General features: G+C 36.4%; 1 protein-coding gene and 1 long non-coding RNA gene across 2 annotated transcripts; both read right to left on the bottom strand.

The window, feature by feature from the left end:
- Nucleotides 1–14,852: 14,852 nt before the first annotated feature.
- LOC121397037 lies at nucleotides 14,853–38,234 on the bottom strand. Its single transcript, XR_005963372.1, has 2 exons — nucleotides 37,922–38,234; nucleotides 14,853–17,473 (listed from the first exon to the last, which is right to left on the bottom strand). It is a non-coding gene; the product is annotated as an uncharacterized LOC121397037 (long non-coding RNA).
- Nucleotides 38,235–44,415: 6,181 nt separating this feature from the next.
- On the bottom strand, nucleotides 44,416–47,167 carry pou4f4.L (POU class 4 homeobox 4 L homeolog). Its single transcript, XM_018229969.2, has 2 exons — nucleotides 46,950–47,167; nucleotides 44,416–46,383 (listed from the first exon to the last, which is right to left on the bottom strand). The coding sequence occupies exons 1-2, from the start codon at nucleotides 47,067–47,069 to the stop codon at nucleotides 45,478–45,480; spliced, it is 1,026 nt and encodes a 341-aa protein (XP_018085458.1). The 5' UTR covers nucleotides 47,070–47,167; the 3' UTR covers nucleotides 44,416–45,477.
- Between the last annotated feature and the right edge of the window lie 24,922 nt (nucleotides 47,168–72,089).

Below are 72,089 nucleotides of genomic sequence, written 5' to 3'. Positions count from 1 at the left end.
GGCGCATGAGCCTGCAGGCATCGCGCATAAGCACCCAGTAACGGGGGAAAAAAATCCCCAGCTCTGCAGATCCAGTCCTACCACCCAGTTCAAACAGGTATTCATTGACGGCTCTTTGTTGTTGCAGCAGACGTTCCAACATGAGGAGCGTTGAATTCCAGCGAGTCTGGCTGTCGCAAATTAAACGCCTGACTGGCATGTTGTACCGCTGCTGAATGTCAGCAAGGCGTGCCATGGCTGTGTAGGAACGTCTGAAATGGGCCGACACCTTCCTGGACTGCCTGAGAATGTCCTGGAATCCTGGGTACTTCGAGACAAAACGTTGGACTATTAAATTCAGAACATGTGCCATGCAGGGCACATGTGTTAAATTGCCCAGTCTCAGTGCTGTCAACAGATTGCTTCCGTTGTCACACACCACTTTTCCGATCTTCAGTTGGTGTGGGGTCAGCCACCGATCGGCCTGTGACTGCAGAGATGGCAGGAGTACAGATCCGGTATGGTTTCTGCTTTCCAGGCACGTCATCCCCAAGACAGCATGACAACGGCGTACCTGGCACGTCGAATAGCCTAGGGGGAGCTGGGGGTGCACAGGTGTGGAGGAGGAGGACCCAGCAGCAGAGGAGGAGGAAGCAGAGGAAGAAGACGAGGTAGAGAGCGAAGGAGAAGTAGAGGTGGTGGCAGAACCGCGTGCAATCCGTGGCGGTGACACCAACTCCACTGTTGTTGTTGAGCCACTCATTCCCTGCTTCCCAGCCATAAGCAAGTTCACCCAGTGGGCAGTGTAGGTGACATACCTGCCCTGACCATGCTTGGAGGACCATGCGTCAGTAGTCATATGGACCTTTGCCCCAACACTAAGTGACAGAGATGCGGTGACTTGGCTCTGCACATGGTGGTACAGGTGTGGTATTCCCTTCTTGGAGAAAAAATTGCGGCTGGGTACCTTCCACTGCGGTGTCCCAATTGCTACAAATTTGCGGAAGGCCTCAGAGTCCACCAGTTGGTATGGTAAAAGCTGGCGGGCTAAGAGTGCAGACAAGCCAGCTGTCAGACGCCGGGCAAGGGGGTGACTCGCAGACATTAGCTTCTTACGCTCAAACATGGCCCTCACAGAAACTTGGCTGGGGGCAGATGACTGGGAACTGGTGGTCAAGGTGGAAGGCGGAGTGGAGGGTGGTTCAGACGGGTCAAGGACAGCAGAGGTAGAGCAGTAAGATGCTGGACCAGAAGGAGGGTGGCTTTTAGTTTGTCTGCTGCCTTTGAGGTGTTGCTCCCATAGTGCTTTGTGCTTGCCGTTCATGTGCCTTCGCATAGAAGTTGTACCTATGTGGGTGTTGGGCTTCCCAAGACTCAGTTTCTGACTGCACTCATTGCAAATTACAACGCTTTTGTCAGAGGCACACACATTAAAAAAATCCCACACTGCTGAGCTTTTTGAAGCTGGCAATCTGGCGGTAACAGTAGAAGTTGGCGGCAATGGCGGGTGCGTTGGCCGGCTGACCACAGGTGCCGATACATGTTGTTGCCCTACTGTTCCCTGCGAGCTGTCCTCCCTGCTTCTTCTAAGTCTTATTCTCCTCCTGCCTCTCTGACTCTCCGTCTCTCCATCTGAACTATCCTCCTCTTGCTCTCTTCTACTGGGCACCCACAAAACATCAATCTCCTCATCATCATTCTCCTCAGATGCATCAATTTCTTCTAACAGCTCACAGAAGGAAGCAGCAGCGGGGACCTCCTCATCACTCATTATGTCCATCTCTGTTGTGTTGTCTGCCAGAATTATATCTGGTGTAACGTCCTCATCTCCTTCATCTTCTTCTGCCAATAATGGTTGCGCATCACTCAGTTCAAGAAACTCATGTGTAAATAACTCCTCTGACTCCAGTGAAGAAGGGGCGCCGGTGGTGGAGGAAGTGTTACGTGGGGTGCCCATAGCAGAGGAGGATGAGGATGTTGTGGCAAAGTTAGAAACGGTAGAGGATGGGGTGTGCTGTGTAAGCCAGTCAACTACCTCTTCAGCATTTTGGGAGTTCAGGGTAATTGCCTTTGTAAAACTGGGCAATTTCCTAGGGCCACAGGATAGCATAGCAGCACGGCCCCTAGTGCCTCTGCATGGCGGCCTGCCTTTGCCTGGCATTTTTTTTAAAACAACAACAACAACTCAGGTGGTGTTTCTGGAGACGGTATTATTATTGATATTTAGACAGAATGTGAACAAGCTCACACAGCTAGGCGGCAGTTGTTTGAAGAACACACTGGGCAAACAATGTCTGCAAGGTCAACGTATACACTACAGCAGTGGATACGGAATATATTATTGCTGCTTGGAAAACGTCACTCAGGTGGTGTTTCTGGAGACGGTATTATTATTGATATATAGACAGAATGTGAACAAGCTCACACAGCTAGGCGGCAGTTGTTTGAAGAACACCTGGGCAAACAATGTCTGCAAGGTCAATGTATACACTACAGCAGTGGATACGGAATATATTATTGCTGCTTGGAAAACGTCACTCAGGTGGTGTTTCTGGAGACGGTATTATTATTGATATTTAGACAGAATGTGAAAAAGCTCACACAGCTAGGCGACAGTTGTTTGAAGAACACACTGGGCAAACAATGTCTGCAAGGTCAATTTATACACTACAGCAGTGGATACGGAATATATTATTGCTGCTTGAAAAACGTCACTCAGGTGGTGTTTCTGGAGACGGTATTATTATTGATATTTAGACAGAATGTGAAAAAGCTCACACAGCTAGGCGGCAGTTGTTTGAAGAACACACTGGGCAAACAATGTCTGCAAGGTCAACGTATACACTACAGCAGTGGATACGGAATATATTATTGCTGCTTGGAAAACGTCACTCAGGTGGTGTTTCTGGAGACGGTATTATTATTGATATTTAGACAGAATGCGAAAAAGCTCACACAGCTAGGCGGCAGTTGTTTGAAGAACACACTGGGCAAACAATGTCTGCAAGGTCAACGTATACACTACAGCAGTGGATACGGAATATATTATTGCTGCTTGGAAAACGTCACTCAGGTGGTGTTTCTGGAGACGGTATTATTATTGATATTTAGACAGAATGTGAAAAAGCTCACACAGCTAGGCGGCAGTTGTTTGAAGAACACACTGGGCAAACAATGTCTGCAAGGTCAACGTATACACTACAGCAGTGGATACGGAATATATTATTGCTGCTTGGAAAACGTCACTCAGGTGGTGTTTCTGGAGACGGTATTATTATTGATATTTAGACAGAATGCGAAAAAGCTCACACAGCTAGGCGGCAGTTGTTTGAAGAACACACTGGGCAAACAATGTCTGCAAGGTCAATGTATACACTACAGCAGTGGATACGGAATATATTATTGCTGCTTGGAAAACGTCACTCAGGTGGTGTTTCTGGAGACGGTATTATTATTGATATTTAGACAGAATGTGAAAAAGCTCACACAGCTAGGCGACAGTTGTTTGAAGAACACACTGGGCAAACAATGTCTGCAAGGTCAACTTATACACTACAGCAGTGGATACGGAATATATTATTGCTGCTTGAAAAACGTCACTCAGGTGGTGTTTCTGGAGACGGTATTATTATTGATATTTAGACAGAATGTGAAAAAGCTCACACAGCTAGGCAGCAGTTGTTTGAAGAACACACTGGGCAAACAATGTCTGCAAGGTCAACGTATACACTACAGCAGTGGATACGGAATATATTATTGCTGCTTGGAAAACGTCACTCAGGTGGTGTTTCTGGAGACGGTATTATTATTGATATTTAGACAGAATGCGAAAAAGCTCACACAGCTAGGCGGCAGTTGTTTGAAGAACACACTGGGCAAACAATGTCTGCAAGGTCAACGTATACACTACAGCAGTGGATACGGAATATATTATTGCTGCTTGGAAAACGTCACTCAGGTGGTGTTTCTGGAGACGGTATTATTATTGATATTTAGACAGAATGTGAAAAGCTCACACAGCTAGGCGGCAGTTGTTTGAAGAACACACTGGGCAAACAATGTCTGCAAGGTCAACGTATACACTACAGCAGTGGATACGGAATATATTATTGCTGCTTGGAAAACGTCACTCAGGTGGTGTTTCTGGAGACGGTATTATTATTGATATTTAGACAGAATGCGAAAAAGCTCACACAGCTAGGCGGCAGTTGTTTGAAGAACACACTGGGCAAACAATGTCTGCAAGGACAACGTATACACTACAGCAGTGGATACGGAATATATTATTGCTGCTTGGAAAACGTCACTCAGGTGGTGTTTCTGGAGACGGTATTATTATTGATATTTAGACAGAATGTGAAAAAGCTCACACAGCTAGGCGGCAGTTGTTTGAAGAACACACTGGGCAAACAATGTCTGCAAGGTCAACGTATACACTACAGCAGTGGATACGGAATATATTATTGCTGCTTGGAAAACGTCACTCAGGTGGTGTTTCTGGAGACGGTATTATTATTGATATTTAGACAGAATGTGAACAAGCTCACACAGCTAGGCGGCAGTTGTTTGAAGAACACACTGGGCAAACAATGTCTGCAAGGTCAACGTATACACTACAGCAGTGGATACGGAATATATTATTGCTGCTTGGAAAACGTCACTCAGGTGGTGTTTCTGGAGACGGTATTATTATTGATATTTAGACAGAATGTGAACAAGCTCACACAGCTAGGTGGCAGTTGTTTGAAGAACACACTGGGCAAACAATGCCTGCAAGTGCACTACTATTGGTGCACTACTATGAAGAACAGCAAACAGCACTGGATACGTTAAAGAACAGTAAGATAAGTAAAATAAAAAAATATATATATATATTAAAAAAAAAGAAATTACTCTGGTTGGTGCTGAACTACTAGGAGCAGCACACCAGTCCCACTCCCCAACACAGCTAGACTAATAGCACTGGGCTCTTATAGTAGCAAAGTAAAAAAACAAAAAAGAAAATAAAAGCAGTCCTTACAAGGACTATTGGGTTACAGGCAGCAGTCAGCAGATGAGAGATCAGCAGCAGGACAGCTGCCCACAGCAGCTACATACAGAGCACTGCAGTAGAAGGTAGATTACTAGCCAGCAAAGCTACCTAACCTAAAATGTCCCTCAAATCCCTGCAGAGTTCTGTCCCTACAATACAGAGCAGTATCAAGTAGATTACTAGCCAGCAAAGTTACTATCAACTGTCCCTCAAATCACTAAACAGCTCTCTCCCTACACTAGCTCTTCCAAGCACACACAGGCAGAATGAAAAAACGCTGCAGGGCTTCAGTTTATATATGGAAGGGGAGTGGTCCAGGGGGTGTGGGGGTGGTCCAGGAGGGAGAGCTTCCTGATTGGCTTCCATGTATCTGCTGGTCTGGGGTGAGAGGTCAAAAATAAGCGCCAGCTAAGGTGAACCCAAATTGGCGAACGTCGCGCGACGTTCGCGAACATTCGGCGGACGCGAACAGTCGATGTTCGCGCGAATTAGTTCGCGGGCGAACAGTCCGCGACATCCCTAATGTCCAGTCCAACACTGGATGCTCAGCCCACAGGAAGTATGGAAGGTATCCTATGTATTGACTTTGTTTTGTATCAGAGGGTTTGGGGGTTAGAAACTACACTGATATCTGCTGAAATTGTAGAACAGTGTATATAGTGAAGATGTCAATTGTAACAATTTGTAGGGTTCACAAGGTGATGCAAGCAGCTGTTGTTGTCACTCAAGGCATTGGTGAAGCTGGAAGCTGGAAGTCTATTGGCGTCTTTAAGTCCGGCTTTTTTTATATGTAATCAATGTCTACTAAGTATAGCTGTAAAGATATGAAGTAAGTTATCATGGAAGGTATAACAATGGAAATATTTTAATAACTTAAACTTTGGATAAAACAATAGGGTTGGAGGACCCATACTAAACAACATAGACATACTTATGTAAATCTCACAAATTTTACATATGTTAATCATTTGCATGGTATTATAATGCTCTTTTATGTCTTTTTATGATCTTTATAAATACTTTGGGGGTTATTTACTAAAATCTGAATTATCTTATAATTTATTACAAAAAACCATGACCAAACCCCCATGCCCAATTTTAACTTATTTATTAATAAAAAAAACTTGATTTAATCGAATGAAACACCAAATTACTCAAAATTTTCAGGCTTTTTCCTTGAAAGTTTTTGCCAAAAAATCCAGAAAAAGTCAAATTTTTTGGATAAACCCAGCACAGACTACGAAAACTTCAAATTAAGATAGGTGCCTCTCCCATTGACTTATACAGAACCTTGACAGGTCTGAGATGGCAGATTTTTGGATTCAGGCTTTTTGCTGTAGCGGGGTATAATACATGTCGACAAATTATAGTTTTTTCCTCTAAAAATTCAAGTTTTCTAGAGAAAAAAATGCAAATTTTTTAAATTATTCCATTGGATTTTAATAAATTACCCCTTAATGTATATTATACATAAAGCCTCAGGCATGTGGACATGAAAAGTGTAACAAAATGCATTGCATCTTCATTTTTGTATTTTGACCCCACAGTTTGGATGTTCACCAATGAGTGCCATTACCCCAAATGCCACAGTGATATAAACAATACGCCTACAGTCATATGCATAACTATTGGGATAGAATACTCTGCTCTAAGTAAAACTACAGCTATATGGGCTATTGCATCAGGATAGTGGATTGCTGCTACTTTATTTCTGCAATCAAAATCCTGTGATTAACTTTTTTGATAAATGTGCCCCTTATAAACAAAAAAGAGAAGATGCCGGCTCCAATCTCCTTTGGACTAATTATAATATATCAATAGAGCAAATCACTTATAAACTTTGCGGGTCAAATCCCTTATTTTTGTGTATATATATATATATATGCATGTAATGCTCAAGTTGCTCAAATTTCTACGTTAATGTAGACCGCTAGGCAATCCTTACCAAGCAGAAAAATCTGGCCTGGGTGTCCAGACCCCAGGCCCTTCACTCCAATCGTTAAATGATAGAAAACAGCCAAAGAGCTTTACACTCACCAAGTTAGCCGAATGGTCCGGGTGCCGTGCCCCGAACCCGTAGCTTAGGCAAACTCTGTCTTCAAAATAAATCTGCACGCACTCCTGCAACCATGGCCGTGGAGGTTAAAAATGTAACTTTATTCCATGTAGTTAAAAGATATGCGTCCTAACGCGTTTCGTATCAGCAGATACGTAATCATAGGCACTATGATTACGTATCTGCTGATACGAAACGCGTTAGGACGCATATCTTTTAACTACATGGAATAAAGTTACATTTTTAACCTCCACGGCCATGGTTGCAGGAGTGCGTGCAGATTTATTTTGAAAAATGTGCCCCTTAGTCTTATAACCCTGCACCCGACCCTAACCCACCCGCTCCCTACCCGCATCCGACCCAGGCCCTCTGCTCCCCTTTATTTATAGACCCGCGCCTGCCCGCAGTGGCGTCACAAAAGTCTATAAATTCTGGAAGTCTATAAAGTCTATAAATTCTGGCGCCGGAAGCCGGCAGTACAAGGTCACGGGCGGGGAGAGCAGGAGAAGAGCTTGACCCGCACCTGTCCAGGAGTGGACCCGAACCCGCCCGACCCGCGGGCCTCGGGTCGGCCCGCACATCACTAGTGTGAGGCTGCTGCAACCATCTGAAGGTTTGACCATCCTGTGAAAATATAATTGGAAATAAATAGTTTAGCTTGACTTGGTAAAGTATTAATAAAACAAGTTCAGTCTGCTTTGTATAGTTATGTTTGCATGAGCTATTCGAGTTAGAATTAAAGGTAACATTCTAATTGATTTTTATTTTATGTATTATACTTGAACAGAAAATCAAATATATTGTTGAAACAAGTTTGTGTAGAGAGAATGTTTATAGTATCTTAAGGATAATGATGTTTCCAGGGAAATGTAAAGTAGAAAGTCAGACTTTCTGAAAAAGCATCTTGAGCTAGGCATGAAATAAGTTTTAAAAAATCTGAATTTGGTTTGTGGGCAAATTTTAGATGTATAAATGTAACTCTTATATATAGCACTGGTATCATATTTAAACAAACTGGTCTTCATTTTCAACTGATTTACTTTTGCTGTTTTAAGACTGCAAGCTCTGCAGGACAGACATCAACTTCCTCTAGTCCCTCAATCTTGAATTTTTTTTTATCTATATTCGGTTTTAATACCTGGAGTTTTAATTTTTGTATTGTTGTAAAGTCCTAGGATCCCACAGAATATATAAAAAATGTCTCACTGAAAGTAAGAAGTTTAGGGGGCATAGAAGTGGCATAGAGGAGGGCAGGCAATATTTTATTGACAGCTGAGATTTTTAAATGAGTTTACAACAGTTATGAATGCTTAAATAAAAAAAAATATTTGGGTTTCATGTTTAATTTGAAAAGGACATTTATTATTCAGCTTTTTATGCCTGGGTGACAGATCCAAGAATTGCAGATAACAGATCCCATCCTTGTAGATTGTTTACATAATACAATTGTATCTTACCATCCATATTTACCATAATTTTTTAATTTATGTATTTAATAGTTTATAAAAATTTCTATTTTAGTTTCTAAATGACTGGGGTTATTTACAAATAGTTGATTTTTTCTGGTCAAGGTTTTAAAGGGGAAAACTGAGAATTTGAATTTGAAAAACTGAATTTTTTAAAAAATGTATGATACCCTGAAGCTGCTAAAAGTCAGAATCTGAAAATACTCCTTCTCCCTGTCAAGGCCATGTAGAAGTAAATGGCAGATGTCCCTTTTACAATTTGAAGATATGGGGATCTACGCTGAGTTTCATAGGATAATCCAAAAAAATTTTTTTTAGGAGAGAACCCAAAAAAGTTGAGCAATTCAGGCTTCAAATCTGTAAAGATTTGTACGATTCGAGTGTTCACACAATTTTATAGAGTATTTTCCTGCACAAAATTTTTCAAGTTACTTTATTGATAAATAAGTTAAAATCGTGGATGGGAGTTTGGTTAAGTTTGTCTTAATAAAATAATGAGATAAATTAGAGTTTTAGTAAATAACCCCCTAAATGTAATAACTTTTCTGGACTACAATCCAACTACAAGCCTAACCAATACAATCATATTGGTAAACATGATTATGTGGTGTATATTTATAAAGCTTTACTTCAGAATTTAGTATTTTGGATGCCACTGAAATAATTTAGAATATTATATATGAATACATATATACACAGTAGAAAAAATGTATAAATATATATGTATATGTATATATATATGTATATATATATATATATATATATATATATATATATATATATATATATATATATATATATATGTATATATATACAATTACAAGAGTCCTCAGCACTCTAAAGATAGAGATAAACACAAATATATAAAACAATAAGTAAAATGCTATATATTTTTACCTTCCAGACAATGTCAGCTGTAGTCAGAATCTATGTTTCAAGTCAGACCTTCTGCTTTTATCTATATTTTAAACCCCACACAAGGTATACAAGGCGAATAGTGCTGTTACCGTCTGAGGAACTTTAATAATGAATGAAGAACAGAAGCTGCTCATGAAAAAGGATGAAAAGGGAGAAAATAATAGAAAAAAATACCATGAGAAATACTCAAGAATTCAGCGGTACAGAATATCTCATAAAACGCACATTAGAGAGGTAGTGAATTTTTCTTTGGACCAATTATCTAAACAGGAAGGAGGACAGAGAGAGGATATGTTTACACAATATACAGTAAATATGTTTACTAATTTGTAAGGATATACTAATCTTTTGTTAAAAAAGAAAATACATAGTATCTTTTCTTTACAAAGTAGGGTATATTGATACAAGCGTCGAAGAATATCTTATTTAAGTTACTTTCATAAGTACTTTAATATTCTCCATTTTATTGGCACAAGCCCTCGCCCAATCGAAATCTGGAAAAGTTCACAAACGAGTAGCATAACAGTGAAGTATAAGAGTGCGTGGCTTGTCTTTTCATTACACCTGCTTCAAAGAAAACCAGTCAGTTTGCTGTAGATCTCCACTTGTGTGTTCTCCTTTGTATCTGTTCATTCCTGATGTTATACATTTGGGTAGCATGCTGAGTCTGGAATGATCTTAGGCCGAGATGTCAAGCTAACAGCCCTCTGGTTGTTGTGAACTCAAACTCCCGGCACCCTCAGCCAGCCATGGGCAGAATTGTACTTTACTGCAGTAAAATCACTGTTATTTTAACCTTTTGCTCTAAGCTTTTATAACAGTAGTGAGGTAGTTGGATTATGTTATTCAGTATATTTACTTACTTCAGGCTCAGCATACAGATTCAGAGACTTCAGTTATAGTATGCTAGCGATGAGAAAGCTGAAAGATAGATACATCTTGCATTTTTTGATTTTTTTGGCAAGAAAAAACTCACAAAGCAGTTTCCATTTTAATTAAAGGAAGTAGAAATTCATTCCAAAACTTTAATCTGAATATATACTTTCTCAATATTCTGAAAAATACACTGGTTAATTTAAGTGGTTTTGTAATGTTTCATCAAATTACAGTGCCTAACTATCTGACAACATTCTCTCAGAAGCGGTAACTGAAAAACTATTGCGATATATCCAAAATTGTAAGTGGAATAGTATGTCAAACTGATGTTTTGGGGCCACATGCTTCCAACTTTGTGGGCACCCAGGCCCTTTTTAAACATTTACCTTCAGGGGCCGATTCACTAACTTCGAGTGAAGGATTCAAAGTAAAAAAACTTCGAATTTCGAAGTGTTTTTTGGGCTACTTCGACCATTGAATGGGCTACTTCGACCTTCGACTACGACTTCGAATCGAAGGATTCGAACTAAAAATCGTTCGACTATTCGACCATTCGATAATCGAAGTACTGTCTCTTTAAAAAAACTTCGACCCCCTAGTTCGCCATCTAAAACCTACCGAACTCAATGTTAGCCTATGGGGAAGGTCCCCATAGGCTTTCCTAAGTTTTTTTGATCTAAGGATATTCCTTTGATCGTTGGATTAAAATCCTTCGAATCAAACGATTCGAAGGATTTAATCGTTCCATCGAAGGAATAATCCTTTGATCGTTCGATCGTACTATCTGCGCTAAATCCTTTGACTTCGATATTCGAAGTCGAATCATTTTAATTCCCAGTCGAATATCGAGGGTTAATTAACCCTCGATATTCAACCCTTGGTGAATCGGCCCCTCAGTGTTCTATGAAAACACTTTTTTTGTGTTATTATTTTTTTTTTTATATGTTTCTGGTTTAATGTAAATGTGGTTTAAACTACACCTGTGGTTCATCCCCTCATATACTACAATATTTATTGTCCATTTTGTGTGTATCCCCTTTCTCATAGACTTTTTGGCTTGCCTATAGTAGATGGTATAGAATGCAAGATCGCCATTTTTAAATATTTTGCATTATGTAGAGCTTTGCCAAGCTGGAAGATAGCCAGCCTTCCATCCTTAAAAACAACGTTTGCCTCTAGATAGAATGGCATCTGGTGTTGGCACTGAAGAAGTAACTGTAAAAATTGTAGTTGAAAACTTGCAAAGGTCGGGACTAGAAACAAATACTCATAGTTATTGTAATTAAAGAAGCATGTGACAGGTAGCAGTTATAGAGACAGGTATAAGGTTCAGGGAAAGCAGGAGAAGATCATACAAGCAATCTTTACCTAACAAAGTAGACTAGGTGAGGTGTGGATGAATGTACCTTGGCAAGAAAAGCTAATTAAGCCAATAATATAGTGATGGGAAAAATTCTGGAATAATGGTAAATTAATTTAAATGAAAGGGTATAGTTTAATGAATCTGAAAATAATTTTACATTACATTAATTCATGTATTTTTTGTACAGAGTCAACATATTACAGCACAAATGAAATTGCATCATTCCCTGCCACAGTGGAGCTTACAATCTAGCTTCCCTATTGCATTCACATGACACGCAGTTGTTTTAATCTAATTGGGATTCAGTTAAGTAAGTAAACGAAGGAAGGCATGGGGGAAAATACGATTTCCTTGCAGAAGGAAACCAGTGAAGACATGGGAAAAAGATACTTGAACTTGAGAATTCAGCACTGCAAGGCAGCAATGTTAATCAGAAAGCCACTGTTCTGGGAATGCTTAATAAGGTTTCTGCTTTCATAAATTAGTTATAGCAAATAGATACAGGTATGGGACCTGTTATCCAGAATGCTGATATCCTGGGGTTTTCCATAATTTGGATCTCAATACTTCACTAGAAAATCATTTAAACTTTAAATATACCCAATAGGTTTTGGATCCGATGAGGATTCATTATACCTTAGTTTGGATCAAGTACATGGTACTGTTTTATTATAACATAGAAAAGGAAATCATTTTTAAAAATGTGGATTATTTGCATATAGTGGAGTCTATGGGAGACAGCCTTTCTTAAATACGGAGGTTTCTGGATAACAGGTTTTTTGATAACAGATCTAAACCTGTAATTACATTTTAAGAAAGGCTTAAAAAAATGCTGCCAGTAGTATAAATAATATCAGTGCATATACTTCATAAAAAAGAAAGCATCTATTCAAGCTGTAGGCAAGTCAACATCACCATCAACAAAAAATAGTATCTTTAAGGAATATCATACAAACACATATGTTAATATATTAATTATTGAATTTATGAGATGATGACTGTTAAACAGAAACAGTAGTGGCTGATTTAAGGGATTTCTATAGTTTGAATTAGGAATTAATTTATCCCCCTATATGGATGAATAATTGGCAGATGAGGGTCATGAGGGTGTTCTTGTTTGCTTTTCTCTGGATTAGCTTGTAGTGAATTTAGGTCTGGCTTTAATGACTTCTTCTTATTTCTCAACCTTAGCTAATAGACCTATAGTATGTACTTGACATCAAAGTGGTAGGAGGACGTTGGCATGGGGTCTGGTTGATCTCCCTTGTGACAAAGGGATAAGGCAATCCTATGTTCTTTTATGTTACAGATTTCACTCAAAACATTAAGCCAAATTATGACAAAAACATTTAACTTTCGTGCATTTTCTTACATTATAACTTGAACTAAAGATCTTGTTTTTAACCCATTTGATATATAATTTGTTTAAAGAATCAATAATTTAAATAAGCCGGAAATGACAGGCAACAGAAACAATTATCTATACAGGTAGATGACATAAAAATGGTGTCAAACTTCCATTAAAGTAAATTCAGCATGAAAAGAATTGTGGCCTCAAATAGGGCCATATATACTGTATATGTTTAATATGAATATGGCTTGAATATTATGTTTATCATATTTTAGCTAATATGGAGTAAAACACTGATACATATCTACACAGATGAAATACATAACATGCGTTTGCCATAGCTGTGTTATGTTTATGTAATTTAATAAATACTAATTCAGCATTTAATTAAGAGATAATTTAAATGACATAGCTTAACTTATGGTGATGCAAGGGCAGCAAGGAATGGTTATAAAAGAAAACAGGTGGCAAGAACAATATCTGGGAGAAAGACCAAGCTGGTGCCCTGAGGGCCACCTTATCATCATATTTACCAAAGAATAAAAATAGACCAGCCCTGAGTGAATGTGTAGTGCTGTGTGCCTGCTGTGCTTGCCTCTTTATTCTTGTGATGTCGTGACCATTAATGCATGAGTTACACAAGCATGTTAAATTATGCAGATGATACTTGCACAAATGATGGAAATTCTGAAAGACTGGGTCACAATTAAAGCACCAGCCTAGAGATGTAATGGAGACAGAGGCTTAGAAAAGGATTAGTAAGGGGCCATGCATGGAAGACAATCATTTAAGTACACTAGCTCTGGATAAAAAGACTCAACAGCGCAAATTGTGTGGCAGCAATAAGAGGCCACTAGAAGTCAAATATGTTTTTATGAGATTGTAATAAAGAAATATATATATATATTAAATCATGTTAATAGAGAGAGAGATAACATACAAACTTCAAACTCTAGGTATTATGAGTTCACAGGAAAAAAATCACAACACCATTGTGGATAGACTTTATTGTATTCTTTCTTTTTTATTTGCTTGTCTTCTTTCACTGAGTGCAATTTAAAAAGCTCTCTCAGTTCCTATTATGAAACCACAAATTTAATTTACACATCATCAAATGGAAGAAAGAAGCTGTCTAAATATATTATGTAATGAATGTTGAAATCTGTAACAATTTATGAATACTGGACTTTTCTTAGGCCCAGTTTTGATGGGTAATTATCTCTAATATATTATTGGTCAGTTCTCCCTTTGCCTATATGTGTATGAGCTGAGGGATAGATAGAAAAGAGTAACATCACTATCTCAGAAACAGTACAGAAATGTTCATTGATTATATTTACAAAGTAGTAAAGGAAATTGACATCAAACTCATGTTCTGAGAATAGTGAATGTTCCAACATGATCAGTCATCCATATCCATATAGTTAATATAGTAAAAGCAATGCAAGCACTTTTTATGTAACTGCTTTAGCTTTCAATCCAAATTTTGAAAATAAATATATATTTAAAAAAAAAAGGCATATTCTGATCAAAGGATTGTATTTTTTGTATCTTAAAAAGAGGCTTAGCTGGCCCAGGTAGCTATTTAGCTAGGTAGCTCCTAGCTGTCTAACAACACTGCTAGTAGGTTTGTCTTATTATTTATAAGTTATGGTACCCCAAACAGCATAAATACTCAATGAACAAAAATAGATAGGCTATTGGTTCACTTATCTCTTGTGTATGATTCATCATCTAAATCACTTCAAGGCAGCAAAAAATAAATAAAAAGAAAGTAAACAAGGAGGCAAGAAAATAAGAATACCACAACAAAAAATTAAAAGCATTAATTTGTATTGACATAACATTTATTTGTTGCCTGTGCAGTGTTTTCTTTGAAGCTGAGGTCTTGATTTTTATTGCATTGAGCTTGATTTCCATCTCTCCTCTCCACAGCCCCTTTGATCTTTTAGATTTATTATAAACAAGAAATAAATGCCCATTTAGTCTGGGTATTTCTTTCTGAATGTTAGAAAACATATGACAGATATAACAACTGTGTGTTAAAAACTGCTTTGCAAAACTGTTTAATGGCACTCTTCCAGGCTTTTCATTATAATCATGAAGACATGAAGAAACACAAATACCTCTTTTGTAATTCCCAACTAATTAACAAGATCATTGATGATGACATAATCCAAAATATTGCGGGTTTACTCATTAAAATGTTTACACATGATTATGTTAATGAGTAAATTCTTACTTAATCTCTATTAACACTGATTATAAAGGTAATTTCTGTGGAATTCTAGCTAGCACATACACAATTGTCCTGGCCATACAAATTGTATTCCTTTATGAATTCCTTTATTAATTAAATGTTTATTTTTATTGATTTTTCTTTTTTTAACCAAACATAGTTATGAAGACAAAAAAAAGAAAGATATTAAAATAAACAGCATTTACACAATATTATAACATCAAAGAGAGAGGAAGAAAGAAATACAAAAAGGTGAGATGGCTCTAGGCCTTTATCAGAAACAATGACCCCTTCCAACCACAACCATCTCACTGGTGTTTTAGAGGTCCAGAGACTTAACTGAAAAGTAATCCAACAAAGGGACCCATAGCTCTAAATAATTATAAAGGTGATCTGGAAGCTTACTCTTCATGTTACCCAACTATAACTTCCCTACTGCTACTGAGTAGCAAGTATGGTGCTTGATATTCAGTGTGCACCCAATCCTTGTCCTCCACAAACTTACCTACAGTTGGAAATATAAGAATTGCTTACTTCTCATCAGTTATTATTTATCCTGCTTTCATCCTGATATAAAATGAATCAAAAGAAGAATGCTTTCAGCATTTTTATAGATCTACAGAGCTTGTGTGAGCTTGGATAAACCCATAAGAAAATAAATATTAATGCTTCCAAATTTCAATTTTGAATCAGGATTTTATTATTTTCAGCTTTTCTCAGAAAATGAAAGTCTTGCTTCTTTCTTTTGCAAAAAACTTTTTAACCTATGGCCAAAAGTGATATTAAATGTGTGGATTTGTTTTCAGTGGTTCAGTATTTACAGTCAGATATTCACCAAGCACTTTACCTGTGTTTTTTTCCTGCGAGGAAGCAGAAAACTGTGGGAATCTGGATAAAGAGCTTATGCTTTGCCCCTCATGTGTGAAGTATAAAGAATAAAGTAATTTTATGATTATTAGAGTGCGCCATGTGCTTAGGGAACAGAAAATTTTGTCAACCTCCCTTTCATCTCAAAAACTTTATCAAAAAGTATTTTGCAACCATCCATTACAGTTTCTACTCCTAAAACAATCTTTCTCCCCTTATTCACTATTTTTCAGTAAGTTCCCCCCACTCTCTCACTATTCCAATTTTGCAATTTAAATTCACTCCTCTTTCAATTAATTCTACCCTTCCCACCCTACTCCAGTTTCTTCTCTTCATCATTTTAACACACTTTCATAACCACTCCCCTGAATCCTCTTTTTTAAATGACCTTCCCTCCTATTAATTACCAATAGTTTATCATATAAATAAGGTGACTTTTCCATTGGAAAATGGAGTTCAAAACCCATCATCTGAACAGAGATCCCAGTCTCAGTGTGCTCTCCTGCATATAACAGACACCTTTCAGGAAGTGCTTCAGTAAGTGCCTCCTGCTAACTGGTAGACTTTTCATCCCCTAATTGAGTGCCTTGTAACTCGTAATCACACATGCTGGGTAAAACCAGATTAGCTATTGCAGCACACATTGTCTGGCAAGACTTGGTCAAGAAAGTCAAAGGTCAGGACACTTAGGCATCAGACAAGATCAAGAAACATCATGGAGTGAAACCCAAATAACAGATTTGACATGCAGAAGTTCCCTTTATATATTTATTTTTGTTTGCTAAAGTCAAGATGGATCCATTTCTCTTGTTATGAAGTTCCAAGAGTGGACCTGCTCCTGTCTATAATGCTTCAGAGTCATGTGTTTTCTAGGTCCCCTTTCCAGTGAATTTAATTCCCGCTTTTATCCAGTGTGACTCTTGCTTTTTTAGCTCTGTTTTGACTTCATCTCAGTTACTGATCAAACTTACACATTTTTAAATTATTGCATCTGTATACTCAAACTGTGTGACTGCTAATATACCACAAGTTTCAACTGAGCCTTTAGAATATTTATACCCATGTTTTTATTCCCTGCAGCCTAAACCATCTTATCCTCTATACAGATTTGCCAAGACTTTCTCAGAATTTCCAATGAAACAGAATGTGTAAACCTTCAGGGGCTTCAACAGATTTAATTTTATCCGGTAATACTAATAAAGTACTGATATGGTGTTTTCAGGGATCAGTCACCTGGGAGCACTGCAGATCGACAAGCTTCAATGAATTATATCACTTTCTCATGAATAAAAAGCAAAGCAATCAGCAACTGCATCTTCAGGAACCCTGCAAAGACCAAAATGGAAAGTGTTAGACCTAAATTAAATACATTTTTAACATTTTAAACTTAGGGGTTATTTACTAAAATTCTAATTTATCTCATAATTAGAATAAAAAACTCAATCAAACTCCCATACCTGATTTTGCCTTATTTATTGATACAATATCTCAAATAAATCTGATCGGGAAAGAACCCAATAAAATTGAGCAAAAACCAGATCACACATTTTTTTTCAGACTTTTTACCAGAATCGCTCGATTTTTTTTTCAGGTTTTTGGCCAAAAACCCCAAATTTAGCTGATTATCGCGCTAAACCCAGAGCAAACCACGATATCTTCAAACTGGGATACGGACATTTCCCATTGACGTATACATGACCTCGACAGGTCTGAGATGGAGGATTTTCAGATTAGTGCTTTTTGCAGCATCGAGGTATAATAAATCTCGGAAAATTCAAGTTTTATTCCCACAAAAATTTTCAGTTTTTGTCCAAAAATGCCCCACCAAAAAACATGTGAGTTTAAGTAAATAAACTCAATGTTGTCAGATTAAAATTAATACCAGTGTTTACAAAGCAAAATAAACAAACAAATTAATGGTAAAAAGTACAACACGTATGTGGTTCTGATGCATGAGATGCAGAGCACAGTGTCAGGGGTTGCAGACAAGCCCTGTCCTTACTGCCTACCATAGGCTGCAATTATGCTCGAAATTTGGGGGGAAATACTGAGTTGAGACAGGGCTCATTTGAAATAAATCTCAAAAAATTCAAGTTTTTTTCCCACGAGTTTTTGCCCAAAAATGCCCGACCAAAAAAATTTGAGTTTTAGTAAATGAACCCCTTAATGTTGTCAGATTAAAATTAATACCAGTGTTTACAAAGCAAAATAAACAAACAAATTAATGGCAACAAGTACAACACATATGTGGTTGACTGGTTGGGTTATACTATATGCCTAATAATTGCTTTGCCTAAGTCTAAAGCCACACAGGCTCATAGGCAAAGGGTTTTTTTTTGTTTGGGGAGTCTAAAGTTTGCCATTCAGAGACTGAATTAAAGCTATACTTAAAGCTAATGCCAGATGTAATACTACCCCCCCTACGATCTCACGTGGTTCACACTGACTTAATGGGAACAATACTGAAGTGCAGGCTGGAGTGTTTTTACAAAAGTGCTGCCTGATTACCAAGCACTGAATTCACTGTCCTCCTGCCAGTGCACTTAGTTACTCTGAAATTCCACTGTGAGCATTTCCAAGCAACAAAGTAATTGCACAGACAGGGATAAAGTTGGGCTCATTTATGCCGGCCTTTGCCACAAGTGAAGGAGCACGAAGGAGTGCATAAGCATACCCCTTAGCATTCATTTATATCCTACTTGCAGCAGTGCTGCCCAGCCGCATAAGATGCAGAGCACAGTGCCTACCATAGGCTGCCATTATGCTGGAGATTTGGGGGGAAATACTGAATTGTGGTTACAAAACATGGCACATAAAAAAACACAGCACGTTATTATACAGTGAGAGACAGTGGGGCTCATTCATAAAGTTCGCACGGGGCAGATTGGTTCACACAGTGAATATATTTTCCCTGCACATGGTTACATTTATAAAGCTGAATAAGAGTGTGCAAACAGAATTGCAAATTTTTTTTCACACTGTGAATGTCTATAAGAGCTTTTTAAATATGTGCACACTGCGTTTGGTGGCGGAGAAAATATTCGCAAAACAGTTTTGCAAATTGCAAATTTAAGTTACTGTCAATGCTATTTTCGTGCACAACAACCTTGCACAGTGGGCACACTCGCACAAACATCCGTCTCATTTGCGAGCCATTCGCGAAAATCTACTCTCAATGCAAATTTTCAAAAACCGGAAAGACGGGCAAAGCAGTGCAATAGTTTAGCGTTCAGGAAGAAAACATGGGCAATACAACCATTTGCGAATAAATATGCACTGCGCAAACTTTATAAATGACCCCCAGTGGGTACTGAACCCCCCAGCACAGCAGCTAATACCACAACAGACGTATATAACCTATTTTATGTACCCTCAGAACAGAACTATTAGGATTAACCATTATCTCACCTGAACTATTAGGATTAACCATTCTCTCACCTAAACATTTTACTCTGCTGTTCACACCTCTCCCTCTACTCCTTTTTCAGTCATATTTTTACCGACTAATATAGAATTATGGGATCTAATGTTTAATTCACAGGGAATGAGGTTTTCACAGCTGCTTAATTAAAAGAACACCGAATGGTTAGAAAGGCCAAGAGAAGGGTTAATGTTTTTATGGCGGAGAGGCTGAAGACCCATAACTACTTCGGAACTGTAGGAATCAATGGAAGTGTTTGAGGAGGAGTGGAACAGAGAAAATAAGAGTTCTAGAAACAAATAGCTAATGATGGAAGCATTTGTTTAATTTTGATTGGGAACTAACATTCTCTATTGATCTACACGGCCATTACCTCAACAGTGAGCAGCAACCCACGAACTCCATACACTCCTCTAACATCTTTTCTTTATGAGGCTGGTTTTGTCTAGTATAGTCCTAGTAACACAGCTATGTAATAGGATTGGCACAGAGGATGTTCAGAGTTCACTCTCTAGCCAATCAGATTCTCAGACAGCTATACTGGGACTCAATTGCCTGAGGGCAACTCAAGCCACACAGCATGATAGATGATGCTGGCTCTAGGGTCAGTCCTGCAGTGACAGAAGAGACACTGGTCCTCCACCCCACAAACAGACTTCCTTAAGTAAAAGTGGTTGAGGGGGGATTTTTTTCCTTCTGTTTTATTTTAGTTTCTTATTGTATCAGAGAGGCTTGGGGTGGTTTAGCCTTTCCTAGTCTAAATTAGAATCCGCTATGCACAGGCTGATTCTTGGACACTCATCCACTGGGCTGATCCTTGGCCTGTGTTAATCTAAGAATAAGCTCCGTTTTGCATTAGCCTATGGGAAAACATAGGGGGAATGTTCAATTATGTGTACTAGACCTATTGTGGCTACTCGTTTGATGTGTACACTTCCAATGTATAGGAATCTGGAACTATGCTGTCTGATGCAAATCTAAAGAAAAAAATCACCACCACATCTGAAGTGGTTTAGATTCATTTTTGCACTGTGTATATCAAGAAGTTAGGCAAACCAGTTACAGAGGCAGGCAGACTGAAATGCATTACCAGCAGTAGTAGATTGCCATAAGCGTCACTAGTTTAAAAAGGAGGTAAAGATTGGGTGGGGCTGAGGGGGTGGAGCTGGGACAGATTGAGGGGGTGGGGCACCACCTAGGACTGTAGCAGAGCTATTTTCTTCCTCAATGAAGTTCCAATAGCAAATGAAATGTACCAATGTACTGTATATTCTAAAAAAATTCATGCTGATCTCTCCAAATGATGTCAGCTTTGTAAAGTGCAGGCAGTCCTTTGATGGCACCAGGCATCTAACTCAAGCTTCAAATGAAAAAAGCTTCCTGGCCCTGGTGCTGTCCTGGGATGCTGAAAACACCTTCTATCAGGTAAATCACATTTCCAGGATAAAGCTCTAGACAAGATGTCTACTGAGGACTACCTGTTAAATGTATCTTGGTCTAATACTGTATTTTTAACCTAAGGACAAAATAAAAATGATTTTTTATCAGGTCCTTTGAGGTCAACAGATGGGCCAGACAGGTTTGTCCCATGCCCCAGAGTGTTTTCTAATTTAATTTAAGAGATTAGATTAATTTTGAGGTATGGCCTTATACAAAACAAACAAACAAAAAATAATAATACAAAGACAGAGACCCTTATATATGTATTATGAATATATCTGAATATAAAGTCTCCTTAGCCAGATCTGTATCAAATTCACTTACTTCACTTAATCAAGAAATTAGGAAATGAGTGGCAAACTGCATCTTCAGACTGTTTCTCCCCTCACCAAAACCCTTGGTCTACCCTGGTGCCATTGCTGTCTGCTACTCTGTGTAGTGGCGTAACTAGACCCCTAAGGGCCCCGGTACAAAAATTTACAACTGGGCCCCCCCTAAAGGGATTGTTCACCTATGAGTTAACTTTTAGTATGATGTAGAGAGTGATATTCTGAGACTATTTGCAATTGGATTTCATTTTATTTCATTTGTGGTTTTTTACTTATTTAGCTTTTTATTCAGCAGCTTTCCAGTTTTCAATTTCAGCAGTCTGGTTGCTAGAGTCCAAATTCCCCTAGCAACCATGCACTGATTTGAATAAGAGACTGAAATATGAAAAGGAGAGGCCTGAATACACAAATGAGCCATTGAAAAGTAGCAAAAACAGTTAGGGGCCTATTTACTAAGGGTCAAAGTGAATTTTCAAATTCAAAAACTTCGAATTTCGAAGTAATTTTTGGGTACTTCCACCATCGAATAGGCCAAAATTCGATTCAAATTGAAAATACTTCACAAATTCGACCATTCGAAAATTGAAGTACTGTCTCTTTAAAAAACATCGACACTTCGCCATCTTAAACCTGCCGAATTGCTGTTTAGTCTATGGGAAAACCTCCTATATATGAGCCTTGGCTAAATTTTGAGAAGTCAAAGTTTTTTTTATAAAACTGTACGATTAAATTGTACGAATCAAAGATTCAAAGGATTTCGGCGTATGATCGCACAATTTCAGTTTAGCAGACTATCGTACTACACCTATTCGATGGTTGAATTTCGAAGTTTTTTCACTTTGAAATTCGACCCTTGATAAATTTGCTCCTAAATGTAAAAGTTACATGTAAAAAGGACATGTAAAATTGAGGTTTCACTATATTATAATGATATAAGGGATAATGTACCCCTACTGTAAATAATTAGGATATTAGAAGTCACTGATGGGGTTCTGTGACCATTGTGCTTAGTACAGGAGAATACCAATGCTGCTATAGTTTTATGGGATCTCTCTGTACAGACTATGAGCAAATTTAGGGACTGTTCCTGCAGAATTGTGAAAAACAGAAACCATACAATACAAGGAACAAGTAATATCCTGGGCATGCGTGAAAAAATGCTTCTGCGCATGCGCGAAAACCGCTTCTGCGCATGCGCAAAAACCGCTTCTGTGCATGCGCAAATCGACGCATGCATGGGACAGTGGCCGGTCGGCAGAGAAGGGACCGGACTAGGGGTAGGAGTAAGTACGTGCCTGGCGCCCCTCCACCTTTGCGCCCTAGGCACGTGCCTACTCTGCCTACCCCTAGTTCCGGCCCTGCTTAGTACAGGGGAATACCTATGCTGCCATAGTTTTATGGGATCTCTCTGTACAGACTATGAGCAAATTTAGGGACTGTTCCTGCAGAATTGTGCAAAACAGAACCCATACAATACAAGGAACAAGTAATATCCTAAGTATATTGAGGGTTAAGCATCTGGTTTTTTTTTATTATTTGCCTGTTTCTTCTGACTCTTTCAAATTTCAAATGGGGGTCACAAATACTCTGTAAGGCTACAAATGTATTATTTCTACTTTTTTATTTATAAACTGTTCGCAAAGCAAATTGCGAGTAGTTTGCGCCCGAGAGTGGGTATGCGCTATCAAATCAAAATTGTTTATATTGCGCTTGGTTTTTTAACGAGTCGTGTCTGTAGTCGCTGTTCAGTGCAAATGTAATTCGCAATCTAATCGCAATGTAATTGTTTTCACGTGACTTTGATATCAGTGTTGTGAGAAGAAGGTGTATGTACAACTTTTGCAGAAAGATATTCGTGGAGCAATTCCACCGTTCGCATTGCGTAAGTTTTTTCGCTATTCTTCATGTAATTTAAAAATGTGGTCAAGTTGTATGTGGTAAAGATATATGTCAGCATTTTTTTTTATATGTGGTAAAGGTATATGGTTATTCGTTTTTTTCCAGTGAAAACATCTTTCATTGCGACTCATCTTATTTTTGCCTTTGCTACTGTTTTGTGCTTATGTAATATATCTGTGCGAAAAATATTGCATTCCGCTTAGCACAAATATACTCGCAAAAGTGCGAATGCATGCTGCGATAACGCCAAATATTACATTTGGGGGTAAGAATCAAAAACAGTGATATTCTGTAACCCATCTTAATAAAATAATACATTTATAAAAAGTGAAAACCCCATAGTAATAATTGAATTAATAAGCAACAATTATTATTCACCGTGCTATTCATATTACTATATTCAATAACTTAATAGCCAATCCCAACGTGCTAAATTCTCTTTAGTCTATGGCATTGGAGACAAGTATGGCAGCAAAGACCCTTAACAGCTGTTTAAGTGGATGTCGAACTCTACAAGATGAAAGCTTCATTTGCGGTGCTGAAAGTGCGATGTACGGCGATTTAAAGGGCAGAGCTGACCCCTGATTGAGGGATGCAGGCGGTGGTGAGCTTCCTGCAGAGAGATGATGATCAGTCGCCTACCCTGTATCGGGACCCGAGAACCACCTCTTGGGGAATGATGGCATGCATGGACGAGTGGGCCTCAGATGGTGGGTAATATAGAGGCTTTTGCACTGATATGCTCCATCATCTATGTTGAGAATGATAGTTCTGCAATGGACATCTTCTTTTCCATTTTCTCGCTGTAAGTGGAACATTAGCTGGCCGCTTTGGTGAGGAGTGTTGCTACGTGAACTACCTCCCCGGAAACATAATAAGCTGGTGTGCTTTGCTCGATTCTCGCTGTTTATCAAGTAAGTAGCGATGAGCGGTTTACCTAATACTACACCTCTGAAATTTCTAACTACTCACTATTTGCCAACACTTATTAAACTGAACTGTGACTTTCTGCCTATGAGTGGGGATTGAAACCCACAGGAGCTGGGGCAACTGACTTGCTGCATATTCTTTCAGACTGCCTATTTACCATAGACTTTGTGAACTATTTACCTCTGGATTGAACTATGGACACTATGGGGTTAACAACATAAGGGTCTGGTGTTTATTTTTCCTCATTTGTAGTTTTTTTGCATATTTTATTTTTTCCTTTTTATTTCTCCTTATCTTTATTTGATCTAAACCATACACTGTGGAGACGGGCCCACACCCTAACAATTAATACTTTTATTTTTTAAAAATAAAAACTTAAATTTTAATTAGTAAGACCTGTGAGTATAGATTCTTCTGGATATATATATATATATATATATATATATATATATATATATATATATATATATATATATATATATATATATATATATATATATATATATATATATATATATATAGTCCTTGTGTTTTTTTCCTCACTCCAAAAGGTGGTAAATGTCTCGGGTGCTACCCACAATAAAGTAAGTAATAAATAATCAAGGAATATCATGGGTCTTGATAAAGGTATGAGGAGGAGACCAAAATGTTGGCCTGTTTTTAATTATTCTAGTAAAATGTGTTTAAATTTCAAAAGTTGTTTAAACGTTCCTGATGTACACCCACTTATTTTGAGTATATATTTAATACACAAAAACCATGAATATCTTGTAAATTATATCCTTATAAACGGTGAGTACTGATGTCATCAGTTATAAATGTTGAATAGTGATGTCATTTCTGTCACATGACTCACTGAAACTTGTGTATTATAATAAATAAAGTGTAAGCTCATAAATAAATAAAATCATGAAACTCCTCGGTAACTTATAATACCCTTATAATTTACAAGAGGGGGTACTATATATACTGTATATATTTATATATGTGTGTCATATGATGTTGGCCGTATATTTCATAAGCCATTTCAGAACATCAGTTAATTTATTTGATGACTATTTGTGCCCCACAGGCTTCTTTTCTTTATTTTTATTTCTGCCTGAGGTAGTTTTCTGTAGTCGGTTCCCCCAAAGTCTCACCTTAGTGGAAATATTGTTATCAGTTATTTAAATAATATTTTCCATGTAATCAAGAAGTTTAGACATGGTCACTGCATAATATGTGGAGAGGCAGTCAACAAATAAGTGTACCTTATGTATCATAAAAGTACACCATCATGTTCACGTCAACAGCCAGTTACTGGGCGTAATTTCTGATACATGCATACATACAGTATATATATTTTTTAAACTACTTTTTACTACTAAAATATTTCAAGGGGGTATAATTAAACTTCTATATACTGAAGGTACATATTTTGAAAGAAATGCTTACACTATAATAAACTATAATAAAAGCTCAATTGAGTGTTGAGATTTTAAAGTCATTAGAAAATATGCAGCATTCCTTGATATATTGTTTCTTACCCTATGTCTAATTCTCTGTTTCTCTGTCATCATTGGAAAGCATTCATTTGAATAACAAGCCTAACTCTGTGCCTAAAGGACTGGATGATTAGCCGTTTGGACACACAGACAAAAGAACAATGACTGCCTTTTGTATGGCTTCAGAAGTGGCTCTTCTTTTGAGAGCATTTGATTTATCATGCAAATTTAGCAGTGTGATTTCCTTTCAGTGCCATCTCCAGCATAGGAGTATAGAATAAGAGCACACTTCTTTAAATGATCAAACTGCATGACATTATTTGGTAATTTGTATATAACCAAAGTTGTGAACCCTTCTTCATTTGTAGATGTCATTTCATAGATGTCTCATTGACCCTTTCTTTTGCAAAGCACCCAAGTGGAGTGAGGCAGAAACTGTTGCATGAGGTCATTAAAAGAGTAGCAGTAATCTTATAACAAAAAAGAAAAGCACAAAGCCAAATGGAAGTGACTTCAGGAACCCAGAAATTGTTTACTTTCGTTTTGAAGTGGAAATGAAAAAGCAGGACAATTAACAAATATAGCTGAGTTACAGCAAACAAACCAACTTAACTTTTAAAATAAATAAATTACATCTGAACGTATGATGTGCCAATTACTTATTTACATAGTAAAGTGATTTGATCTGGTCAAGAATTTATAAACGTCAAAACTGTCTGATCAAAATATTCAGCTAGTTTGATTAACTCAATAATATAGATCATTAGTGATATTTATGTTTGTCAGGATTCATTATCCAAAACCAGCCATAATAATGACTAGTTTGGCATGCCAATTCAGTCATGATTGATTTTGATAATATCTACTTACTAAACTCTCAGGTGGTTTCAATCAAATACCCCCCCGAAATACTACAAATACTACTCCCTGCCGAAAAAAAACGATGTGCAGGAAGCCACAGTATTTGAATGAAACTCTCACATTTTTTAGTATAGGAACTTACAGTTTTTAGTAGCTGAAGGCTTAAGCATTATAATTTGGGTCCTTAGAGTAGCTCCTACTAATCAGAGGTCTGTAAGTCTACATAAAGCTGGCCAATCACTGGCTATGCTTAATTAATTCTAGGTCCACTTTGTTTTTTTCTCTGCATCATAGGTGAGGAGCCAACAACTGAATAACACAGAATATACTCCACCCCAGCTTTATGGAAGCAGGGATGTCACGTGATCTTGCCTGTCTCTAAGGAATCCTGAAATACATATACAGTATCTAAATGCTAAATCTTAACCTCCCTTCCCAATCCACACGAAGAAGGGGCATGCAATGGGGCAGGAAGTCATCTTACTAAATTTCAGTCTTTTGTCACTAATAAAGAAAATAAAAAGTGTCCATCTGAATATTTATATGACTAAGCTGCATTTTACAACTAGTCTTCTTTCAAAATATTAAAAGACAAAGAAAAACTATTTTAAATGAAGCTGTAAGTTTGTGAGGATAGTAAAATATCTTGCATGTAAGATGTTTGTCAGGCCCAGCTCAGTTTGCGGGCTGATTTATCAACGTTCAAAATTTTACTGTGATTTGGTATGTTTGCACTAAAACTCAAACAGATTAGAGTTTAGACAAATTAGACTTTCAAAAACTTGATTTTTTTAGGGGCAGATTTATTAAGGTTCAAATGGTAAATTCAAATTAGAATTTTCGAGTTTGATTTTTGGTGAAAACTCACAAATTTGAGTTGGGAATAATCTAAACTCGAATTTTTCATACCTTGACCCTGGGAACAACTTGAATTTGATAGTATGCCACCTAAAACCTGCCGAGTTCATGTAGAAGTCAATGGCAGAGGTCCAGTGGCCCATTTGAAGATGTCAATGACCTTCCTGACATTCAAGTTTTTTTCAGAGAAAGAACTTGATTCAAGTTTGGACAAATTCAATTCTAATTTGATTAGAGTCTTCAGGTCGGTAATATTCGTTAGAGTTATTCGTAGACTTAAATAAGTGTGAGCTTTATGTATCGAAACCCGGAGCCACGGCATAGATTTCAGCACAGAAAATGGAGACTGACACCACCTTTCATGTTTACATGCCGCTTTGCTGGCTTTTATTTGGCACAGCCACAAACCTTCAGCCCATTGGCTTCACATAGGGATTAACATTTGCTTCACATAAACATTAACAGTCCCAATTCTAACACCCTCACTGGTGTTCCATAAAAAAACTGTTTCCTTAGCCCTCACTGGACACAAATCCCAATATCCTCTCTGGGGCACACTCGAGACACTCTTGTCTCCTGGGAGGGGTTTCTCTTTTCCACTCTCCAGTCCTTTGAAGCCCTCCGACACAGGGGGAATCCCACTCTTTTCCCGGCTGCACATAGAATCACACCTCCTTTCTGCCCTTTGAGGTGTCCATGGCACTCACCCTCCTCCCGCTCCAGGAGGTATCCAGGGAGGGGTAAAAGCTCTGAGGTTTAGTCTCACACCTCCTTTTAACTACAGCTCACCTTTAGCTAATTACTTAGCTACCTCTTCTTAGGCAGCTGCAAAACCCTACATGGAGCAAGGAATGGAAGCCCACCCATTCACTCCATTCACTCCAGGGACCCATTATCCAGCTTTTCCTAAGCTGGTACACAACTACAGCTATGCTTACTGCAGAAACACACATATTTCCCTGGAGTTTTATATTCACCAGTCTAACACGAATCACTCTTTTCATAGACACCTCTTACATAAGATACTATTCCAGTTTTGAGGTCATTTGAGTTCATTCGAGGTAAAAAAAAACTCTATCACTCGACCTTTGATAAATATGCTCCTTATAGTTTGGTACGTTTTTGGGTTTATTCAAATTAAAAAAAAAACTCTAAAATTTACAAATTCAAATTATGATAAATAGACCTCTCCTTAATATTTTATCAATAGGTTTTCATCCACATTAGGAGCATACACGTTTCAGGCCTCTTATTTTGTCCATTCAGAAGCACACACGGAACTGTATAACCGTGCATCTAGAACTATTTGTTGAATAAGTCAAATGTTTTTGACAAGCTTTTGGGAGCATAACTCTTTTCATCAGGTCAAGAGATTCTGGCTCTGAGTTTCTTGACCTGGAGGAATTTAAGCTCCCAAAAGCTTGTCAAAGTTGATTTGGACCAGGCACTTTTTTCTCTGTATCCTTTTCTTCTGAAATATAACTGTTCTTGGCATCTGTGTATACATGCCTCTCACCCCTGTACAAATCACTGTACGTTTTTGTGTTTGACATTAGATCAAATGTTAACTGATAATGAAAACAGGGAATAGACATGCTGAAACAACAGATGCACAATGATATGCGCCAATATCTTCATTATGAGACTTCTAAAACATGAGTCTGTGTTGCTACTAGCTTCTGTAGAGAGCTGTTTAAATTTTAAACATGCAGCTCACAAGCAATGATTTTAAAACAGAATACCTTGTGTGCAATGTATTAAGGTATTGCATGCTATATAATACATGAAACATATACCTTTTTATACTATTTGTGGCAACAATGTAAAAAAAGAAGCTGTTTAACTATAGAGAGTGTGTCCAATTCTGTCATTTATAAATGCTGGAACCTTTGGGAAATATAAAATTATGTGGGGATTATGCTTTAATATTTTGATGGCACCATTGGAATTCCCACTATGGTGGTGGTCCAGCCATCAAAAAAGTTCATATCGTAAATTAGCAAAGGAGTCAGTAATATCTGAATATGGGCCAATGTAATTATTAAAATTCAGCATAATTTATAAATTGAATTTGTTGTTCACTCCACCATAATCTTTAGTTTAGGAGAATACATTTTCAAATCCAAATTGTTCTTTATTGGCTTACCTCTTCAACATACGCATGCTCTAAGGCATTAAAGATTAGACTATACAATAATTTTAAATAACAGATCCTTAGCCAAGATTTGATGTTTTCAATTGCAACATCAAAGAAAAATGATGTTAACTTCACCTTTTATGATTTTTCTAACATTTTTTAGTGAGTATAAACATGGCAGTTGCCATTGGTGGGAGTGGCTTCATTCAAAAGGTGTTGGAGATAAAAAGACAGTTTTGCCAGTCTTTTTCATGGGATGCTGTACCTACTGAATGCACTAAAGGATCTCAGAAAAACTGCAGTATCCTTGTAGTAAGCAACATGAATATGTGTAGATACTTCCAATCTTAAAACAACTATTTAAAAAAATAACATTACTGTGGGGATTTCAAACAAATGAATTAAATTCCTAATGTCAAGAGACTGAGTATAATGGTAGCTGTAATAGGTGGAACATCCACTGAATATTTTACTTTCTTTTAAAGAGGTTGTTACCTTTGAGTTAACTTTAGTATGATGTAGAGAATGATATTCTGAGATAATTTGCAACTGGTATTCTTTTTTTATTATTTGTGATTTTTGAATTACAGTATTTAGCTTTTTATTCAGTGGCTCTCCAGTTTGCAAATACAACAAAATTGTTGATAGGGTCCAACTTACTCTAGCAACCATTCATGGATTTGAATAAGAGTCTGCAATATGAATTGGAGAGGGTCTAAATAAAAAGATAATTAATAAGAAAGTAGCAATAAAATAAATGTGTATCCTTAAAGAGCATTTGTTTTTAGATGGGGTCAATGACTCCCATTTGAAAGATGGAAAGAGTCGGAAGAAGAAGGCAAATAATAAAAAAAAGATAGAAAATAAATAACTAAAACAAATCAAAAAGTTGCTTAGAGTTGGCCATTCTATAACATACTAAAAGTTAACTTGAAGGTGAGCCACCCCTTTAAATTGAGCTGTACTTATATGAGGTAGCCAGTCCATTTAAAAACCATCCTTTGCATAGCTACTGTATTTCTTATTTATTATTTCAATGCTTTTTTGATTGTGACTGTTTTAAGCCACTACCCTGAATTACACTTTTACATACTGTATGTCTATCTAGCAACATATTGGTGGCTTCTTCTGACATTTTGCTCTAATACATTTTCACTACTCTCAGAGTCCTCTAATTCATTTTCTCTCTTTGCACAAACCTACATGTTACTAAGTGCAAATACACCAGCACACAAAAGCATTAAGATCATTTGTATTGACCTGCACCTTACTATGGAAAGTGCAAACACAGAGCAGCCATAAAATTCCCTTTTTGCTTGAGACAAGAACAAATTGCACTTCAATGTACATCTATTTTAACTCCATTAACCTGAAAGCAAAAGTATCACTGAAAACACGTAAAGAAGAAGCTCTTGGGCTAATTTCTGCTTCTGATTAAAGCTTTTTAGGGCAGGGATCTCTTTTGAGTTGTGTCATGGATTCCAAGCACTAAGCAATTAAATTGTATTTATTGTGCCCCTGTGAATAAATTATCTTCTTAGTTCTTTTGTAAAGCACTGCATACCAATGCGGTATTAAATACAGTCAAAAGATAAAATGAGCTGCTGGTGTTTAACCCAAGAAAGGCTAAATATTTTCATTATTCTAGTTACTGTAGCCTTTTAGTGTTCAACCAGATTATTGCCAAGCAGTAAAATATTAATGACTTTGGGTAAGAAAGTTTTATTCTGCATTATATCCACTACTTTGGGAAGAATTCAGGATCTTGAACCCTATTTTGCATATGGTAACAACTTCCTTGTTTCTTGAACCCTATTTTGCATATGGTAACAACTTCCTTGTTTGTTTGACAAAAAAATGACGTGATTTTTAGGATTCTGATTTAGTTCAACCTGGATTTGACCTTCTGCAGCACAATTTGGATTTGGTTGAATCCAAGTGCCTGGCTAAACTGAATCTGAATCCTTAAAATTACGTGACTTTTTCTCCCACACTACATTTGTGTGACTTCCTGTGAAGGATTCAGATTTGGTTTAGCAAGGCATTCAAATTGTGGCAAATCCTGCTGAAAAAGGCAGAATCCTGGGGAATCCCGAATTGAATACAGGACTGCATCCTGGATTCAGGATTGTCTCATTTTTCATGGGGCAGTCCAGATTTTGACAACTCAGCCATAGTCCCAGATGGCTACTGAAATGTCTTGAGTTTCTCTTTGATCTCCTGCACTGGTGTCAGAAAAAAGATACAAAGTTTCTAAAACCTATTTAAATAAAAGGCTTTTTGGCAGGACCTGCACTTGGATACATTTGTAACTATTTAAGATAAGCAGAGATACAATTGTAACTATTTAAGATAGGCAGGTATCTTGGGATAACTGATAATAACTGATAATAATTTGCAGCTTAAATAGCAATTCGCTATCCGGTAATAACAGATAAAACATGACCTTAAAACCTTCAGAAATGTGTTCAGACGTTCTATAACCTAACAAATTTTGTAAAATGGTATTTAGGAGATGTGGCCACAAAATGGGTATGGTCAAAAATTTTGCTGCAGCATAACTTTTTGTCTCTCTTTCTGATTTTCAAATGTTGGAAGGAATGAAAATATATGAGTTCCTTTTGTGCCATGATTTGCAGGTTAACATTATCCTTAAATCATTTCACTTATAACTATAATTTGTAGAAATTGTAGAAAATAAAAATCACACATTAAACTGTGCCTCACAGATCACTGTTTAAACTAGTAGCAAATGGAGAGCCAGTCTAATTCATGTGGTCATTTTGGGTAAATAGAAAGTACAGTGTAAGAATGGTTCAAACAAAGGGCCACACTGACATATGTGATACTTGGAAATCACCCTAACCCTAAAACCTCTCTCACTGTTTCCAAAAAGAATAATAGTTGTTCACTTTTTTTGGAGGAAGAACAAGAATGCTTAAATACGTGTTGTGAATGATTACAATTAAGACCCTACCTTAAACACCTAAAATTCTTTTATATAGAACTGCCACCTGGCAAATGGTTAAATGGAAGTCCTTAAAAGAAAAAAGAAACTCATTCCATTGCTTGTACGGCTTTCTATTTTCACCTCTACTTTACATAAATATAGTGTGAGACGAAACTAAACATAAAGCTAGAAATAGCTAATTCAAGTAAGCACCGTGCTTTATGTTATATAACTGAATGCAGTGTACATGCAGAAGACTGCCAGCAAAATAAAAATACAGTTCCAGAAGCTTCCCATGGGTGGCGCCTGAGTAATATTCTTTATACACAGCAGCAGTATTTCAGGTTTAGTTCAGCGTTTTCTCATGGATAAGACATGGAGGTCTGCTGTGCAGTACTATAAGTGGTTTAGAATTAATTATGCAACATCTTTTAATTATTACTTCCTTTTGTAAGAAGACTTAAACTGTATTAAAGGGGATCATGTCAAAAACTAAACAGCATGGGGATTCTGAATTCCAACCCAGGAATTTCTGGTTCTGTTCAGAATGTTTTTGATTAGAATGAAACATAGGATGGAACAATTATGAACTTATACAAAGCCAAATAAAAAGCATGCATAAAGAGTAAATGTTATAAGTATACAAACATACAACAAAAGGAGAAACTTACAATTTGTTCTTTTTTTCATTCAGCAGGGTAAAGTTTGGGGTAGGGCAGATATGGGATCAGAATCAGAATTAAAAGTACCTCTTCTAAGGAAAGGTACTGGATAAAGTACAGACACAATAGATATAATATTATAATGTGTAACAAATGTGACATATTATGGGGGTCATTCAATAAAATGTTTGCACCAGGTCTGCCTATAGGTAGTGACCAGCAATTGATCACCTGTTTGACAGCCAAGATTTAATTTGTTGCTATGAGCTTCTGGAATTGGTGCAAAATTTGCATCTTTTATTACGATCATTTGAGTATATTCTGTTCCTGTACAGGTGTTTGCTAAGGATGCTGGGAGTTGTAGTGAACAACAGCTGATGGACCATAGGTTGGATATCACCTAATTTAAATAACCATGACCCAGACATTCTGCATTGCCAGAGGCCCCTTTCTCTAACTTTGACCCTAGCTCTATGGATATAGAATCGGTTAACTCTGTGTATGCTGAAAGGGTCTGACGCATTAAAATCCATTCCTTGAATTTGTTTTATGATTTTTCAGGGTCCTGGCATACAAAAAGTTACCTTGAATTCTTTTTTTGTCTGTTTATAAATATAAATAGGTTAATTAACACAGATTATGGTGTGGCATCAGCGGATAAAACCCCCATAGTTGCAGTGAATACAACATTTTTATCAGGAAAGTTGCCGATGTTCTACAGAAACCAAGCACTCTAATTTCTGCCTGCCTTAGGGATCCTCGGGGCATTTGCAGTCAGTAAATACAATTGAGGTCTAAGTGGATGTGCACAATTCACATAGTCCTTCATTTTATAGCTGCCTAATTTAACAAAGACTGTGTGAGTTCATGGCACTGGTTGCTGGTACATCCTGCCCCCCCCCTCCTCCAAAAAGGGATATTACTATTTTAAGAGGTTTTTTTATATAATAATGTAAATTATAACCCAGCAGGTAATTTCAAAACATTTACACAATAATCTTATAAACATTTAAGGAATATTGTGTTTCTGCTTGCAAAAGAATATTTCAAGTTTTAGCAACTTATATTACAGTGTGCTGTAGAACGTAATATCTTCAGGACAGGGACCTCTAATCTAAGTTTGTTACATTTGCTGCAGTGTTTTACTGTATTGTAGCCATGTAAACACTGGCATACACTGTCATACAAATCAACTCTACATGTACAGTATATCTGCAGAAAGAGCAAGAGAGAGTCGTGATGAATTGAAGGAACAGTAACACCAAAAAATAAAAGTGTTTTAAAGGATTGACAATATAATGTACTCTTTCCCTGCACTGGTAAAAAACGATTGTGCTTGCTTCAAAAACACAAATATAGTTTATATAACAAACTGCTGTTAGCCATGGGGGCAGCCATTCAAGCACAGGTTACACACTAGATACCAGATAAGTTCTGAAGAGTCTTTCTATTATCTGCTGTGTATCCTGTGCCTTTTCTCCTTTTTCAACGTTGAATGGCTGCCCCCATGGCTACACAGCAGCTTGCTCATATAAACTATTTTAGAGTTTCTGAAGCAAACACAAATGCAAATTACAAATGCAGCACATCAGTACAATAAATTTTCAAGACTTTAAACCACTTTCATTTTTTGGTGTTACTATATTGGCTATAGATATAAATACATGTAAAACCACTTAATTTATCACTACTTAGGGGCCGATTCACTTACTTCGAGTGAAGGATTCGAAGTAAAAAAACGTTGAATTTCGAAGTGTTTTTTGGGCTACTTCGACCATCGAATGGGCTACTACGACCTTCGACTACGACTTCGAATCGAACTATTCGAACTAAAAATCGTTTGACCATTCGATAGTCGAAGTACTGTCTCTTTGAGAAAAAACTTCGACCCCCTAGTTCGCCATCTAAAAGCTACAGAACTCAATGTTAGCCTATGGGAAAGGTCCCCATAGGCTTTCCTAAGTTTTTTTGATCGAAGGATATTCCTTCGATCGTTGGATTAAAATCCTTTGAATCGTTCGATTCGAAGGATTTTATCGTTCAATCGAAGGAATAATCCTTCGATCGTTCGATCGCACTATTTGCGCTAAAACCCTTCGATATTCGAAGTCGAAGGATTTTAATTCCCAGTCGAATATCGAGGGTTAATTAACCCTCGATATTCGACCCTTTGCGAATCGGCCCCTTAGTATGACTCAGTGTTGCTCATAGATATTGTACTAAGGGTGCTCTAACATGATCAGCGCCAGTGCCTTTACTGCTAACACGTATGTAAACTCTAAAATACCTTACTGACTCTGGTCATTCATAAAATGGAGATCTCAAGCTTTGGCCCTCCAGATCTATGTATGCTTAGAATGGGGAAGTGTCATAACAATACAATATGAAACACAAAAAAATGTTTCCTGGTTGGAATAATCATATGCATTAGAACTGGCTCATGCTAATGTGGTGAGTACAACATTCCACTTCATACTATTAGGGAATGGGGGGGGGTATGGGGAAAGAACCATTGCACTGTAAGCCCATATGCGGTTTCCCATAGTAAAAAAACAGGGACATGAATTTGTAAAGATGGGCTTTTATTGAGGTTTCATTCTCTTATAGAAACAGTTTATTCTCATTATTTGTCCAAAACTCTGATTTTGTCCGCATTTCCTTAGACAAGTTTTATAGCCAAAATAATTTTATTACGTTTATTCACTTCTATTTCTTACATGTGGGATAACAAATTATCTCTGAAATTTTTCAAATTGGATAACTAAGCAATTGTAAGAAAACACGCAGAGGAAGTGCGGACAAGTCATTAGTGACTCAGGCAGGCTTTGGATAGGATACATCTCTTTGTGTTTCACATAGACAGGTAAAATTGCACACTCTATGGGCAGGTTCTTTCTATGCTAATTATAGTGTCATATATAATTAATGGTGCACAGAATAACAAATAACATTAACAAGCACCAGGAAAAAAAGAAAATGTCTGTATTAATTAAACAGGGAATCTACCTCTCTCTGAGAATATACACTATTGTAGATCTGCAAATTCCATTACATACGATACTCAGGAAGTTATTTTTGATTAAACCATATATGCATTAAATGCTTGCATTATATATTATAATATTCAAAAATTATGTTTTCAAGAATAATCATATGTATAAAAAAAAACAACTATGATGCCATCTTGTAGAGCTTTCTACCCCATGCCATGTACATTTATTATCACATGCCATTATACATGCCATATACATGTATTATCACATTTTCAGTGGACAAAACAGACAAAATGCAGGAAAGGTTAGGTGAGAAAAAAACAAGCCAAGCGCACTCCAATAATGTTAGTAGTTTTGCTGCAAAGGAAGTATTTTTTCCATATACAGACCAGAAAGAACCACAATTTAAATGAATAAAACTCAGACGTGTGCTGCAAAGAAAGCATTTCAAACACCATTCTTTAGGGTACTAACTACTTCCTGAACCACCAGCAACACCACAAGAAAGATGCTGCAAAATAACATTAATCCAATCATTAACTAGTTTAATTGTCACATGACATAATTTCCCTGGAAGTTTTTTGTTTTCAAAAAAGAAAAAAAATGAATTAAAAACATTCAACATTCTATACTGATTGATCTGTATGTTAGGTTCCAGGCTGTTATAATTAGGGTTTGAGTTCAGAATGGTTACACATTCTGATGATGTTAAACACCAAAGCAATAGGACCAAAAAAAACTTCTCAATGGTCAGGAAAAGAGGTGCAGTAAATTTGTAAAAACTTTTCAAAAACACAACTGCAAAAATAGGGGAAATGAAGGCAAAAGTGCAGGTTTTATCACATAAAAAGGGCATAAATGCAGCTATAGAAAATATGGCAAATACATTTATACATTGATACATCTGGGACAAATGCTTTGTTCGCAACCCCCCCTTCAAAAAGTAAAAAAAAACACCAACAAAACAAGGCTTCTGTGTTGTGGAAATTAGACACCCTTTCACCTGTAGCTACATGTGCCTTATAGTATAGGATTGGAAAGAATACATTTAAATAGGGTCTAAACGAATGCTGGCTTGCTTAGTATTTTAAAATATATATATAATATAATTAATTTTTTTCCTGTGAAATAATATTAACATTTTTAAAATATTCATTATGAGATAAAATGTTCCATATGTAATTTTAGAATGAATATTTAACCATTATTAACATTTTACACTGACAGCATACAGTAGTTAAGCAGGTCTCCATTGCCCAGGAAAGGGAAAATAAACTTTTAAAAAACAGGATTTTTCTAGCTATATTTGTACAGAACTACCGTATTCTAACATAACATTATCATGATGCATTGTATCAAGTAGGACAGATAGAACCTTTTCTAACAAGCTGCTCTGTTTTGACATTTTCTGTGTGCAGATCTCATGTGTATTATTTAACAGCAGTACATATTCATTATTTCCTATGCAAAGACAGAGCTCCAGAGGGCTAATTTGTCTAAGATTCAAAATTGATCAAAGGTTGATAAGTGATCACGCTACTGAGAATGCAAAGGCAATTGAATGTTTAATTATGTTAGTTTTACTAATTGTTACTCTTTTCTTTTGTCTCTAGTGTTTCCATAGTTGCTCATTATGCCGATATATTTAGCTATCAAAAAAGTAGGGATTCTACAGGTTACTTTAATAAAATCAACTGAAAATCGTATACATTCTCAATGTGAAAATATATCTCAACTCTATTAGGCATTCTGAATAACATTTAAAATGTTTATTATCTGTTCTTTGTAGGAAGTCAATAAAACAGCTTACCTGGATTCGTCCAACAAATATTCTTATTGATATAAAGGGGGGGGGGGGGCAAAAGAGAAGCAGCTCAAAATAATCTTCATAAGACTTCAACTGAAAATGATTCTCCACCCTTGCATTTGCTCAAGCCCTTTGAATTTGTGAAGGGAAAATACTGACTTGCCTTTTTATTATCTCAGGTGATAAATATTGCATTGCCTGCATTTAAAACTTTTAATACTAGGGGTGTGAGATGTGGCACCTGTTATTTTTTCATGTCTTGGAAAGACTCATTCTTGTTCACTTTTATGGAACATCGGTCACATGGAGTTTGGTCCCTTCTTTCCTTATATTCTTCTTGGGGGGACCAGAGCTGCAAGAATGAAGGGGGTTGAAAACGCACGATTGTCTGATGTGCCTACAATGGAAAGAAAGGGAGAGAGAAAGAGAGAGAGAGAGAGAGAGAGAGAGAGAGAGAGAGAGAGAGAGAGAGAGAGAGAGAGAGAGAGAGAAGGGCCCTGCTAATGTTGCACTGAAATTATTCTCAAAGGCCCCCCAGGCTGCACTCAGCATCTAGACTTCATTAAAATTTCATACCAAGCACTTGGCCAAGGTCTATTTATGAAAATGTGCTTTCCGCTCCATGCAAAAAAAAAATAAAGAGGGAATTAGATAAGAGAACAAAGAAGGATAATTAATTAATTATATGTATATAATGTAACTATGTATTTAAATATGTGTGTGTGTTTATGTGCATGTACTTGTGTTGATACATGGCTAATCACATATGTAAATATGTGTTCAGACAAACTGTATGAACGGTATACTGTATATTAGTGCTGCTTTCATAACAGGTGGCTTCTTTTGAGATATACACAATATGTAATTGGGAATTACTAAGAAATATTAATTGATTATATAATAGCACGATAAATGGAAAAATGTTAATAAACGTTCCATGCGATGATCTAATACCTACTGGACAATCATGAGACCTGTATTCTGTGACAGAGCAAGTAAAAGGAGCACATTTATCAAAGATTGAATCAATCTTTGAAGAAATATTCAGAATTTATCAAAGAGTAATCAAACTGGCCCATTGAATTAATGAAAATTGGTATTCTTCATTGTCCACAGCACTCGATCCAATGCTTTTGATCAATATCCATACTAATCATATACACTTAACTAGGGGATCAGTCAGAAATAGACTGATTAAGAATAAGTCATTTGAAAATTTTTGGATTGAAACTGGTGTTTCACAGATCTCACAATTCATTTGGGTTGAACAGATTTAATTGACTCATAACTTTTTATAATACATCTATATTTTTTTTAAAAAAACATCCTTGTTTGTATACCTTCCCATCTCCTTTGAAATGATCGCCTCTCGCTGTTTAACATTTATTGTAATATTTTATAAACACTGTGATATTTTTATCTCACTCATTTTAACCTCTCCATTTTACATGTTTCACCATTCTTTTCATTGCTTCCCTCATATATTCTACCTTATATATTTTAACAGCCTATGACTCAATAACTATAACACTTAACTAAACAGTCAAATACTTTTTTCTATCCCACATATAAAAATAAATTTTCCCCACCCTTACTTGACACCACACATCCTTGACATTCTATCCCACATTGTATTATGGAATCATTCTAGCTCATGCATTTTAATAATGTTTTGCCACTCATTCTAACCATTGTATGCTAACTGTTTTATTCTGTATCTTTGTAACCATTATTTTCTGTTTATTCTAACTATTTTACTCCCCAATTTTAAAAGTTTCATACCATCTATTATCAACAGTTTATCACAGCCTTTCTAGCTCAATTTATTCTCCCAATTCAAGCTCTTTTATCTCACCACCATTTACTTTTCTCTCCAGCCCCCTACACTCTCCTCTACTTTATATATTACCACAAATTGATTTGGACATTCTCATCATCCATTCCTTCCTTTTTTCACCATGATATGACTGTCGAGGCAAATGTAAAGCAATGTGTATAAATATACTTTACTCTTTTTGTAGGGCATGCCGCCCAGCCGCATTAGGAATGCAGCGTTCCCCAGCGCCAATGCGCATGCACGCAAGTGCGTTCACGTGGTGGGGGCGCACGTGGACTGCAGCCACTTAGGACCGCTGAGGCAAATCCGGTCCTCCTGTTATCTACCTCATATCCAACCCATCTTAAAAAGACTTTTATTCCTGCAAAGTTGCTTGTGCATTATGCAATAATTACAAGCATTCTATTTTATTTACACAATGCTGTCATATAATATGAAAATAACTAGCCATCTCAAGGCAGATGTCTTTTGGTAACTACATTCGTAATACTGTATTTCATTTAATTCACATTAGGACCTTTGTTGAATACCTGATGAACAGAATTTCGGTTTCTGACCATGGTCCTGATAAACCACTTAAAAAGTTTCTGTGAATGTCTGGGATGCCCTACACCCTCTGTGCAACACACTCCTACAACAACAATCCTACATAATTTAAAAGGGCAGCCATCACAAGGGGCTAAGAGATGCTAACATGATTAAAAACAAGTCTCTCATTCAATGGGAAAGTGTACACAATAAAATATATTCTCTGTCTAATACCCACTGAGAGGGATTAATGTGGTCCCAGGCAAAATGCCAAATTGTGAATCTGAGTGAGTCTAAAACCATACTGAGTGATGAGACGAGTGGATTGAAAGACACTGTAGATACATTAATGAGAGTTAGAGATATTTCTGCAAAGTTTACTGCAAACTTAAACCATTCTCAGAGCACTCCATTGATTTCTAAGTGTCTCTTTCACTTGATAAAACTCAACTAATTGTTTCAGTGGCAAACTAATGTTGCAATCTCCATATAGGAGAAACAATTAATAATGTTTAAAACTGAAAGCTCAAACTTCAATTAATACACCTTTATTCATTCTTTTCTCTCACTTTTGCTTTAAAAAAACATTTTTGTTACCTTTCAAATTCCACTTGTTCAAGGATTTCCATCACCTATTGTTAGTTCCAAACCACCAAGTAAGACTCGCCAATAAATATATTTAGATATATGTTTAGTTTATAATCAAAGAGACCTAATAATCTCTATGTTCTTATTAGCACTAAAAATATGTCTGTGAGTTCTCACAAATAAAGTAAGAGCTCTTACTGTTGAATATTCATTATTAGAAAAATTAATATTTTAACAATGAATTTGCTTAATAGATTGAGTGTTAATAAATATTTATTACCTTGTGGGAAAAAGCACGAATATTTCAGAACCTTAAATCAATGTGTTTAGCAGCAAAACAGCACTCATGATAAAGATTCATGTACATTTTAATAGTCACGTCTCTATTTTGTCACATTTATCATATTTCAGGAGTTGTAATATAGTAATAAATTCTACAATGAGATAACTCTTACTGCTCTGCAGTCTACAACAGAATCAATATGTTGTATCTTGCATTCATTATTCATTATAGCAGGGATTGTATTCTGGATTCCTGCCATGGTAACTTAAAAATACACATAGAGAAGGATATAATCTCATTACATATGTCAGTTAAATGTTTATTTTGTGAGCACATTTTTTGGTTCAGTTTATTTTGTAGCATGTGTCCCAATAGGCCCAATAACCAAAAGAAAAAGTTTAATAGAGTATAGGAATCACTGTTATCAAGCATAACTATGCAAAAAAAAGTATCAGAATGTCTTTATTTAGATATGGTTTGGAGACAACTGCTGATGTTTTATTCTTCAAACCCTGTATACATGTCACTCCATGAATTCTACTAATGTCTGCAAGAGCTCCTAAGTTAATTATTGATGAAAATATGTCACATCACTTATAAAATGGGGTAAATGAGGTCTTCTTTTAGTATTAATGCAGATTCCGGATTGCACAATGCAGTGTAATTCTTAACAATCAACTTTACATAGCAGATGCACAGATTCATATCTGTATTTAATCAATAATCACGACTACAAAATGTTTTATCAGGTGTTCATGTTCTTAGCAATAACATTATATCTTTATTATCCATGTTAAAAGAAGTCATTTTTTTCAGTTTGCACATTCATTCCTTTAGAAGGAAAGCTGCAATTTACAGCTACATTTTAAAGGTAAAAGAAAACAGTTTCTTCTGGTTCTGTTTTTGTTCATTGATCATTTTCCCTTTAAGATGTTTGTAATCTGTGAAATGTGTGTCACTGTAAAGCTTCCGAAACTGGCAGCATATATTGTACATTTATTGGCACTCCTTTATACCAAACAGCTATATCTACAATTCATTTTTGTTATCCTCTGTTATTAACAGTGCAACCAAGAGTGCCAGGAACATATTTTTATTGAAGGAAGGGAATGCAATAAAAGCTATTCATTTTCTGATCTGTAGCACTGACATTTATTACAAGTTATCTTTTGGTCTAAACTATAAAGTGTTTCATATCCATTCTGGCTAATAGAATACTTGGGGGAAAACCTTTCTGATATTTGATCCTTGGTGCAAAAGCATCCTTTTCATGCACTTAGATTAAAGCACTTATTGACATTTCGTTTGTATGTTAATGAAATATTTCTTTGATTTTTTTTTAATGCTTATTTTAGTCAATACGCTTGAATTTATTTTGGAATGAAACCGTTCGGAAATATTTAAAAGTAGCATTTGACATTTTGCTGTGGTGTAGTGTTTAGCAAATCTAATATTAAACTGTGGGAGTCAGATACATAAAAACCATCTAGTGAAGAACAAACCACCACATTTATTCATACATTTATTTAAAGTGATATTTGTGTATTTAAATAAATGTATTTGGTGGAGTAAATGTAAACATATAAGAACACGCACACGTACATTTACTTTGCTACATGCAATTCATAAAGCTTTATACACTATATATGAATCATTTTAGATGTAATAAAGAATTACAAATAAATATGTTTAATCAAGGAAAGGGAAATATATGTTAAAAAATTAGCATGTGTTAGCATTGCATCTTTTATTTTTTATTCAATTTCAATTTTTATTCAAAGAAAAAAAAAATAGAACATTTTCTAACCATAACTAATTTGTTGATCATTTATCTTTCATATTAAGTTGCGCACACACACACATATATATATAAATTAGACATGTTTTACAGTAACGTGTAAACTGTTCATTACTGGTTGCAAGGGAAAAATTTAGTTAATATGAGTTATAACGAAAGTATTGTTGTATACCATGTTTTTGTTTGAGATTAGATGGCATGCACATCAATCTTAAGTCTTTGTCCCTGTTTATATATCTATTTTAGTCTTTTACACAAAGCTTCTTTCAGCATGATGCTATAAAATACACTCTACATTTATTATTACATTGTGCCATTTGTGATAAAATAGCTGTGATCAATTATACATATAAACAGTTTTTCTAAATACCGTAACCTACATACATTTCAAATGACAATTATTTTTAAACAAAAACATTTCTTAAATTGGGTGAGAGCACTGCGGTAAATGAAAAGGAACTATAATTTGTTGGGGCAGTTAGCAGCTTAACCCCTGAGTCAACAAAAAATCTACAGTCATGTTATTTGCAATATATCTAGCAACAGATATTTATTTATCTGTGGAATAATACCATTAATATTACCAAAATACTTACATTAATTTATATTATTTAAGTAGAAGACTGCTTATTGCTGTATTTCTATCAAAGGTTGAAGAAAAAAATCACAGCAGCTATTCTAAAATGTAGTCTCTGCCAAATAATTTTGAATTTTGCAGGTATGTTTCCATTACTTTCTTCTTCTGATAAATACACCCAACATTTCTCAGATGTTTTCAATGGGCAATGATGCATACAAGACTGTTCTTCGATTACAGAAAGTAACATCATGAGAGTATAAAACGAAAAATGTGTAAATGCATATATTTCTTGCATGAGATTTTAATTTGAGTGACTATGTCATTATACAAGCAGTTTTGCTAAATGATGCTTAACATGATCCTGTGTCTGAATTAGGAAACGCTTTGTAATAAAACTATTGAGTTACAATTATAGTATTACTGCAAAATATATATATATATATATATATATATATATATATATATATATATATATATATATATATATATATATAAAATAATCTGCAATTGTTTCAGAAAAGAGCAATAAATATATATATATATAATGATCTCCTTAAATAAAAGTTTGGTTGTAATAAATAAAATTTGTTTGTATAACAACATTATTCATAAATAATCCCTTACATGAAAGCTCAAGATTTAAATGTCATTGAATAATATTCTCTGTTTTTATATGTTTTTTTTGAAGATATTAAGTACCTACAATTTCTGCAAATGGCTACATTTCAGAAAAATGGCATATTGTCCTGGTCAGTTCTTATTAATTTGCTATCTGCCATTCTAAATATAATGGTATTCTAAAATGTAACATTTCATTATTATAAGGCAGATATAAAAATGGAAACATATCTATACTTTGAAAACAACAGTACAGAGAAAAAAATGAGGTAAATCGTGCATGGTTTATTTGAAATTCTGTAGCATACACAGACACAAAATGTCATTCATTACACACATAGAAAAGTAAATATTCATAAAAAAAGAAACAGAGGGAAAGCAATAATGTGTCTTGCCAAGAAAGTGCAGTGTTAAATAGTTCCAAAATAATTAACTTTAAATATCAGTCTAATCCGTAATGTTTAAGTTAAACTTTCAACTTTAAAAAATAAAACTCATCTGTGTCCTCACTTGTCATCAAAATAAAAATAACGCAGACACGCATGTATAGAGATACTGTGCTTCATCACTGCAGACAATAATTAGTCCCCAAAGATATTGTCACATGTATTTCAAGGGAAAATATAGGAATAAATGTGAAAAAAACTGATTTGATTGTCAAAGCATCTTTGCAGTGAAATTGCAGGGATATAATTATTTTTAATCTTGGTTGTCTTGTCTATAAAGGTTCATTTTCCAGATGTGCTTTCTAGCTGCTGATGAGGTAGAAACATAACATTTATTGCGCATGTGATGGAATTTTTAAGATGGAGAAGTGAAGTAAACCATGCAGTGACAAGGCTTATTTTAGGTCGATTTTATTTTATTTAAATTAAATTCAACGTTTGTGTGCTGTACAGCAAATAATATTAATAATAACTTAAAATTTTTAACCATTGGTGCAATATCATCACAGAATATTATTTACAATAATAAATATAAAAGGGAAGGTCAAACTGAGAGAAAGAGATTATAGACATTTCAAGTTTTCTTAGCTGAACTTTCATTCATTCCCATTGCCTTTACATTTTTTATTTAATAAAGCAAAGGTAATTTGAGTCAAAAGAGACTCAGTCAAACCAAAGACAGAATCCCAAACTTTCCACTCACCAGTACAACTTTACAGGTGTCTAATGTGTTCCATGTGTCCCTTATCAATTCATTTATTTGCCAGAGCATGAAGACAAAACTGAAGGATGAAATGATAAACACACTGTATCTCAGTGTACCTAAATTCCCTTTGATTGAGATCAGTTTCATATTTGAGTTCAAAACAGTGCTTTGTTTTTCAGTATGTTGCAGAAAACTTCATCCGCTTTTGTTTTTGTCTTTGATTACAAAACCAGACTCTAACTACATTCTTTTTCAAATCAAGTTTTTCTGCAATAGCTGCAATCTTCTCTGAAGAAGGTCTTGGCTGAACAGCAAAATAGGCTTCTAGAGATCTTTTTTCCGGAGCTGCAATAGATGTACGTTTACGTTTCTTATCTCCCCCAGTAAAGATTTCAGGTTTGGCCATTTTCTCCCTTTGCGCTATCTCTGCTTCCTCTAGCCAAGCTTCTAATATAGGTTTCAGAGCCACCATGTTATTATGAGATAATGTAAGGGATTCAAATCTGCAAATTGTGCTTTGGCTGAGGCAACCAACACCTGGAATCTTCAAATTGGCCAAGGCAGACCCCACATCAGCCTGTGTTACCCCAAGTTTGATTCTCCTTTGTTTGAATCTCTCAGCAAATGATTCAAGTTCTCTGGGGTCTGTTTCACTTTCAGAGCATGAGATTGTTGCATGAGATACTAATGCGTGGTTATGAGCAAAGTTCATAGATTGTGTGTGGTGGGCCATGTGATTTATGGCTGACATATGGGCATGTGGATGAGAGGGTGTCGATCCAACATCTGGTCCTGGGACACCCCCTAATGTGAGAGCTGGATTTAGGTGATCTAAGAGATCGCTGTCTAAGCCTTGTGAAGGCTGATGGTGATGGTGATGTGAGTGGTGAGTTGTTAAAACAGAAGGATGATGTAGATGCACCGATGAAGAGGTTGGAGTGCAGGACACACTTCCCATAGTGTGATATGTGGCATCTGGTTTGAAAGGATGTGTTTTCTGTGATACAATATCCACGGCAGCCAGAGCTTCAGCTCCTCTGAGCAAAGTCTCATCAAAGCCAGCAAAGATGTTACTTTGAAGCTGAAAAATAAGTAAAATTCAATCAAGCTTTGAACTTTTGCAAGGTGTTTAAATAAATAAATGAAAATACATTTTTGAAAGAGTGCAAATGAAAAAAACTATGGTTTTGGCATTTCTTCTTTTTTTTCTACTTTGTATCTTTACATTTCTAATACACCTAAAAGTGTATAATACGTTTAACATAATTGAAAATGTTACTTTATGAAATATATGTTAAAAGAAAAGGGAGCAGCCTTCATGTCATACAAATTAACCTATTTGTACAATTTCGAATATACTCTCTAAAAATTATTTGCAAAAGGTGCAAAATATAGATTTGCTTTGTATACAGCATGTACTAAAACAACATTTGATTCCACATTGGATTCTCATTTAAATTTACCAATTCAGTTGAAAGGCTAATGTGAAATATTAATATTGCAATGCACAGGATTTAATGGTTGAGTTAGGGATCTGATTCAAACATATTGTAACAATGTATACTTCAGGTGAAAAGCATTATTATTTGAATGCCTCTACACAGTGAGGCTAAATTAAGCATATCTAGATACAAATCTAAAGCTTACCTGTGGGTTAGGAAGACAGGCTCTACGAATGGCTTCTGAGCTTGTGTGAAGTGGAGCATATTTGGGTTCATGTAGCATAGGATGCATGCTAAAAGCCTGCTTGCTGTTCATAGACATCATTTTGAAGAGCACTGTGGAGACCCGTGTTGCTAGTGCATGAGCAGGTTGGAATTTGGTTTAGCTTTGCTCTTTTTGGTGTGTTGTTATTGTCTGACTTCTTATCACAGTATCAGTGGCAGTGACCCCTCCTCACTGCTTTTGGATTGGAGGAGCTGAAGAGAAAGGACTCCTCCTTAATGAAAGATGAGCTTAAGGCAGTGAGATCACTGGCAGCATCACCCAACCACTCCTTTAGACATCCCCTGAGTCCTAATGAACAGCAGGCAGTCAGGTGGCCAAGGCTGTATCCTGATACCATTGTGTGCAGAAACTGTTACATTGCATAGCATGCAGCTCTCCGTAAGAGGATCTTCCAGTCTTCAATTAGAAGACAATGGAAGAAAAGGCATCCAAGGGAGGAAATTACTAGCTGCAATAATTACAACTGATATACAGCTGGCAAAGCGTTACTGCAAGTCTCCATTCAATATCACACAGCAGTCAAGAGCCATGTCTTCTGAATGTGATATCTGCATCTAGCAACCTGGCTGTATAAGTGTATATTTTAAGAATGAATGTAGTCTCTGTACATGTGTATGACTTGAATGTTAAAATAAAAAAAAAAGTTGCTGCACCCACAGTATCTATACAGGTTGTACTGCACACACAGGATAATTCTTGCCTTTGACCAGGTCACACTGCCTACACCTCTTTGCAGCATGGCTCAGCACATGTCACACTTGGCACTAGCCTGGAATTAACCCCCATCTGCCCATAGAACAGTATTTCAGAGCCTTATTAGGTGAACTCTAGGGTTTTATGCTATATTGTCTAAATAATGCAAAGTTGCTCTAAAGAATTGGTAGAAAGTCATGTCTTGTAAAATAATTATGTAATTTCTTTATTTGGTTATGGCATGGCACTGCCAATATAATATGCATGGAAGAGCAGCAAGATCCACTGTATAAAATGCTATAAAACAGAATAAAATATATACTTATGCCAGATAAGAAGAACCAAGCATATCACTGTGCCACTGGATGGTCATGGTCTATAGGGATCTATGGGGTTTATTTATTTAAGTCCGAATGCAAAAAACTCCAAAAATTCTAGGTTTTTTACTTTATTATGCCCGAGGATGCAAAAAGTCTGAATCAGAAAATACTCCATCTTCAACCTGTAGAGGTCCTGTAGAAGTCAATGACAGAGGTCCTATTTGCAATTTCTGCACTGCATTTCGTAAAATAGTCCAAGCATTTTGGGCTTCTCCTCTGATTCCACAAAAATCAGACTTTTCGGGCATCAAATCCGAAAAATTCAGATTTTTCGCACGACAATCCAAAAAAGTTGCGGTTTTTAGTGCAACAATCTGATAAAGTTGCGGTTTTTCCCAATCCAATTTTTCGTGGCTTTTCAATGATAAATAAGGGTAAATCATGGATTCTAGTTTGGTCTGACTTTTTTTATTTAAAACATAAGAAAAATTCAGATTTTGATAAATAAACCCTAAATGTTATAGGTCAATATACTACAGGGAACCTAGGATTGTGTACTGAAGCAAATAGAATATATTGAGTAGCATGGCATTTAACATATTGCTAATTTTGGTTCTAATACAACGTATAGTATTGGCATGAACTATAAAAATCACTGGACAAGAAAATGCATTGGAATCAATAATATAAGGACAACTAAGGATAATGCAAACCATTGACATCTAATGCTACAGCAAAGCTGAAATTACTAGGATGGGCGAATTTGACCAGTTTTGTTTCACCAAAAATGAGCTGCCGGCAAAATGTTGCATGGTTTTGACACGCGTCTTTTTTTTTTGTCGCACAACGCCATACAAGTCTATGGGCGTCATTTCTGTGGCGAAACAAGGTGAAAAAAAATGCCCATCCCTAGGGAGCAATTTGATGTACTGTCTTTAGTTATACAGAGCTGACATTTTTCAAAGTGCTTTATATAGACTATACATTATTCGCTGCTCATGGAGATTGCTCTATATCACTATGGTCAGTTGTATCATGAGCTAGTTAACCTACCTGAATGTTTGTTGGAGCATGGGAAGAAACCAAAACTCTTTGCAGATGTCAAAGATTGCCTTGGTTGGAATAGTGTCTAGAATACAAGTGCTGGATGGTAGTAGTGCTAACTAATGCACTGCCATGTTGCCCAGGTAGCATTTTGCACTGACAAATCCAACTGATATACAAATACAAAAGTCATTAGGTATAGTTTGGGGCATTCCAGAGGTTTCTGAAGAACAGTAAGTTACAGAAAATAGCACTATGCACTATGCTACAATAAATGACAAATTCTTAGATGATCTGCAGCAAAGTACACCTTAATTAATAAATAGGTATGGAAAACGTGATAGCTTATAAATGCTCTGAAATACAGGCAAGCCATATCCAGCAGAGCCCATTTAAAAAAAATAATAATAATTTACATTATTTTTTACATTTAAATATTGCATAAATCCATATTTATGGTAAAGCAATTCTATTGGGTTGATTTAAAGCTTAAATGTTTTTAGTAGCCTTAAGGTATGGTGATCCAAATTATGGACCAGCTCCTTATCCAGAAAACCCCACGTCCCAAGCATTCTGGATAATAGATACCATATCTGTACAAGTATGGGTAATTAAATACACATGTGTATTAAGTGAAATACAATACCTGCATATAAGAAAGAACCGTAAGGACTATGGCACACCAGGTTGCAACTGGTAATAGCAATCACATTCCTTGCATTATCAATGGTAATGAGAAGCTTTGTATGTAGCCTTAGTCTAGCGATTACCACCTGAAAAAGATGCCAAAAAGCTAGTTTCCTGAAGAATTAATCAAGAGACTGAATAATATAAGAGAAAACACTTGGTACATAGAAATAATCACTTGACTAAAAGGGAATGCTGGGAGTTGTAGTTCAGCAGGACAGGACTGGAGAGTTGAAATACAACCCCCTCCTATACACATGGCTACAGCCAGGCACACCAGTTTACTTTTCTTTGGGTTTTGCCAAATAGAAATTGTTATGCATATTGGAGGAAAGTGCAAAACTTTGCAAATAAAAATATGAATATCGCAATGTAATATTCTTAGTTAGGCTTTTATTGCATTGTGAATCTTAATTGCACATTGCAAAACTTTAACACCTGCTCTGGAGTTTTGTTAAATATTTTGTCACAAAAAACGGTTTGCGATTGCGAATTTTTATTACATACACTGCGCACTTTCGCAGGCTATAAAATTTTCCATTCGCTATCCTACTGTCACATGAGGGGCAAAGTGTTCACAAAGGCGAAAATTTTAAATTTGCGAACATTTATTTGCATTGCAAATGAATTGCGATGACTTTTGCATTAGCGATCAATATTACATTCCCCCCATTGTGTATATATGAATTTTGCAAATAACTTTTCCATATAAGGATAGGAATACCCACGTTTTACAATGTCTGGTAAAAAATAATACAGACAAATCTTTTTTCACACTGTAAATCAAAAAATTGGTATAATTATACTGTTTAGTAACAATCATTCAGCAAAAGGCCAAAACAAACAACTTGTCATGCCTTTAGGACCTGCCAACAATGAATTTATTATTTTTCGTTCTTATTTCTGAGTTGTATTTGGTGGCAGTGTCCTCTAAGATACAGATATATACACCAAGCTCCATAGACCATATCGTCACCCTGACGAAGATCCTTGTGGGGGATCGAAACACTGAGTCTAATAAATTTTCTTCTACACAAAAAATACTGTATTAATATATATATTTAAACAAGGGCTCTTAGTCTTGTTTATTGATATCAGCAGTAACTGAAGAATACACACAATAATAAGGATGGTTTACACAAAATTCTCCTTCATGGAATTAACATATTTAACATAAGAATGAGTCCTAAATGTGGTAGAAGGTACAAAGTGACATTTATATGCTAAAGAGAGAAAATGCCATCAAATGTGGCCAAAACGAAAATGAAACAACAGTAAACAGAGAAGTGTTGTAATTCAGATTAACTACAGTGGAATTATAATGTGTTCAGATGTTATGGGCCAGATTCAGTTCAGTGTGAAAACGTTCTCTCATGGTTTATCACATGAAAACTCATGGACGAGATTCAATTGGAGGAGAACAAACTTTTCTCCATATTCAGTTCCAGTTTTTTTCCCATAGACTTCAATAGAGTTTTAACGTGATAAACAGTGAGAAGTTTTTGCTCAAATTGAATCTCTTCCATGACTTTAAGGGGCGGATTTATCATGGGTCGAATTTTGAAGTAATGGGAGGTTTTTTTTAACTCCCATAACTTCAAAAATTGAATAAAAAAAGACCTAATGAAATTTATTAAAATAATCACATTTTGATTACAGACAGTACATGATAAATTTCGATATTCGAATACTCACATTTCTTTCAAATTTGAATTGAATTTTGGCCTATTTGATAGCGGAAGTACAAAAAAATATCTTGAGATTTGAATTTTTTTACTTAGAATTTTCACTTTGAACCTTGATAAATCTGCCCCTAAATGTTGTTCACCTTTTTCTTCTTTTCTTTGAATCTGGCCCTTTATATGATATCGTATACAGGTATGGGATCTGCTATAAGAAAACCCATTCTCCAGAAAGCTCTGAATTATGGGAAAGCCATCTGCCAAAGACTCAATTTCAATCAAATAGTTCTAATTTTTAACAATAATATTATTTATCACTGTAATAATAAAACAGTACATTGTACTTGATCCCAGCTACAATATAATTAATCCTTATTGGAGGCAAATCCATCCTATTGGGTTTAATGAATGTTTAAATTATTTTTTAGAAGGCTTAAAGGGATACTTGGGAAAAAATGTTTTTCAAAACGCATCAGTTATTAGTGCTGTTCTAACAGACTTCTGCACAGAGCTCTGTTTCTCAAAAGAGCAAACATATTTTTTTATATTTAATTTTAAAATCTGACATGGGGCTAGACATATTGTCAGTTTCCCAGCTGCCCCCAGTCATGTGATGTGCTCTGATAAACTACAGTCACTCTTTACTGCTGCACTGCAAATTGGAGTGATATCACCCCCCCCCACAGCAGCCTAACAAAAGAACAATGGGAAGGTAACCAGATAGCAGCTCCCTAACACAAGATAACAGCTGGTAGATATAAGAACAGCACTCAATAAATCCAGGTCCCACTGCAACACATTTAGTTACATTGAGTAGGAGAAACAATAGCCTGCCAGAAAGCAGTTCAATCCTAAAGTACTGGCTCTTTCTGAAAGCACATGACCAGGCAAAATAACCTGAGATGTCTGCCTACACACCAATAATTACAAAAAAAAAAATACACTTGCTGGTTCAGGAATGCAATTTTTTTTGTAGAGTTAATTATTTGCAGTATACACAGTATAATTTAGAAATAAAAACGACATCATGAAAATCATGAAAGAATCCCTTTAAGGTACAGTATGGAGAGCAAAACTACAGAAATATCCCTTATCCAGAAAACCCCAGGTCCCGAGCATTCTGGATAACAGGTCGCATACCTATATATATATACCATACATGTATTTTATTTTCTTAACAATAATAGAATACAGGTATAGCATATTTTGTCCACAATGCTTGGAACCTGGGGTTTTCTTGATAAAGGGGTTTACATATTTGGATCACCACACCTTAAGTCTGCTAAAAAAATATAAAAAAATGAAATAAAGCCAATAGATTGTTCTGCTACTATATGGATTCATGCAGCTTAGTTGTCATCAAGTACAAGGTACTACTACAGAGAAAAAGGGAATCATTTTAATTAGGATTTTTGGCTTAAAATTACTCATTACTGTCATGAGGCCCCTGACTGGAAAACCCGCTGTGTCCCCCTGAGGTCAGCTCCAGTTACCGACTCTGAGGTGTCAGTCAAAGGAAAAGCAGGGAGAGACGAGGAGAGGGGTTGTGGAGAACCTGCAGCAATTGGAGAGAGTTCCCCCGAAGAAAGGCTGTTTTAATTTTATACAGATAACTGTACACTATAATGAATAATGACATTCAGGTTAGCTGAGACCATAGCTACGGCACAGTTTAAAAACACAAATGGAGTCTGACACCATCTTTAAAAGTTCAATGCAGCTTGGCTGGCTTTTATTATGAACACAACCAACAGCTTTTCCACAGGGTTTCCAGTCCTAATTCAATACCCACACTGGTGTACACGGAAACAAAAATATATTCAGCCTTGCAAGTACCCAGAGTCCTCTGTCAGACTCTCCTGTCACTTGTTCCTCACAATTACTGCAGCTCAGTATGGGAATACATTTCCTTCCCAGCTACTCACACACACCTCCTTCCAGCACACAGAGGTGTCCATGGGTCTCTCACCAGGGCCACTCACCCTCATCCAGCACAAGGAGGTATCTGCGGCCACTCACCCTCATTCAGCACAAGGGGGAATCCAGGGCCACTCACCCTCATTCAGCACAAGGGGGTATCCAGGGCCACTCACCCTCATTCAGCACAAGGGGTATCCAGGGCCACTCACCTTCATTCAGCACAAGGGGGTATCCAGGGGGCACTGAGAGTCCCACACCTCTTTTTAACTGCAGTTCACCTGCAGCCTAATCAGACAGCAACCTATGACTGAGCAGCTGAAAAATTCTAAAAAGAGTATGTAATGGAGGGCCCACCCTGCGTTCCTCCATTCACTCCAGGAACCCATTTATCCAGCTTTTACTAAGCTGGCAAAATACAGCCTTACTTGCTGCAGCACTATACATTTTCCCTGGAGCTTAACTGTTTATCAGTCTGCTCCTGGTGAAAAATACACAACATGATCTTTTCCAACACATCTCTTACTGTACCCATACTAGAATCTATGAAGATTCATAGAAGAAGGTTACCCTGTCTTTTTAATTTGTCACATAACTCCTCAGTATCTTTTAATATCTTTATAAATTACAGTAGGGGGTACATTATTCACTACTAAAAAAGATTGGGAAAATATGACCCTGTCCCACATTTCTGTATATGCTGAGACCCGTGCTTTTATGTATGTATATTTTTTTTAGATGGCGCTACTTCTGTACACATTATTATACAGCAGAACAATAAATTAATAGAACGAACAGTGGGTCATTACAATAATAATTACAAATAAATACAAAGTACAATTATATATGTATATACAATTATATATACAAATAAATACAAAGTACAGTTACAATGAAGATTAAAAGCTTAGGGGCAGATGTTTCAAAGGTCGAAGTGAAAATTCAAATTAAAAAAATTAGAGTTTTGAGCTAATTTTTGGGTACTTTGACTAGGGATTAGTCCAAATGCGATTCAAATTGGAAAAAAAATTGAAAATCCGAATTTCGAAATTTATCATGTACTGTCTCTTTAAAAATTAGACTTTGACCATTTGCCATCTAAAAACCTGCCAAATTGCTGTTTTAGCCTATGGGGGACCTCTTAGAACCTATTTAGAGTTAATTGATGAACTTTGAAAAAACTTTGGGAAAAATTTTGATTCATACGATTTGAATGCGATATTACTTTGATTCGGATTAGATCGAAAACAGACCTATTCGATCGAAAACTGACCTATTCAGCCAAAAAAACTTTGATCTTTTTTAATAAATTACAGTTGGTCTTTTTGAATTCGAATTTCATGTTTTTCAAACTCGAAATTCGACCCTTGGTAAATCTGCCCCTTAGTGTCAATGAGACAAGAAGATGGTAGTCCCTGCCCTGTAGGGGTTACAATCTATAATAATAATAACCCCAGTCCAGAACTGGCACTTTTTTACCATCTTATTTTCAACAGTTGCATACATTAGGAAATAACTTATTTGGCATTTGCTAAAGGGTAGAGGTATCTCCAGCTTCCCAAAATTTGCAACGTGCAATAGCTGTACAGGTATTGGACCTGTTATCCGGAATGCTTTGGGGTTTTCCAGATAACAGATCTTTGGTTAATTTGGTTCTTCATACCTTACTAGAAATGGGAAATCATGTAAACAATTAATAAACAAATAAAACAGGTTGCTTTTGTTTCCAATAAGGCTTCATTATTACTTTTTTAGGATCTAGTACAGGGGTAGGCAACCGTGGCTCCGGAGCCTCATGCGGCTCTTCGTCCTGCTTGCTGTGGCTCGGTCTTGCGGCTTTGCCTGTCATGTCGTCTATACAGCCCTTGCATCTGCTGGCGGCTTCTTGAGTGTGCAACCGCGGTAATTTAACGGTTAGCTTACCGCGGTTGCACACTCAGGAAGCCGCCAGCAGGTGCGAGGGCTGTATAGATGTGCCAGGAGTGAAAGGCAAGACCAAGCATCAGCAAAATGATTCATCATGGTCCTTACTGTGGTCACACACTCAAGACAAGAGAGGGACGATCAGCATGGAGCTTCAGAAACAAAAGTCACATTAAACAGATGAGAACACTAGCATTTAGGCTATTCAGTGTTTAATTTATTTCAAAGTAGACCTACACATACACACTGCACTTCTGTTTGTTGTATTCTGTTGTTGTAACAGTTATAATTAAAAAAAAGTTACAACTTTTAAAAGTTTATAAGCTGTGTTATGTTTTGCGGCTCCAGACTATTTTTCTTTAGTGGAAGAGGGGGCAAAATGGCTCTTTTGATAGTAAAGGTTGCTGACCCTTGATCTAATACAAGGTACTATTTTATTATTACAGAGAAAAGTGAAATAATTTTAAAAAATGTGGATCATTTGGATAAAATGGAGTCTATGTTCCTATTAGCCACAAACGGTAGTATTGTACACCCTGATGGGCATGTGTACCAGCTACCTGGAATCCTGCTGTTTTGAGAAAAAAATCCAAATAAAGACAATATTAAAAAAAATGGAATCTATGGGAGATTGCCTTTGCGTAATGCAAAGCTTTATTGATAATTGGTTTCCAGATAACAGATCCCATACATGTATAGCCAAATACCCTGAAATGATTTTGATATGAACTCACAATAGTTGTCATTCCCCTACCACAGCCCTTTTCTTTTTTTTTTATTTCGCTAATTTCTACCCTTCTGTGGTATTTTACTTCCCCATTTTGTGGATCTAGAATTAACACCCACCACATTTCCCTCTATCGGGTCCCTGTCTACTTGCATGCTGAGGTACGAGAGTGACTGGGGAGAGGGGATTTTCTTAAAGGGAAGAGGGCCCCCATGTGATCGTGGGGTCTGCACCCTCTATACTTACTCCAGTGTGTGAAAGAGATTTGAGGTGTAAAACTGTGTAAAGTATTGCTTATAATAAAAAGTAATGAGTAGCAGTATAAGGAAACCTCATTTTTGGAGAATACACAAACCAACATGGGAACCGTAGTCATAGATTTGATTCCTATGAGTGGAATAGCATTCTCAGATTCAGTTTGATTTGCTACATTGCAAATACACCAGATCGAAGCATCGAAATGTGAGCCTCACCAAAACCTCAAAACAGGGATACAATTTTAACATCTTATTAATGAATAAAACTGGGGTTGCTACTTTAAGGCTAAATTATTATTGTTCTTTAGTTATACAGGGCAGACATAGTCCGCAGCATTTTACAAAGATTATACAGGTTACAGTACCTGCTCAGTCAAATTTACAGTCTAAGTCCCTGCCTAATTTTACATACAGCACAGTCAATTTTATCAGGAACCAACTAAATTGTCAGTATGTTTTTCGGTTGTTGGGGAAACATGAGTACCTGGAGGAAGCCCATGAAATTATGGGGAGAACATACAAACTCCTTGGCTTCAGATCATACCTTGGTTAGGACCCTATCACAGCACACCAGCTAAACACTTCGGCTGCCTCCAACATTCCATAAAAATGCACAAGTTGCCTCCCTTCAATATATCACTTCACTTGGAGGTTCACATTGGTATTCATCTATGTACACTAGCCTGTTGCACCAATTATTCGCTCATTAGTTGAAAAAAAATATAGTATAGTAATAAATATTAGGGGAAATCACACTTTTTTGCACATCTCAAAATACATTAAGGAAGAGCAGGATATCATTTTCTGCTTAGATGCTGATTCTGACTGAGAAAGTCATCCCTTCCCTCAGGATGAAATAACAAGGAATTGATAATACAGTGCTTGACTGGCAGCTGCTCCATAAATCCTGAACACATTTAAAATGATTATCCAGTCACATTTAAAGTACAAACAAGGACTGTACTAGGCCTATCATTACCATTACTGGGGATGCCTGAACTTTTCTTCTTCAAAATGCCTGGGAGGTCAAAACACATTGCATGTAACGGACAGGTTTTAATGCCTTCTTCCATTTCTACAATTTAAAGTCAATCAGTGAATGAGTTTAAAATGTAGATTCATTCTTGTTATTAAAGCTGCTGGGAATGAGGAGAATCATCATGTCAGTGTTAACATAGAAGATACTGTAAGGTCACAACAACAATTGAAAATATCAGTACGTTAGTGCATAATCAAATGTATAGCTGTTACCCTATGTACAATTAGGCAATAACAATGTTTTTAAAGTTTTCCCAGCAGCTTTAATAACAAGAATGTAATATATAGGGCATGTAGAATGTAATATTGAGTGGGCAGTAGATGGGTGGGACACACAAGATGTCATTAAGATGCACAAGCTAGAGAGTCTATGGATGGCAAGGTGCCCCCTGTTAAAAGGGTTAGGAAAACTTTGGACAAGTTTGCTATTGTACATTCCCTCTCTTTATGAAACCCATTTACAGACAATTTACTAAATTGCAGAAGCGTAGTTGCCAGTAGAAACCAATCAGCAATTAACTTTAGAACATGACAGCAAAGACCTGATCGGTGTGAGGGTTGGGGTGGGCTTCCATTCCACTGGTTAAATTGGAAGGTAAGATGAGGATGTGGATGTCTGTAATTTTTTTTCCGGGCATGAATCACATATTTTTTAGCAAAATGCTAGCTTAAATTAGTGAAATACTTTCAGAAATTTCCCTGCAAAAAGTGTACTAGGCAAAAAAGTTCACTCATCCCTATTCATAAAGCTTTATAAAAAAAAAAATGTATACATTATAAATTACTAATGGATTTATTGTCTATTTTGATTCTACTTACTACCCCTTTCCATTGCAATCAGTAGAATTAACCTGCTTATACATGGGCTAATATAAGTTACCCACTAGGCAACTCCTGACCAAGTTGGCAGTTTATATACATACATTAAGGGGCTTATTTATTATGCCATGCCAACAAATCTCACAAAAAACAGTGTAGAAAGCTTTGCGAAATAAATGGCAAATCTATCAAGGTGTGTATGCAAATTTGACACCACTATAATTCACCATTTCAGACCTTGCGTAATCCAATAGCCGATTAAAGCCACTAGGGAAAATGAAAGTGGCAAGCAAGTTCTGGGGAGATTGTTGTAGGTTAAACAGCAATGGATGATCACCATATTTTACAATACCATTTTCAAGCAGCTGCTTACACTTAAATCAAAGTCACTGAAAAACAGTAGATAACTTGATAACTATGCGGTTGGTGGTGATGCCTGACAATGTGTGCCGAATTTTGCTGCAGTTTTTTACACCACATAATAAATAGGCTTCTAAGAGCAATGAAGATTGAGGGAGGTTTATCCTCCCCAAATATCTCATGGAAAGCCTTCTATTGGCTTTCTGTCCAAACAGAAATGTTTACCCCTTCCCTTGTTTATTGGCCCTTGTATGGGGGGGGGTTCTAAACAATGACCTACCTAACCAAGAGGTGGCTGAGCTTGAGTCAGATATTGATCAGGAAGCTGGAAAATTGTGGACATGGGATCCCAAGGGTTCTGCCCTGGGTTTCTATGTGATCTGTTTATTGACCTGAACCAAATGATCAGCCACATGAATGGATAAATAACTGGCATCTATTGTACTGGGATTATATTGTAAACGTGTTAGTGCTGCTTGATACAGAGATATAATCTTATTTACTGAAATTAAATGTTTATGAATAGAAACCAAAAATTCCATCCAAAGAAGGAAGTCAATATATGTTCTAGTAGCAGAAAAACAACAAGTAGTCCTGGCTGAGTTCACATAAATCTAAAAGGAGAAATAAAATGTAATCAATCTCTTTTAACTAAAAAAAAAATCCTGTTGAAGAACACAGTGTTTTTTTCACGTAACTACCCATTCACACACTCACATGAAAGAAATGAGCTGTGTAACCTAGTGTAATAAATATATAGCGGAATGGAAGACCTCTCCGATTAATTACTTTGGGGATTGCTGCTCTCCTAATCATTCCTAGTAGTTGTCAATAAATAATATACTTTTTAAAAATACATTTTGTACTTCAAAGGTATTCATGCATGCACTGTGGGGCTGGAAGCTCTTGCCTTATATTTTTGATTTTGTGGTTCGCACAATAGCTCAATAAGATGACAGGGAACAATGATTCAGTTACTACTCATTTGATGTTGGGTAAAACAAGGAGCAGGGGTATTAAATGATTTACCAAAGACAACCCTGACTGTATTCGAAATCTAGAACCTGTTCTAAACAGAGAAGCTTTCTCTCTTATACATTATTTTATACCATAAAATTCTACTGCAAGGTTACTGTAGAAACAAGATAAAGCTTTCGAGGTCTTATAAGAAAACTCACCTTTACTGAGCACATGAACCTGGGAATATTTGCCTTCGTGTCTAGCAATAATATGAACAAATACTAGAGTATAAAGACTAAAGTAACTTTTTTTTCTTTAAGAATTGGCAAATAACAATGTGCTATTCGCAGTATACATTAAAGTGAATGTTGTCTGCTATTGGCTAAGGAATTAGCTATCATAAATTTTATAAAACCACAAATTATTCCAAAATCACATACAGTATAGAGATCTTGTTTGAGATTGCGTGTTTGTGCCAGTTTTGAAAAATACCAAATAGGAAGAATCAAATACTTCTAAGTCACAAGAACATACATAATTAAATCTGATGGTGGAAAAGACTAGTTGTATATATGTCTTGCTTATTTATATAACATACAGAACAGTACCTTTTTGCAGTACATGAATAGCACAGACAAGCATTGCACTGAAACACTTATACTATGCCGTCTCCCAATTGGCTCATTAAGTTGGGCAACTAAATGCATAATGCATTTTGGGTTTAAGCAGGGCTATACACTATTAGATACACTAAAGGGGTTTGGTTGTAGACCTTTACCAGATTTGGTTATGAACATGGTGGTCTAAACAGAGGTGATCCAATCGTTTGGCCAACAATTTTTAGGTTTTAGGTTTCTATTCCAGTGAAATATAACATTTCTGTATGCTAGATTAGTATTTTGATAAACAAAATCCCAGTCTATTTAATGATTACTATTGCTACTTTTTATGGTATACTGTGGGGCAATGTAATATGATTTGTGATTGTGAATGTTAGTGACCATGTTTGCATCCTTTTTGACCTATTACAGACCTCAACGACTTCCTCGGAAAGTTTGCGACCAAATGGCTTTGGACATTTGCAGTGTATGTAATAAAATTTCACAATCTCACAGTGTATTTTGCAACTAAATATTTAACGAAACGCCACAGCAGGTGTTAACAATAACCTTTGCTTAACAATGTGGTATTCACCAGTGAATGCTTATACATTGTGAGCAGCGCTAAACATTTGCAAAAACGCCATTTTTAAGGTTGCTTGGAATTTTTAATTACATTCCCCCTCTGGTGCCTTGTACAATAACATACTAAATAGGTCAGCTCAATGGAATGGAACATTATAGCCAATATAACACCCAAGAAACAGCATGACGTATAGTCACTGCTGAACAATACAGGTCTATGGGGGTCTACCATCCTTAGCTCCATCCATAGTAGTAAAAGATGTAGAATTAGCTGATGAAAATAAAAATCCACCATAGAATCTGATCACTGTTGGATACCAATCCAGCAGCCTCCTGTACATAAAGTCATACGCAGGCAGAACTGTTAATTTAGTAATTGGTAATTAAAGCATGTGCATGTTTGCCATATTGTTGACTGTTTCAGACTGATTGAGGCTGGCCCCAGAGTAAATGACAGGATAGTATGTGCAGACTTGTTGAGAGAAGACTGTATCTATAGCTTGATGTTGTCCTTACTCAACAGAATTCTCAGCCTGCTGAATATATACATACCAAATTCCTATATAGTTTTAGAGACTGTTGTTTTGGCCCCATACACAGACCAATAAGCTGCTGCCTTGACAAATGCCCCTCCAGCAAAGCAGAACCAAGCAGGTTATGTGTTTTCCTTGTGCAACTTTATAACAATGAATAATAACACTTATGAACCCCCTGTATATATAATATGCATTTTACTTGATTTTAGATGAGAAAAGACAGGGACAAGCAGCATCCATAAGAAAACCCGTGAGCAAATAAATCCCTCTCAAGGTTCATTTTTTTAATAGTAATTTAATAGTACTGTTTTTAAGTCACAATTAGATGATCTTTCCTTCTTACAAAAAAATGAATTCAGGTTCTTCCCAGAGGTTATGCTGTGGCAAAGTCTGTGTGAAGGAAAATTCACCTCTGATCTCTTTATTTCATCAATTAATTGGCAGAACATGTACCTACTGGATCATTCATGTGGAGGCTGGATAGTAAAGCTGGCAGCTGCAGCGAGAAAAGACCTGAATTTCCTTATGAATTTCTTGGGCAAAGCTAACTGTGAACATAATTGATAATACAAGTTCAGAAATTAGGCATACTGAGCCTTACTTTTACATATATATTATTTTTAAAAAAAATCTTTTTAGCTGATTAGAGAATTTTGTTAATTTTAGCATGTAGCACAATCCCAGGCACACCAGCACCATATTTAACATGCCAGTCAGGGAAACAGTGTTTCACAGAATTCTCACAGAAAAAAAATCATTTTGTTCAACATACTGTATTTCTACTGAGAATACAGTAACATATGGGGAAAGAGCAAACATTCAATTGATGCATATGGTATAGAAGGTTCATGTAACATAAGAAATTCAGTGCAATACTGAGAAGTCTTTGTTGAAGGGGTTAGGCACTATTGATTATAGAAGGGTTAAGGATGGCAAGGCAGCCGAAAGAGGCAAGGAAATTAATTGCATCTGTATGGTGGGTGAGCAAGGGAATAGCTAAAAGGGTTATCCATATGTAAAGGAAATGTATTATTGCTATTTTTATAAATGTCAGAATAGCTGCACAGTAGTACTATGAGAAATCACGTTTTAGATTTGCCTGTACCCTTTAATTCTGAGGCTATAAATCATATTAAGTCTATACCATATATGCTTTTGTTAACTATTTTAGCTGAGATTGAGTTTTCATGCATTTCTCTTCTTTAATCAGTTTTATACATCAGGGCTGATTGAAGAACATGGGGACTAAATTGCACAAGTTCAGCTGTATGTCATGAGCAATACGTTTTGTGCAGTCTAAGGGCAGGACTAGACGAAGTGATTGGAGCCGACACGTCGCAATGCGACTAAACACATGCGACGTGTCAGATGTTCTAATGAAAACGGAAGTGAAGGAGAAATCGCAGGTAAACTTCATCCGACGGTCGGATAAATGTGGTCATTACCTGAGATTTCTCCTTCACGTTTTCATTAGAGCATCCGACACATCGCATGCGTTTAGTCGCATTGTGACATGTTGGCTCCAATCGCTTTGTCTAGTACTGCCCTAATACTGAGCCCAATTGTTTTTATGCACAACTTTTTGATGAAATTAAACCTTAGTATTTTCATTTAGTTGGCATACTTATAAGGTATTGTCTCCTTCTTTCTTTCAAAACGCATCAGAAATTTTATTCAAATGTTGCACATATAGACACAATGCAGGCTCTGATTCGCGAATCTTTTACGAATGATTCGGCCGAATCCCAAAAAGTGGATTTGGTGCAACCCTAATTGTGGGAAACACGTTAAATTGTGTCTGAAAATTGCACTTTATACTGTGTAATACATTCATACATGACAATTCACAGCAAATAACATGCATAATAAAATAGAAAACCTTTGCTTTGTTTCTCCAGATGACACAATTTTTACAATACCCTCGGACACAAGTGCTATAGTTATAAGGGGCACATGGTTGCACTCTTGAGTGCACACTTAAGAAGCACCTGCCCCAATTGTAAGCTTCAGGTAAGGACAGGGTGCATTAAGCAGGGTGCAGCATCAGGAGGCACAGCTAGGCCTTTCCTTACAGGTACACACAGCGCTCTTGACACTCCCTAACTAGCAATCTGAATGATGTGCATATCAGTGGATGGCCTGCTATGTGTTTCCCCTACACCCACCTATCTTGAATTGAGTGATCCTATGGCACAGGTCTCTGCATTCCATAAAGCACTGCAAAGGCCTGCGCCTACTTTTATAATGCACTATGCAGTGTGTAAAGTGCAAAAAAAGGCAAATTGTGGCTTTTTTATGCACTCTGGAAATAGAATCTTGCATTGTAAATGACCCATACATTTCTATTTCTTAAAGACCATAACCTCCTTTTATATTGTTGTATATTTTAATATCACTGTATCTTGCAAAGACAGAACTAGTTTTGGACGAAAGTAGGCCTCTACCATGCTTACTAAGAGTGGTGGGAATCCCACAACAAAGACATGAGTGTGTCAGAAAGAATTTGACAGCCACTTATCCCAAATAAAGCTTTAAAAACATTAATAATATATAATATTATTTCTTAATAGAGCTACTAGATTTATCCATCTTGGCAAACAGCATTTTTCAGACATGATGAGCCCTTGCCCTCTAGTGCTTACATTTTAATTTTTGGTGCCTGGGGCACAGGAGCTAAAATAGCTTCCCTTAGGTCACCAAGAGCTGACACAAGAATGATACCAGACGTTCCTGATATTACATTAGTGTCTCTGCTAACTGAGCCACTTCATCTTTCTCGTCAAATGGCTGAGAAATTGATGTGATGAGGAAGCATTGCTTTTGGTATTGGGCTAATAGCACAAATTCTTATCTATGAGAGCGCACAATTCACAACCCAATATCAGAACAAAAAAATTAAAAGGTAAAGTTGGCACTGATTCAAGCAAAATCTATGTGCAGCTAGTGTAATAGAGTTGATATAATGAAACGTCTGCAAATGTAGATTCAAATGAGTAAATATATACAGTAATAGGGAAAACACCACAGCAATGAGAAGGTATGGTTACACAGCATAAAAATCTGGATTTGCCAGTGTTAGAGCACTCTGCTGACCAACTTCCATCTAACAGAGGTTCGAGGTTTTAGGGTATCAGTAAATATGTAAGCGTATTAGATCCTGCCTTGGATTAGAAAATGCTTATTAGTTGTTATCTTAGGTTACAAATGAATCACAAACTTGCATCCTGCCATTCAGCAAACCTTTACAAATAAGTTACTTATTCGTATGACAACACAGGCTGCTTGTAAACTATAAATATGTGTGCCTAACATTAGTTTACAGTGAAACCTCCATTTTACATGCCCTGATTTTAAGTTTTCCCACATTTTATATTGTTGTTTTGTGTCCCACCTATATATTATGCATAATACTTTTCCCTGATTTTACATTTTCCTGGATTTTGCACCATTTTTTTCTGGTCCCCTGAAAAATGTAAAATGGGCGTTCAACTGTATATTACAATCTAATCCCAAAATTCTAAGTATAGAAACTACAGGGAAAACTATGCTAAATAAGGATGGTGGTCTTCTGATTCTGCAAATAGAGAGTTGGATCTCTACTACAATCTAAATTTCCCATTGGTGTAAATGAATCAGAGATGTGTTTTTCTCATCAAAATGCATCTGGCCTATTATCAGAAAAGGAGCGAGTGTTTTTTAAGATGCGATGGAGATCATTTAATAGGGAAGTTATGGTACTTTTCCAGTTCTGTGGCAGATTATGGAAGGGAACAGCTGCTGTTTTAATCTATGGCCAATAGGCTTTAAATTGTGTTTGCTATGTGTTTTTATAAAGTATAAAAGAAAATACCAATTTGCTTTTATGGAATGCATCGAATTTACTACTAAAATTTCCACAATTTTTTTTCATCAGACCTATATCATGAATATGTAAAAAGTCATCACAACAAAGTGCTTACATGGCTGAAGCTGTTACAAATGAGTGCAAGTTATTTAAAAAGGTGTAACTGTCTGAGCCAAAGCACAGGGCAATAAATTATTTAATCAGGTTTGTAAACCCCTTATTAAAAATGCCACTGCACTTAATAATGTAAGGAAATTAATTAGGGGATACAAGTATTGATTTCTACAAATTTAAATCAGTCGCACATGTCCCGTGTTCAAAGATAGATGTATGACAGGATATCACGCTGGTGCATTCTCCTTTAAAATATTAATCTGACTTAAATGTTTCAGCACCCAATTCAAAAAGTGACGTGTGAGATACACAATCATTGCCTGTCATAAATCTTGGCACAATTATTCCGTGTCCATTAAAAAATGGTCAAAACATATTTTAGTGTATGACTGAAAGAGAATGCGTGTTTGTGCTTGTATCTGATTGCACAGATAGAGGATCTATTATCTGGAAACCTATTATCCAGAAAGTCTAGGAATATGGCATTGCCATTTCCCACAAAGGATCAGATTCAATTCAGTGAGAAAAGGGTTTATAACACGAACAGTCATGAACCTGATTCAATTTGAGATGCAATCCAATTCAGAAAAACTTATCTCACAGTTTATCAAGTGAAAACTCTATTGAAGTCTACGTTAATAACTGGAACTAAATGTGGAGAAAAGTTTCATCTTCTCAAATTAAATCTCGTCCATGAGTTTTCATGTGATAAACCATGAGATAACTTTTTCTCACTAGATTGAATCTGGCCCAAAGTCCTATATAAACAAGCAATTCTTCATTCTTTTATGTATTTGTTTTTCTCTATAATAATAAGACGGTACCTTTTACTTGATAATTAAGCTCACACAAATCTACATTTTTTTAATATTCAAATATTCAAATGTTTTAGTTGCTTTAAGGCGCAGTACTATCTTGTTTTTGTTATAATAGTTAGCATACGTCCAAATCTCCTTATTTTACTTTTGTACATTAAAATGTCTCCATGGTTAATCTCTGATGCAATTCTTGGCCCTCTCATCACTATGATCAGTCCACATATTCATCTGATGCGTAGCATTGATCTACAGTCCAGAGGAAATGTGATATTAAGTACCGTCCTTTAAATGGAAGTAAGGCAGAGTGGATTTCAGTTATGGTTTTTCCTACAATTCATAATGGACTGCTGGGAGAGTATAGATGTTAGATCTAGCACAGACTGACTGATGTCTTTACGTTGGAATATTAGCAGCTGAAATGTTTTGTTACCCCAGATAGGTTTTGAAACTCAAATCAGTATCCAGACCAATGGTAATTTGCTATTATTAAGAAGTTATTGTTAGTGATGGGCGAATTTTTTTGGCAGGCATGGATCGCTATGAATTTCCACACTTGATCGCTTGTGAATGTTTTTGAAAAACTGCTGCAAAAAATTTGCTGCGACAAAAAAAACTGTTGTGCGTCAAAATTGTTGCACTCATAAAAATGATTCTAATGCCCATTGACTTTAATGCATTTGGACAAAAGAGTTGCACATATAAAAATTGATGCTCGCGTCAAAATTGTCGCATGTCAAAAATTATTTTGACGCACATTAACTTCAATGTGTTTCGTAAATTTTTCTGAGTTTCACAGATTTTTTGGAGTTTCACAGATTTTTTGGAGTTTCACAATTTTTTCTGAGTTTCGCTAATTTTTTAGCCAAGCAACACAGGACAGATTCCAGACAGATCACTAGTCATTGTGTTTCTTTTATAATAGCCTGTGGATGCTAAAGAAGAAAACTAGACAGTTGGACTGTGCAGCTTGTTGGGGGCATATTTATTATGCTTTGTAAAATGAAATTCACTGAAAAAAACTGTAAAAAGCTGTGTAAAATAAATGGTGAATTATTCAAGGTGTGTGTGTGTAATTTTACGCCATGCGAACTCCAGATTTACCTCAGTTATTTTCCATTGCTTCCGGCAGAAGTTACTCTATGAAAAAACACGTAAAAATTGAATGCTGTTTTTGACACTGCGATGTGTGGTGCATTATAAATATGCCCCTTAATGCCTGTTCCACACAGAATGTTGTTGCATGTAATTCAATGCCTTAAAATTCAAGCAAATTTTTACAAAGCACCAAAAAGAGGGAGGTCTACTTATCAAAATGCAAATTTGTGAATTTTACAGTTTTTTAAAAAAAAAAAAAATAAACTCATAAACTTACCAAACTGGAATGTGCGCTTATTTGTAAAAAACAAGCAAACAAAACCCTTGAATATAAAAAATTCTATGAAAATAACTTGAATGCACTGAATTCATATTCTACTCGTCATTTTCAATGGTTCTTACAACTCTCAAAAAAATTAGAAAAATTAGAAAAATTGAAAAATAATCACATAAAAAAACCCCCATAAATTTTGTCAACTCCCATTGACTTGAACTCAGCAGCTTTTGTATGGTGAATTTTTACATTTGACATTTGACATTTTTGGGCTTGATACATATTTAATTTGGCTTTTTGACTCAAGCAACCATCAAGAAAACCCAGTCATAAATGGGGCCATAAGTTTAAGTGCAAAAAAACGGGAATCACTGTAAATACTGATATTCGAACGTTTATAGCCCCTTACAACAATGCCAAGGTATTCTTAGAGAGACATGATGTGCCTTTACAGCACCAAGGAAGAAGTAGGGATTCTCAAAACCCAAACAGTCAATGGAAGCTCCGACCTACTGCCTAAGGCAGTCTGACATATATGGTGTTTCACTCTACAAAGCACAGACGGTAAAAAAAAAACCCTATTTTTGTAAGATTCACTGCCATGGATGATAGGGCAACAGTCATAGCTGGATTTTAAATGCAGGCGCGGTTCCTGTATATTATACACAGAACCGGTATACAGTAACTATAAAGAAGACACTGAGAGCAGACTTTGTTTTAAATGGTGGAGGTGTGGGAGACAACTGCTTGGGTGACTGTGTGCACGTCTGTGGCGTGGTAGTTTTCTACTTATGTCCAGAGGGGCCAAATTAATGCAAATTTTTATGCACTGTACAAGCTAGAGGGGATATATTGTGGATGACAAGTACAGTATATATCCCTAGTCTTTATGTTTTAAAAAAAATAAAACAGAGGTTTAACCAGCCAGAGGTGGGCTCCACATCAAGGGAAGTTTTAAGGAGGTGAGCAGCAGGTGAAGAGGTGATTGAGAGTAGGAGCTACATGTGGGAGCTGCTGTGCACTTCACCCAGTGTGTTTGAGTCTGAAAGAGAGAAGGAGTTCCACTGTTGTAACTTACTGTTTACTGGGAAAGAGATTCTCTGAAAGTGAGACTATTTACTCCATGCAGATTGGACACTGTATTTGGAGGAAGTAAGCCATTTTGTATTTTTGGACTTGTTTTGCTGAATTCAAGTATATCTTTCTGTTGCCGTTTTTTATGCTGCTTGTAAAGCTGCTGAGTTGAAAAATAAACAGATTGTTTTTCCTTCACTCTGGCATCGCCTGCATTTATGGGGCAAATCCCGTTGTGATCCCCTTAAACTTCACAGCACATTTCCGTCCTTCTTGCTGATTGTGGAAAATTCCTCTAATGATTATAATGTTCCACTTCTAGGGGGACCTATACAAGTGATTGGCACTTGTCTTTCTGTTATACTGGAGATCTGTGTTCATTATTCATGTACAACAAAGTCAGCTCAGAATGTATCCTGTCATATTGTCTTGGAGAATTAAAAATGAAATAAGCAGTTTTTATGTTAGTAGTATTATACATGGAATTATAACTGCCTTTATACTTTGTTTTCTTGCAGTAGTAAAGGGTTCTGGTGGATATTGTGCATTAAGCTTGAAATGGCGTTGTATCAACCAAATTACTCTCCTAAACAGAAAAGTTACCCTCTGCTTTTGGCTACAAGATACTTTGCTAATCTTCAATCCAAATGAAAAGGAAGGAAGGAAGAAAGAAAGAAAGAAAGAAAGAAAGAAAGAAAGAAAGAAAGAAAGAAAGAAAGAAAGAAAGAAAGAAAGAAAGAAAGACCATTGAGTGTACTGTACATTTGTGTGTCAGGATTTGCCTTTCCTGAGCCAGTGCATTGACATAAAGCTTTCCAGCAAAGCTGAAATGATTAATTCAGTTCAGCTCCAAATTTCAAATACACCCCCAAACACCAGTGTAATGCAGTCAACTGCATTTTGCTTCAGATACACATAAAAAGCGGAAATGCAGTTGATGTTGAAAAGTATTTCTGTACTTTTTTTACAATAAATTATTTATAGTAAGTAAAATTGTGCGTGTCGATTGTGAAAAGAGTCCAATTTGTTTGATTTACATTGCAGGGGGGAGCCCCAGGGTAAGGGGTGTTTAACTATCTGCTCTAATGTAATTGCCTATGGCGGATCACTAAATATTTGATGGCCTGCCTAAGCAAAGCAAGGAAGCCTTGTCTAATATACTCATGAAACTTCCAGTCTGTCAACTGCACTACAATTGTTATACTGTACAAAGAACTACTCCTTGATATGCTCAGTAACGACTCATTTTAAAATATTACAGTTCCAAATAATTGTACATGCGCATGCAAATAATGTTTTTACAATAAAAATATGTATTACTGTGTCACTAGTCTGAAATTCGACTCTCATTCAGAGCATACCAAGTTATAACTAAAATAGCTCTCAAGAAACGTTTGCATTAAACCATGTACATGTATACAAATTATAACACAAGTGCACATTGGGAAATGCAAAAATGCATGCAAACACATTTACTACTACTACTATCTTTTTAAAGTTTAGCTACACCATGTGATGAAAAATGTCGAGGTCTTCACTACTTAACAACATATATTTTTGGTGAGGTCTTATCTAATTCTAATTATTACTATCCTACAACTATGCTTGCACATTATGCAGTAATTCAGAATATAAATGCATTTAGGCATATTGCATACATGCAGCACAGGTTGATCAATGATAGATTACATGTCACAGATTACAATACATTTTACAACACAAGTAATAGAAGCTCCTTCCATTAACCTTTGCTGTAGATCAATAAATCACTGTTGATTTTTCCGTGGTACAAAGCTGGGATCCAAAACATATACTGAAAAACTTCCATAACACTTTGCATAAAAGCAGATGAATAGCTATCTGGGGGCTCTTTTATGAAGCACACATTGTAAAGAGCAATTTTCCAGCCCCTGACAAATCAGATATCTTTGTTACAGTATGTGTATGGTCATGGCGCATTAGGCATAAAAGTCGTGGTGGCAGATAAGGTGAAGGCCTATAGTCAATGGAAAGTGCCATTGTCCATTGTCATAATTATCAAGTTAAAAGAGACCAGATATTACATCATTTATGTTATTTTCTGACACATAAGAGAAGTTTTTAGACTTCAGTTTTTTGCACTGCTCTACTTATCACTTCTGATTTATACTTAAATCTATTAATTTCCCACTCTAGACTGCACTACAATCATTTTGTTTCTGATTCTAAGGCAGTGGTTGTTTCAGTTCAAGCCTCTGCCAAGGCACAACCTTTTGTGAGGGTCCTCCTTAGCTCATAACAAGGTTATAGGTATAGGAAAAAATTGGTGTGTAAGCCATTCAGCCATAGCGTTAAGCCAACAAATTTTCTCCTCAACCTAATTTGCCTTCAGGGCTAAGTAGGAGAGTATTCTTATAAAATGTCATGAGGTTGAGCCTTACCCCCACTAGTGATCCATGCCCCCCAATGCATCCAGTCCACAGTTTGGGATCCACAAAGCTAGGGTTTGAATGCCTGATGCAGAAGTATCCCTTTCATGCTTGCCTACAAAAAGTCCACTGTAGTGTCCGAAGTGATGACAAAGGGATTAACATATAGGTTATTACATGAGCTCATTTTTTCAGTTCCTAGTCATAAGGCATGGTGGGACTTTTGTTTATTTACAGGAAGTATATAGTGTGACACTGAACAACACTTTAAACATCCATATCAGCCATTCTAGATCCATGCATAGAAATTGCCTTTATCTGGGTATAATAAATCATATTTATCATTTTTTAGATGCAGCTCAAGTAGTGCCGTTTGTTTCTGCTGCCATCATCTCACCAGTCTCCTTATCTCTGTGCATGAATAATCAATAGATATAAATCATAATCATTAGGGGAGCGAGACTGTGGTCAGGACACCCAATGATATTTCATGAGCAGGACAAGCCTCTTTAAGAGATGCTCCACCCTTATTAAGAATTAAACAGCAATAACGAACTATGAATCTTGAATCATGTTCTCATTGTACAGCATCATAGTCCATCTCAGAGTGTTGTCACTACAGCAATACTGCAAAATGGCACTCCCCAGACACCAAATGGTTAAGAAGAGGGAGCTTTGACCAGGTTAAAAAAGCAGGGAAGTCAGGGTTAAAGACAGGCAAATAAAGAAAGGGGTAGGGTGAACAGTGACCAAGTAGCTGATGGGATTCTACTTTCTTTTCCATTTGGCAGCTCAGGGAGAAATATGCTGCCCCTTGCCCTTAATGAGGTTTGGGATAAATTGGTTCAGTCGCAGATGTGGTTGTAAGCCTACTCCCGTGAAATTTTATTTGCCAAGCATTTTCAGCTGTTTACAATTTATTAATGTATTGTACTGTTCGAACCTAAAGATTTCATAATTCATTGTTGTTATTGTGTAAATAAAAGCTGTGGCCGTTCACATCCACCCTAAATAGATGCGTAGCTACGTTAATTACTATGGGATGACGGGGTGCCTTGACATTGCCATGGTCTATCCATTTTAGTGTTAGAACGTTAATACACTGCTTCTCTGTATCATACGGCATAATGTCACTCTGTCCAATAAATTCCACCCTGCAGGAAAGATTATAAGATTCTTTATTCAACTTTGCAACAATGCTTTCTAAATGGATATTTTACCTTACTGGTTGATTCCCCTATTCACCATCTGTTCTCATACTTTCATACTAAACAGCAAGTCCACA

The sequence above is a fragment of the Xenopus laevis genome, chromosome 8L (assembly GCF_017654675.1).
Source record: "Xenopus laevis strain J_2021 chromosome 8L, Xenopus_laevis_v10.1, whole genome shotgun sequence".
NCBI lineage: Eukaryota > Metazoa > Chordata > Amphibia > Anura > Pipidae > Xenopus > Xenopus laevis.
Note: the sequence above shows the minus strand (reverse complement) of the source record. Positions and strands in the feature narration are given on the sequence as shown.

Excerpts from the sequence above, each read along its gene's own strand:
- pou4f4.L (XM_018229969.2), bottom strand. The coding sequence starts at position 47,069 with ATGATGTCTATGAACAGCAAGCAGGCTTTTAGCATGCATCCTATGCTA. Across the intron at positions 46,384-46,949 it reads CCTGTCTTCCTAACCCACAG|CTTCAAAGTAACATCTTTGC; the intron begins GTAAGCTTTAGA and ends CTTATTTTTCAG.